This window comes from Saccostrea cucullata, unplaced genomic scaffold, assembly GCF_032062105.1.
Source record: "Saccostrea cucullata isolate Sc308-1 unplaced genomic scaffold, CSIRO_AGI_Scuc_v1 ctg1848, whole genome shotgun sequence".
In the NCBI taxonomy this organism is placed as follows: Eukaryota; Metazoa; Mollusca; class Bivalvia; order Ostreida; family Ostreidae; genus Saccostrea; species Saccostrea cuccullata.
Genome location: NW_026937762.1, coordinates 1 through 72,089, shown reverse-complemented (window position 1 = coordinate 72,089; position 72,089 = coordinate 1). Strand labels below are relative to the sequence as shown.

Genomic DNA, 72,089 nt, shown 5'->3' with positions numbered 1-72,089 from the left:
GAATTCATACTATTAGTTATAAATTGAAAAAGAGTTATAGTTTTGTATGATTAAATTTTATTTTTTTAAGTTTTAACCTAAATTAGACAGAAACCCATGCATATTGTATGTGCTCTCATATCTATAAATCTCTCTCTTTCTATATGTGTACATATTTGCTTGTAGGAATATTTGGGAAGCCGCCCCCCCCCCTTCCCCATTTGGCATTATTAATATAATACTTTCCTACAGCAAGTACTAGTATATTCATATGGGAGGCCGGGGGTATCATTTGCTCATTGCTCACAGTACCTCTAGTCTCAAAAATCAATTTTACAAAAGACAATTATTTTCTCAGGCTGGTAGAATTTTAGCAGGACTGATAACTTTTACTAGCAGTCAGCCTGTATGTTTGCTATTAATTTTTCTTGACTTTCCCCTTTTTTCAATTTGAAAAAAAAATAGTCAATAGTGTCTTTGTTTAGACATTAGTCCAAGTTATGTATTAAATACCTGATCTAAATATGACATCCATAGAAGCGCCGATACATAGAAAAAATTATGCTCCATCCAATCTCTGCTGTGGCTTTCACTGCTTCTTGCTATGACTTCATGTATGCTGAGGTCGAGGACTTCTTCCAGTCGACTGTGTATATTGCAGCACCAAGGGAGTATCGACGGAAAGGAGAGATACTCATCATACTGTAATCCCCAGCAGCGAGCTACTGTTCAAATTCCAGTACAAAATTAAATGTTTTTTTCCCAAAATTAACTGAATTTAAGTAGTTTTGATGTTATTGTTAAACAAGTTAGTCTTTTTCAAAGCACTCAAACTCTGTTCTCATTTAGCATGTTTAGGAAATAAAATTTTGTTTTTGTCAGATAAAATTAAGCAAATTGCAGGCAGTTATTTTTTATCCTAGGCTTATATTTTTCTAATAAAAATTTTAGACTTACATGCCCCTTGGATGTATGAAAAGCGGCAAAACTTCCAAAATGAAGATGAAGTCTTAATCCTCACCTTCTAAACTGAAGAGTTAGATATACACTCTTTCCAACTCCTTTTACTAAAGAGTGCCAAGGGAGATAACTAGAATTTCATGTTTTTACATAATTTAAAATCCCAATATCTATTCGTAACTAAAATAACCCATGGGTTTTTTAATTGTTTTTTACTCTTTGATACTAGATGTTCAATATCTTATAATTCACATTCAAGGAGAGTGCGGGCCTTCTTAAAAAATCACCTGCACGTACAGACACCTTTCAATGGATATTGTTGACTGTTTCAATATGTATTGAATTCATTTTTTAATCAATTATGCATGAAATCCATTTATAACTGTGATCAAGTATTTAGTTTGATGTATCTTAATGTAAATATGATAGTTTTTGAAAAATCTATTACTATCATCAATCACTTATTTTCATTTCTGCCTGGTTCTTATAAATAGCTGTACTTAAATAAAGTAACCAAGTGCATAGTTATGTTGAATAAGGCTGCCTCTTCCAAATTTGTTAATTTCATGGCCCAAGGGTCAGGGGTTCTAGTGTTAGGGCGGGGCTATATAGACTATATAGTGAAAATACATAAATTCTTTGAAATTCATCTCTGCTCATGGGCATTAAATAAACTAACCAAGTGCATAGTTAATATATTGAATAAGGCTGCTTCTTCCAGAATTGTGAATTTCATGGCCCCAGGGTAAGGGGTTATAATGTTAGGGCGGGGCTATAGGTTATATAGTGAAAATGAATTAACACAAGATGAAACACACCCTTAAAGCCTGGTTTAATGGTGGCTTATAGGTCCTTAATGATGGTTTAATGGTTGTCTTTAAGTCACCATTAAGCACCTTTAAGTAACATTTACACCACCATTAAGTTATCATTAAGCCATCTCAAGGTCCTTAATGGGTGCTTAAATGTAGCTTAATGGTAGCTTAATGGTGGCTTACAGGTCCTTAATGGTAGCTCTTAGACCACCATTAAGTCACCATTAAGCTACCATTAAGCTACACTTACAGGTGCTTAATGTCCAAACTCCATTAAGCTACCATTAAGCCACCATTACGCAGTCGATAATACCGTTTTTATGGGTGAAAATTTATTTTTATAGCGATTTATTATTAAAATTATAAATTTCGAGTTCACACATATCTTGATTTGGTAAAAGTAATGAAAAAGAACGAAATGCAAAATTCAAAAAAAAAAAAAAACAAAAAAAAAATCACCGCATGTAGGGCGCTAACCCATGAACTTTGATGTAGATGGCAGCCGCCTTAACCACTGGGCTATCACGGCTCTTGCTTTAAATTGAAAATATTAAACCTTTATTGTTCACAAAATTTATTTGGACTTGAAAAATATTCATTTTGTTGAACGTTTCCAAAGTCTTGCATTGATTTATTAATCAAATTATAAACAGTTTTATTTATGTGCCTTTTTAAAAGGCATATATCACATTAATGTTTCTAAACCGTTGAGTTCGGCTTTTAGATTGATGTAATGAATTCTTCGATCTGTTTTTCGAAGATTTATACATGTACGTTAAGCATTAATCATGATTGAAATTACAAATGTATATTAATTATAGATAGAGCACAAAATCTATCATCGAAAAAGAAAGATGAAAAAACAGATTCTACTATTTTTAAATATGCTGCGGATATTAACGGTTTTTGTGTCTACAATTTAGTGACAATTTAGTTACCTGGTTACGTTTACAAAAACTTTTTTTTAGAATATCAAATTCAGTTTAAATTCTTTTTGTATCATGATGGGTATCAAAATAATTGTCCTTTTACAATGAATCATACTTTTTAATTTGTTATATGCTTGCGTTAAATTTAAATTTTGTAAAAATAATTGATCATCAAAATCTGTTAGTGTACGTTGTGTATGTATAGTTTCCTGTTAGTTAACCAGGGACGGTGGACACACCTAATTAAGGTCTATTGTCTAACCAGTCGGTATACTGTACACTGTTAATATTACCCCGTTTCTCAATGTTAATAGATGTCATGTTTAATCTGATCGGCTGTTCTTCTGAAAATCGATTTTGAAATAACAATCATTGAAGACCGACTAGATTTTGACAGATACTTACCGCTGCATTATATAATTTTTAAAATAACGAACTAATTCAAAATATTCATGATGTAAAAGTCAATCTTTGAAAACTTAACATTTTTATCATTTTTATACCGGTAGCCCCCCCCCCCCCCCCGAAAAAAAGACAGATTTTTTTTTCATGAGAACATATGAATGACTTTATATTCATGTGAATTCTGTAGCAGAATGTTGCTTTTAACACAGGAAAAAAAAGTAATATATATTTTGTGTTCATGGATAAAGATAATTTTAAGAACAATTTGATTTTCGGTAGTGAAATATTAAAATATTTCAAAGGGGCTTGCTCCCGGCGTGTAATAATTATTTATTTTAAAAAAATCGTATACACTAATAATAAAAACACCGCAAGTAATAATTATTTATTTCAAATAAAATCATATACGGTAATGATAAAGCATGTCTTGTTTTATTAATAGAATAAATGATTTTTTTTAAATAAATACTTATAAGACACCGGGAGCAAGCCCCTATGGCTATTTGCTAACTTTGTTCTCAGTGCGCGAGTTTATGCGTGTTGACAAAAATGTTATAAAGAAATTACGACCGAGACAAAAATTATGAGTTGAAATAAATTTTCCGTAAATGATATTGAAATAATTTAAAAAGTTAGTTCAAAGATTCGATATAAGATGCATAAAAGTTTAATGAGGTTTGACCATTAAGTAACCACTAAGCTCAGCTTAAAGGTGGCTTAATGGTAGCTTAATGAAGTTTGGACATTAAGCACCTGTAATTTGCAGCGTAATGGTAGCTTAATGGTGTTAATTCCATTAAGCACCTATAAGCCACCATTAAGCGATTGCTTAAAGGGGGTGTTTCGTCCTGTGTAAATTCTTTCTTTGAAAATCTTCTTTTCTGCGCCTGGGTATTAAACCAGTGAACTATGTACATAGTTATGAGGAAGAAGGATGCCTCTTTGAGATATGTTAATTTCATGGCCCCTGAGGCAGGGCTTCTCGTGTTAGGGCGGGACTTTATTGTTTATATAATGAAAATGAATACTTTGAAAATATTTTCCTTTGCTCCTTCGTATTATGCCAAAGATATAAGTACATATTTATGATGAAGAAAGGTGCCTCTTCCAAAATGGTTAATTTCAGGGCCCCTGAGTCAGGGATACCGGGGAGGGGTACATAGTCTGAAAATAAATTAATGCATTGAAATATGTACTTTGGTGTTTATCAACAATTTATGAGATAAAATTCATGATAAAATTTCCAAAATTTTGAAATATGTGGTCCCAGGATCAGTGGTTCCTGTGGGATTGGGTGCACAACTTGTTACAAAGTGGAAATGCATTTTCTCTTTGTTACTGTGTTCTACCTCTGGATAATAAGTAACCAAAGTAAGCATGTTAAGTGTATAATTATGATAAACAATGGTGCCTCTTTCAAAATTGTAAATTTTATGGCCTCTGGTTTAAAACACGAATCAAATTCAATTGTTGGAAAGTTGTAACATGATACTCAGGTGACCTATAAGTCCCTTGTGCCTGTTTTTTATTCTTGGTTTATGGACTTTTGATCTTGAATCCTGTTCGTTATCTCTATGTGTTTCATGAGTTTTTAAAGGTTGTACCTTAAGAAAAAAGAGATTGTTACAAAGTAAAGATCATTACGGTTTCGTCTATGGTCAATATGTCCATTTTTTTTTTACAATAGCTGCAAAACTATTCGAGGTATAAATATAAACTTTTACATTTTATAAATATATAATTGACTAAGAGATAGGAAGTATCATTTAAAAACAAATATTCTAAAAAGATATTTTTTGAGAAAAAAAAATGCATATTTCAAGAAAAATATTTCAAGAAAAACACCTGCTTGATTCTGTCCTTTTTGTGAAAACCATAATTGCAGAAATAATAAATGTTTATTAAAGAAGGGCAAGTTGGACGTGAATGGTCTCTGAAAGGCTGTGACTGAAAACAAGATATGTATAAAGACAAGACCCCTATAAAATCCGCCATTTGCAATGTACTTTCGGTTTCAAATCTTAATATTTGGACAAAATAAACAGGGAAAACAACTTTCCAGAGGCTATCGAAGTCCAGCTTGCCCTTCATTGATAAACATTTATTGTTTCTGCAATAATTAGGTGTATTTTTTTAAAAAATACATTTGCATTTTTTAAAAGAATTTTTCTCGATAAATATTTTTTTCCTAAGTATTTGTTATCAGGTGATACTTTCTATCTGTTAATCAATGATATATTATAAAAACTGTAAAAGATTCAACTTTATACCTCACATAGTTTTGGAGCTACTATAAAAAAATTTTTTTTGGACACGTTGACCTTTGACGAAACCACTTCTAAAGCTTCAGATTGGATCATGCGCATTTACGGAAATTTTCCTCTAAAGCTTCTGACTGGATGTACGCTAAACAGAAAGATGATATTTATAAGAAAATAATTGCCCCTTTATTTCAAATACAACAGATATTTATTATATTTTACACAACGAAACGATTTATTCTATTGATAAATAGACATCTATGATTTAAACAAGCTTCCAAAAAACACTTCCGTTTCTAGGAAATCACTTACACGAATTTCATGAAATAAATATCCGTGCTTTGATGTTCGACTACCAGGAAAGAATGTGATATTAGTCTTCGATGAAATTTTGAAAAAATACTAAGGATTTTAGTTTGAGCTTTGTCATATAATGACTATGAAATATGTTCTTTTCCAAAGTTTTAATGCTTCAAAAGACTTTACAGAAATATAATCTTTCGAATTCTGAATAATTTATGTAGCTATATATATATGCATTTAAATAAGACTCCCTAATTGCTAATTTATACATGTGAATAATATTTGATTGTATATTGTTAACCGTCTCCGAGAAACTTTTTACTCAGACCAAAGATTTTTATGTTCCCCAAACGAAGTTTGGGAACATATTGTTTTTACTTTTTCTGAATGTTTTCTTTGTTCTCCGGTACTTTTTTGTCCGCGAGTGTTCTCGTAAACTACTCATCCGATCTAGGTGAAACCTTTTTAGGGTCACTAGGTATGTTATGTAGATGTGCGGAACGAAGGTCATTTTGCGCGCACGTGCGTGCAGGTGCGCGCACGTGTAACACGTGAAATGACCAATATAATAGATTTAGCCGTAACTTTTTAAATATTGGATGAAATGCTTTGAAACTCATAATATAAGGATATAATAGTAGTATAGACATGATGACATGGTCAAAATAGCAAGATCTCACGCGCATGCAGGTGCCCTTCGCTGCGATTGGCTGAAACTTAAAGTCTAAATATCTATTTTGTTTTCTGACAAAATCCTTTGAAATTTTGAACATAGTCTTACATTATGAAGATCTACAGCATGATATATAAGAATGATCATGAACGCACGCACATGCACGTGTGCTGCAATCTGATTGGCTAAAACTTTAAATGCCTACAACTTTCTTGGTTCTCAATAATACAGGGTGAAATTTCAAATATGAATAGATATAATGATTGCCTACATTATACTACTATCAAAAGTAAATACATGGACGTGCATGCACATGCGACCGCACACAATGTATTAAAAGACAGTATACTTGAGTGTTTGATGTTCATGCAGAATTAAGAACTTCTAAATGTCAAGACATGTAACATACTGAAGCATGCAGATCTTTTTACCCTTGACCTTGAAACTTAGGTCAAGGTCACTGGTAACCTGAATAAAATGTTGATATTAACTATTTACCAAAATCACCTTGACCTATGAACTTGAAATCGACCTTAACCTTTGTCCTTGACCCAAGGGTAAAAAGAAACATGAAGTACATGTACATGTACCTAGAAACACCTTTCAGAGTTTATTTCGGTTGACAGGTTACAAGTTAAAGAGGTGGTGGTTTTTTATGACCTTGACCTTTCATCCAAATGTCACAATCAATCTTAAGTTCTTGGAATAAGATACAAGATTCAACTCCAACGTTAAATAGGTTAAGAATAAAAATAACCCCCCCCCACACACACACACACAAACAAATCAAATTAATGGCAACGTAGAGAATCACTGTTAAACTCAAATAACACCTTGGACCCATATAAAATTTCAGGAAAACTGCAGAAAAGAGCTCGAGGAAAGTGTATTAAAATATTTCATTTGAGTTTCCAAAGTAGATAGAAATTATTAATTTATACAGAAAAAATTACAAATCCTGTCGTGTTTAAAATTAAAGTGCATATAAGCCTTTTATAGCCTATTTATTCAGATGTCGTTAATAGCATTCGATTCTACTGATTTGAAATAATATTTTAATACCAAGCATCCTTTGTTTAATTTACCTTTGAAATTTATTTGAATTTTTTTTTAGAATTACGCAATCCCCAGAAATAGCGATTTTCGGTATATTAAAAAATCAATATACATGTACGCTCCTTCGTAAAATAATCAGATATTTGCATTCATGAAAAAAATATTGATAAGAAGGTGTTAAACAATATAGGTCACATTAGCGGACACGAATGTCTTTTTAAACATCTCTTGTAAAACCCAGAAAGTAGCCCCCCCCCCCTATGCATTGGAAAAAATGAATAGTTCCGGTCAAAAAACCTTTATATATTTATTTACAAAGTATATAAAATTTACCAGGCACAGGTATCAGAGTTGTCAAAATGGCCTGAGAGGAAATATTAAAAAAATTCTGAACAGAAAGGAAAATCCCTTTTCCATGTATGGAACTACTATTGAATAAGTTCATTTTGATTGGTTAGGTATTGGCGAGATACCCTTAGTCGACTTTAACCCTGCCTTGTCGTCGGAATAAAACCAACTTTGAGCCCGAGATTAAAATAAGTAGAGAAATAAAATGTGAATCGATATATTAAAAATATGACATATGCTTGAAAAATGGTAAATTTATATATGTATTTTTTTCTTTGATTCGCGGGATAGAAAGATATGTTAATCGCTTTATCAACATGCCATAATCATCTTGCATATGCATGTACCTGTACGTGTGCGCGCATGCAAAACGTTAAACAATATATCGTTGATAGTTGATATCATTGTAACTTTTATATTCTTAAATGAAATATTGGGATACTTAGCATATTTATAAAAGGTCTTAGAGGAATAAGGCACGATAAGGACATGGGGAGCGTTTGGGGAACATCTGTAACGGTCCCCGTTACAATTAGCACTAGTAATGTTCCCCAAACGAAGTTGGGGAACATATTGTTTTTACTCTGTTTCTTATTATGTTCCCCAAACGAAGTTGGGGAACATATTGTTTTTACTCTGTTTCTTATTATTATTATTTTTCTTCTTCTTCTTCTTCCTGGGTACTTTTTTGTCCGGGAATGATCTTGTAAACTGTTCATCCGATGTAGGTAAAACCTTTTTAGAGTTAGAAGACATGTTATGTAGAATTGACTAGTCAAGGTCATTTTGCGCGCACGTGCTTGCAAGAGCGTGCGCGTGCAACACGTGAAATGACCAATATAATAGGTACAGCTGTAACTTTTTTATTTTTTGATGAAATGCTTTGAAACTCATAATTTGATTATTTACCAGTAGTATAGACATGATGACATGGTCAAAATAGCAAGATCTCACGCGCATGCACGTGCGCTTTCTTCTGATTGGCTGAAACTAAAGTCTATATGTCTTTCTTGTTTTTCGACGAAATCCTATGAAATTTTGAACATAGCCATACATTAATATATCCTACAACATGATATATAGCATTTGTCATAAAATCACGTGCATGCACGTGCGCTGCAATCTGATTGGCTTAAACTTAAAATAGCTATAACTCCCTTGGTTTTCAACCAAACAGGATGGGATTTGTAACATAGATAGATATAATAAACTTCTACAACATGATATGGTCGCCATGCACATGCATACACGTGCGTGTACTTGCGCTGTCATCTGATTGGCTGAGACTTTAAACAGCTATAACTGCTATGGTTTTCAACCAAACGGAGTGGGATTTAGAACATAGAGAGATGTAATGGACGTCTACAAGAAGATATGGACATCATGCTCATGTATACACGTGCGTGCACGTGAAATGAGTTAAATCAAAAATACACTTGAATGAGCGTATTTTTAAATACTTTTCGATTAACACTTTAATATTAAGTATATTAAAATGTACACTGTATAGATTGTGTAGACAAGATGATATGGTCATTTACATGCATTTACATGGAATTTACATGTGCACGCATGCAATGCTAAAATTTGAATGAACTTGGCGTTGCTAAAGTCTCAAAGGCATAGATTTTGTCCTATTTAATGAAGCTTACAGGGAATATGGCACCAAAAGGGAGTTGGGGAGCGTTTGGGGAACATCTGTAACGGTCCCCGTTACAATTAGCACTAGTTTTCTGTTGGTTTACGATTCCGCCGACCCTATTTTTCCCTATTTACAAAAATAAAAATAATGTGTCCGACTCGAAACTGGACTCTTTATCCGATATTTTCTCGACCAAATGACTGTTTTTATGATTTACAACACATCTTAAGAGTCATTCTCTGTAAGCATCAAAATGGGCTGGAAATTGATTTTCACGGATTTTGCTGAAACTTTATGAAATAGTTACATTATAAGCCCAATTTATAAAAATATTATTAAAAGTGATCAATTGGTCTTGTTTCCGTGGCAAGCAGGTTACCTGATTTTTCACATAGTGGTTAATACCTAAAATGATATTTCTTCCCATTCATGTACATTTAATTAAATAAAGGTGATTATTCTTATTTTTTCCTTTGAAATAATTTGTTTTTTGTATTTTCTATTAAAAAAAGTAGAAATTTTTTTTGGACCTGCTGTTAAATGCCAAATAACATAAAAAATTGAGTTAAAAAAGGGGGGTTAAACATAACAATGTGTACAAAAACGCAGGCACTGGTGGAATATTCTGATGCTCTGAATTTCACCTTATACGTTTATGAAGAACATATGAAAAAACTGGAGAGGTATTATTTACTTTAAGAAAATAAATTGATTGTAAAGTTTGTAAAAATCTCTAAATTTACACACATTTTTGACAAGAGTTATTTCCCCTTTCGGAAATCTTTTGCTTAAATCAATGAAAATGAAAGTGAAAGTACACAGCAGAAAACGACTTTGAGGAGTAAATACTGTCTGTTTTGGATATTTTTAGGGGTTTTAAATTCAAACTTTTAATCCAACTTGTGAAGTATTTAACATTACCCATGATTAAACTGTTAAATGATTGTTCAGGCTTTACTGTGACTGAGAGATATACATGTTTGTGTATAGATGTGATAAACTTAAAAATGGATTGCATCCTATGAAATTCCTGCCTCTGTGACAACAAGTGCTGCATCATTGAAAAAAAAATGTGTTTAAAAGAAAATAACATCAGTTAAATAGACTTCAGAGCTAAGGGTGGGATAAGAAGGTTGGGATGAAGAAATATACATGGCAATAAGAAGATCACTAGGCAAGTACCAATGAAATATTTACCACGTACATTGAAAGTTGCACATATTTTGTATGAGTTTATTAATAATAGGGTATGCCTATTTATGTTTAAAAAAACATTAAAGTACCCAAAGCATAAATAATGACATGATTCTAATTATATCAATAATTTATAGTATAGATAGTTTTCGATAGGCCTGAATTTAGCGAAAGTTACCTCCCGTTGGCCGCCATATTGGAGGTCGACTCAGTGATTTTCCCTCTTTGTCTTACCAAGTTTAAGAAAATATAGCAGAAATATTTGGTGGAAAATCTTTATCAAATAATTTTTTTTAAATAAAGGAGGCTTCCAAAAATTTATATACTTCAGAAAAATAATGATTTCTAATTCAAAATAGCAAGTATAAAATTTTTTAATTGGTTGAACAATGAAGGAATATGAGCATTTGGACCTCCAGTATGGCGGCCAACGGGAAGTAACTCTTGGTCAATCGAAAACTATCTATAGACATATTATCAGTCTTATTAAAATCAGATGTTGATGAAAATTATATAAACCATCTGTTGATAAAAATTATATATGTTAACCAAATTAAACTAAATTATATAAAGCAATTCGGTATATATCCTCACAACAGCTTTTTAATTGTGTGCTTGAAAAAAAAAGGGGGGGGGTTAAAAAATTATTGCCATGTAAGGTATTTCATCAATTTTTTAAAAGAATTAATTTCATAACACGTGACAAAACTGCAATTTTCTTTTAGGTTTCAATTTTTGCAGGGTTGAAATTTGTTGATGCAAGTTTTTTTTTTGAATGGGTCGATGATTGTGGGTGAATGTGCCGTTTCATTTAGGAACTTGAAGTTAATGCAAAAAAATGAAAGAACGTAGGAATTTATTTCTTTAACATCAGATTATTTTATGCAACAAAGAAAAAATGATTTAATTTATTATTTATATTAAGATTTTTTGTCATAGCAAACACTACAACAGTTGAATTTAAGCCAAATTTATAATACAATGTGTACACTTTACTGAAACAATATATTATGAAGGAATACATTAAAGTTAGTTTATAGGGAAATACGGCAATTTTCAATGGAGAGGAGTTCATTGTACTTGCATGCAGAAATTGGGGATATGTAAAATGGTCGTTGTTGAAATAATGGATTTATGTGCCCAAATTATAGCAGAGAAAAAAAAATTATATTTGATTTTGTCATATTTTATAAGGACATCTCAGTATTCCATTTATCACAGGCTTTATGTTCTGGAAAATGTTTTTAAGAATCTTTCCAAATAGTTTTAGATAAAAATAAGTTATTTAACTAAAAAAAAAATACTAATACAAATATATCAACCCCTCCCCCCTTTTTGTAACATATTGGAGGAGGGGTGGTAACATTTTATCCCCCCTCACTTTAACCCCCCAGAAAACTATTTCAGATCATTATATTTTTCCTGCCATATATTGATGAGGTTCTCTGTAGACTGAATTTCAAAAGCTTATAGGGAGTTCACTCCCAGGGGCATAGCCCCTACGGATAGTGTTTTGGAACTAATAAGAGTGGCGGTGGTTTGTATAACTGTATACTTTCAATCTAATTGCACTTTCCCTAATACTTATTTTACCGTCTGTGCCTTAATGAGGAAGAACAAAATCACAAAATCTTTGAATTACATACTGAATTTTGATTGTCATTCTTAATGTGTATGAATCACGCTTATCTCGGCTGGGAAAACTTCAACAATTTTTTTTTTATGTACGGTACGGACAGACACACGGATAAACAGGAAATTGACATCAGATTTAAGAAACTCAAATGTTACCCACCAATGCCACAATGCATGCCTTAGCAAATACTGTGCTAAAATTTCAAGCATTTTCAGTGAATAGTGATACATGTGTAATTGCTGGGAAAACTGCAACCAAACATTTGCTACGTTCAGATATACAGGCAGCGAGACAGACAGACGGATGGACTGACACACAAGGGTAAATCAGTAAACCCCCCTCTTCTTCGTAGCGGTGGTATAATAATTCCTTACGAAAGGAACAGCAAAAGATGATTCCAATAACAGCAAAAACAAGTTGAATCGAGGAGGGGGTGGGGCACTCTTGACTATGTGGTTGTCCTACTTAAACTAAGAAGTGCATGTACACGTTAAAACATGTTAAATATGTTTCAATTAATAAAGCAAGCTGCTTCCAAAAGATTGGTCATGATTTTATGTCGGTATTTATCGTTTCCATGGAAACAAATCCTGCTGCAGTAATTCAGATATATGTCAGTTAAGTTTGAGTTCATCTGTTTTTGTCCCGGTAAATAAATTAAGTAGAAGTATAAACAAACATTGGTGGCAGTGCTAAAAGTTTTGTATACTGGTACATCAATACTTATTTGGATCATTCCTGAATTATTTGGTTACCATAGCAACCGTTTTTTTTAATTAAGAATTTTTAGTCTTTTTTCATGTTAGTGAAATGACAAGGTTTATGGAATTTATTTTATTGAAGAAGACATATAATCGTGCAATAAAGCAGTAGATTTTGTATATAAAACATATCAATGAAAAGGATTTTCCTGAACTGTTGGCTGCCATAGCAACCATTTTTAAAAATAAGTTATGAATTACTATTTTGATATTTAGTGAAATACAATTAAATTCAATTTATTTTACTGAAAAAGAGAAAAAAAAAAATAATGAATGAAGCTATGATATTATTTGTGGTATACTTGTCAGTATAACAAAATTTGTGATAGCAACCAATATAAGGAAGTGTTCAAAAACTATTTGGTTACCATAAAGTTATGATGTACAAAAAGGAGCCAAATGTTGAATCTACAAATTAATCCAAAATCTCCATAGGAACCATTTTCGTTTTCGTTTTATTTTATTTTAAGAAATAATACCTCTCTAGAAATTTTATATTTTATATATATATATGGGGTTCCGAACGCAGTTGCCGTGTCTCTTAAAAAGGGGGAAAACGGCACACAACTGTTAATTCGTGCTATCTGGACGAATAATTAATAGCTGTGACGATCAACAACATGCGTTTGTTCAATACACATACAACATAATTAATCATACACCGAACCCGACCCGAATTCCGAACCCGTTCCAAATATAGTATACAGCATTTCATCAACATCCCCTTTTCTTTAGAAAATTTGTCAAAATTTCATCAAAACATCAAATTTCATAAACAAAATAGACTACCATCATTTTACACATATAAAATGAATAATGCACTTATCTAGCACAAAATGTCACTGAAATGTTAAGTATCTGACCTATAGACACAAAATGATCAATTGCAAATGACATGTACACAAATGACTAGAAAATCACTTGACTTAATTTCATAATACAAAGTCCATTAACCAGTAATATAGTCTTTCAGATAGGCTGATTTTCTCCTTTCGCGAATAGGTCTTCCTGCACAGAGCGGTTCACTTTGCGTTGGTACGGTAAGTTCAGCGGACGGTGTTTCTGGTGCGCTTACGCTAACGGTAGAGTTCGGATTGTTCACTGGCTTAGAGTCTGTTACAAAGTTTCTCTGTATGCCGTCTGAATCATCATCTGGGACTGAACGCATCGGTGAGCGGTCACGACTGTAGAAGTTAACTGCGGTAGGTCGCAAATGAACTCTGTTTCTACGATATGTGGTTCCATTCTGATCCTTGACGATGTATGTCCTTGGTCCAAGAATACCATTGATTTCTCCAAGTTTCCAGTTGCGTCCCTCTAGATGCTGGAAGAATACTGCTTGACCAGTTCACTCTGCTCACGAGACTTCGTGTCAAATGATTTCTTTACTGTCTGTCTGCGTTGATTCCTCTTCCTGACGAATGAATCAGTTTCTGGTTTCTCGAGTTTCTGTTGAAAATGTGGAATCATGCCACGCACTTTTCTGTTAAACATGATTTCTGCAGGACTAATACCAGTATCCTGTTTTGGTGTATTTCTTTGTTCAAGAATTGCTTCGTAAGGATCCGTCTTCTCCACTTCACATTTCCTTAAGAATGTCTTCATGATTTTAACAGCTGACTCGGCCTTGCCATTGGCTTGTTGATGCATAGGCGATGATGTCATGTGAGTGATACCCCATTTCTTTACGAAATCTTGGAATTCTTGGCTTACGAACTGCGGTCCTCCATCAGATATGATTACATTTGGAATTCCAAATCGAGCAAATTGTTTCTTGAGTAAAGCTATTACTCTGGAGCTTGTCATAGATGTAAGCAAGTCGATTTCGATGAAACTAGACAAATAGTCAACTGCAATCAAATAATGTTTTCCATTATTTTCTGCCATGGAGTAGATCCTTCTGCATGCTGCATCAATAGAGCATTTTGTTTCATTGGTTTTCTTTCTTGATATATTGGACAACAATCAGCCAACTGCTTGATATCTGAATTCATTCCTGGCCAAAATATTGTTCCTCTTGCCCTTCTCAACATACTATCATATCCAAAGTGAGCCTTGTGAAGTCTGGCCTTCATTTCACTCCTCAAAGATTTAGGGATAATCACAGCTTCCCCTTTGAGCATAAGTCCATCACAATATGATATAGTGTCTCTAAAGTCAAAGTAATGGCGAATTCTCTGTGGCGCTTCATGTTTCTGCTCTGGCCACCCGTTCATCACGGTTTCCTTGAGAATTTGCATTTTCTCGTCAATCTCTGTTGCTTCTTTTATTTCACTAAAGGCGAGCATCAGGAATGTCACATAGTTCGTCACTCTTCAATGCCATGATTCTAAGTCTCTCACTAAAATTACCCTCCTCACTCTTCAGATATGCGCGACTCAGTGTATCTGCGACTGTAAGGTTAGTTCCCTTGACATAGACAAAATTAAAATTGTACCGGTTCCATCTCATCATGATGTCCTGTAGTCGCTTCGGTGCCATTGCAAGAGGTTTCTTCAGGATGGCCTCTAATGGTTTATGGTCATTCTGTATTGTCACATTACGGCCATATGTATACTGGTCAAAACGTTCCAGACCGTATAACACAGATAACGCTTCTTTCTCGATCTGCGCTCAGTTTCTCTCTGACGCTGTCAGTGATCTAGATGCATACTCCACCGGTCTACCATCCTGAAGGAGAACTGCACCAATGCCGTCTTTACTACTGTCCACTTGTACTACTACTTCCTTTCCAGGGTCAAAGTAAGCTAGTACAGGAGTTTCTGTCAGCATTTTCTTGATCCTCTGAAATGCTGCTTCAGTCTTTAGACCAATGCCATGCCTTATCTTTGCGAGTGAGTTCTCTGAGCGGCTCCATTATGGTAGAAAGGTCTGGAAGGAACTTTGCCATGTACTGAACCATGCCACACAGTCTCTTGATTCCTGAAACATCAGTAGGAGGTTGCATGTCATTAATGGCTTTTACTTTCTTGTCATCAATTTTCACTCCATCTCTGGAAATAACATGTCCATGAAATGAGATTTCTTTGAGTCCAATCTCTTGTTTTTCTTTATTCAAGATGATGTGTCTCTCCTCACATCTCTCCAACACTTTTCTCAATTTGAAAGCATGGTCTTGCTCAGCTTCTACATCGTTTTCTCCACAGCCCGCTATGATGATATCGTCCACCACGCTGAAAACACCTGTCATGTTTCCCAAGGCTTCGTCCAGTTTCCTCTGGAAAATCTCACTGGATACCTTTAAACCGAAAGGTAATCCTGCCCTTCTATACCTTCTAAAAGGAGTTATCATTGTCGTTAATCTGCTGGATTCCTCGTCCAACTTAACATGCCAAAAAGCCTCCTTGACGTCAAGTTTTGTGAAGGTTCTAGCCTTGCTGAGCTGCGGTAGAATGTCATCAAGAACAGGTAAGCGATAATGTTCTCTCATCAATGCTGTGTTGAGTGCTTGCGGGTCAATACACAGTCTTAGCTTGCCATTGGCTTTACGAGCAATAGCCATCTGGCTGACCCATGGAGTAGGCTCTGTAATGGGAATAAGTACTCCTCTTTCTTAAAGCTTCTGAAGTTCATCTCGTACCAAAATCTGGAGTGCGATAGGGATCTTCCTGCAGGGAAGAGCTTTGGGTTTCACATTTGGGTCGACATGTAGATGCGCTGTTCCCAAATCACCTAAGTCACTGCTTGAGACACTGGCTATGAATTTCTCGTTATTTATGGTAATCAATTTCAATTTCTGCACCGCTTCAAGTCCAAGTAAACATGTGTAATGATTTGGAACCACAATGAATCTGAGTTGGTGCTTCTCATTTGTACGTGGATTGACGACTGTCAAATTTGCCTCACCAAGTGGTTTCAAGTTTGTTTTGTTCCACATGTTCAAGCGGATTTTAGTAGGCTTGCATTGCTCCTTGTGGACATAACGCTGAGAGATTGTATTCACATCTGCGGCGCTATCAAGTTGAAATCTAATGTCACACTCAATGATACGCATTATTGCAGTCACTTCTTTGCCACCAGAACTAACAGCTTTCAACCATTGGTCCTCATTGAATTCTTCTTCCTGACTGACTGAATGTATCTTCTTACATTTTGCTTTGAAGTGATTCCTTCCACCACACTGTTCACAACATTTTCCCCATGCTGGACACTTTTGTTTTCCTGGTTCGTGTTTGTACCCACAGAATTCACAGTCTTTTTTCTTATACTGAGTTTGTTTAGTCTTTGGAATTTCCTTCTTTTTCTCTGTTTTCTGTTTACTGTGCATGTACTTGTCAGATTTCTGTAGTTTGTTCACTTTCAGAGTGGTTTCACGTAGTTACTTTACTTGTCTGTTCGATTGTTCATACGCCCTAAAAACTTGTATCGTTCTGTCGAGTGTAAGTTTGTCCTCTCTGAGTAGAAGTTCCTGTAACTTTCCGGTAACCGTGAACACTATTTTGTCTCTCATCATTCTGTCAGGTTCTTTGAAATTGCAAGATGCTGCACGGGTCTTCAGATCTGTGAGAAAACTATCAAATGGATCTTGGTATGGGAGCTTCCAAAATCTGTGATTCGAGTACTTCATTTGATCTGGGGTTACAATAAGATTGTAATTTCTGAAACAGTTTATCAGGGTCATTTTTGTCATTACCATTGTCCCACTTGAATTGGTCATAAATTTCTACCACATGGAGGCCTCCACAACTGAGTATTATGGCTACCTGCACTTCTCTGTGCCACGCAGAAGGATAAAACGTACGCTCAACTAGGACCTGGGGTCCCCCGATACACCTCGACCTGTCTTTTCCATTTCTTAAAATTTTCTGACACATTTCCTGTTGTTAATTCTAACTCAGGCGGTAATCGAAAAGGACAGTTATATACCTGCACTGGGGTTGGTTCTGCTTCGCCCATGTTTCATATATGCAAATGGCGGATGCACGTGGTTGCACAAAAAGCCAAACTTTACTCGTACAAATATCAGTTTATAATGTTCAAAGTCACCTTAAATATGCCGATATGGAGCGTTGAGACGTTTTCAGAGTCCACACACCCGCTGCCACCATGTTAATTCGTGCTATCTGGACGATTAATCATACACCGAACCCGACCCGAATTCCGAACCCGTTCCAAATATAGTATACAGCATTTCATCAACAACTACTGATGAAGTAACGTGTCCAGAATGGTTACAAAGGTAGTTGGGTTGTTGAATCAGTGATTGGAAGGTAAAGCGATGGATATTAAAGATTTGGGTCAAGTGATGCCAAATATGCAAATACACGGATACAATTTGTTGGTGATTATGTACGTATTGTATTTGCTTAATGTAATAAGTACAGACCTCCGTTAAGAAATTCTGAGTTTGAGGATACAGAACTTGTAATTCTAATGTCATTTCTATCAAAGATAGCTAATGGGTTACAAAAACGGATGGAAAATGAAAAGCTTTCAGCTAGGAGAAGTGTACGGGAGTCAGTTAATGGTTTTGATTTGGATGATTTATCGCGTCTTTTATAGGATGCTCTCAAAAATATAACTTTGGAGTATTTCAATTAAAGCAGGCAAAGGTGTATACAATAAAACATATAATCACCTTTAGTGAAATATAAATTATTATACCCCCCGCTTGAAAAGTGGGAGGGTATATAGTAATCGGGATTTCCGTCCGTCCGTCCGTCCGTCTGTTACGCTTTATCTCTTATCCGCAACTCCTCTTACACTACTGAGTGAAATTTAATGAAACTTTCACAAAAAAAATATTACATGCTGCTATTGTGCACCTCCTATTTTACTTTTTTATTCGACACGTATTTTAGTTTTCCAATAGCAAAACATGGACATTGCCATTATATGTTTACCTATGACGTCACATATAGAAGCTTCTGGATAACATTTGATAGGGCAAGTTATTCCTCTTTACACATTACCGTAAAACAATATATAGCAACACATGGACATTATGAAAGGCGGGAGGTATTATTTAGTGAGCTCATTGCTCACAGTACCTCTAGTTTATTCACAAACAAGACAATGGTCTATTGAAGGCCAAGTTACAATCAAGGCATACATGTAGTTCCTCGAAAAATAACATACTATGGATTTCATATTCTTGTGAGAAAAGAAATCCTATAACAGGCTGGTAAGTCAGGAGCTCACATGTTAGCTGATGTGCACATATTGCCGCTGTGCTATGATATTTGTCTTTCCATCGACATCAAGATGATAAGTTGGTAACACGACCCTTCTTTCTTTATACAAACGACGAAGCGCATTGTGATTGCATGGTTATCCGGAGATGAGCTAGCGTAAATATATTTATTTTGTTAATTGAAGATCATAAAATTAAGTATAAACTAATGATTTCTAATATATATTATAATTAGATACGAAATTTTAATCCATTTTCAGATTATTTTTCTTTCCGTTTCATACGTACAATTGCATGTGTAAGACAAATACCAGTTCCTATTAGATGGATATTAATATGTTACCTACATATGTAAGGTATATAACAAGAGGCCCAGGGGCCTTATAGGTCACCTGAGTATCATGTTACAACTTTCCAACAGTTGAATTTGATTTGTATTTGAAACCAGAGGCCAGGAAATTCATAATTTTGAAAGAGGCACCATTGCTCATCATAACTATTCACCTAGCATGCTTACTTTGGTTACTTAATACCAAGAGGTAGATCAGAGTAACAAAGAAAAAATACATTTCCACTTTATAACCACCAGTTTTGCACCCAACCCCGAAGGAACTACTGATCCTGGGGCCACATACACATATTTCAAAATTTTGGAAATTTTATAATTTTTTTTAGGAGTAGAGAAGATTTTCAAAGAAATAATTCAATTTCACTATACAAATGTACAATCTATAAAGCACCGCCCTAGCACTAGAAGCCCTGACCCTAGGGCCATATAATTCACAATTTTGGAAGATGCATTCTTATGCAATATAACTATGCACTCGGTAAGTTTATTTAATGCCCACTAGAAGAGATTTCAAAGAAATAATGTATTTTCACTAAATAATCTATTTATCCCCACCCTAGCTCTAGAACCCCTGACCCTTGGGCCATGAAATTCACAATTTTGGAAGCGGCACAAAAAGCCAAACTACCTTTATTCAACATAACTATGTACCTGGTTAGATTATTTTTAAAATAAAGGAAAATAATGTTAAATAATCTATCCAGGTACATAGTTATGTTGAATAATGTTAACGAACGACGAAGGCCAAAAACGGATAGCAATAGGTCACTTGAGTTTACTCAGGTGATCTAAATATATTATTGAACATGTAGGATAATGGCTCTAATATATATTATAATTAGATACGAAATTATTGCTGATTAGATGGATATTAATATGTTACCTACATAGAGTAATTGAACTCCCCCCCCCCCATGCCAAAAAAAAAAAAAAAAAGAAAAATTATTTTTTAAATCGTTTTCTTTACGCTTTTATGCAAAGAATTGAAACAAACTTATCTGGAAAACATGTAACTATTTAATTGTGACGTAATATTACCTGGTAGTGAGGTATATGACGTCCCTGATAGACTCAACCTGAATAATATAGCCAATTTTAATCTAAATTAATATTAAGTTTGGAGCGAAAACGAATTCTATTTTGAAAATAAAGAAGTGATTTTTTTGTTTTAGCGTATCCATTTTAAATATTTCACTAGGATTCCGATAGTAAGATGTTTAGCAGGTTTACTGATGCCACGGGAGATAACTCTTGCATCGCAAAATTTCATGAAAACGTCTAATATATTTTGACAGAAAACTACTAACATAAGTGTCTTGCTTACGGATTTTTTTTTTGAAACAGAAAGGTGAATTATTTCTAGATCTAGTTTAGCGTGAATTATAGTCCTTTTAGAAATGTGTTGGAAATTACAGTTCTTTATTTCTGACCTAAATTCAATGGTTTATATAGGGAAATTCAAGAACACATTGTTTTCAATAAGATATCAAATATTTGTCACATTCGATGTGCCGCTATTAATACAATACTGTCTGGTTTTTCGGTGGACTGCCTCTTAAATAGACATACCCTCAATATTTTTATGCTTGTCTGCCATTTTTAATTTTTTTAATATATAAATCACGTGAATCATATCATCGATGTTGGAAAATAAGGACTAAAATCATATGAAAGAAGGATTGAAATAATACAACGTATAAAAACACATTTATGGATAATTTCATCGAAGGCCAGAAAACAATCTTATAGATAATCAACCTTTCAATGTTTCTTTACAAATATCAGAAAGTTCAAGCTAAAATGATCTGCTGCATTTCCCCCACAAAAGTTCTCAATCAAAGCAGTGTATATCCTATCCAATATTTCGCCAAAAAAAAAAAAACTTCTTGCGTATGCAAATTATGAAATACTGTGAAATCAAAAATTATCTTGGGGGTTAAATTTTCGTTGTCTTCGAGCTATGAAGAGACCAGGAAATTCATGTCCACCGAAAAATGTAAAATATTAAATGCATAATTTTTATCATAGTATTCAATGGATTTTATTATAGGATTTATTATGTACAGTTGTACAACTCTTATATTAGTTATTAAAAATGATATATAAGGAAAATATGATGGCACAAAACACTACATAAACATATATAAAGCAAATGTCCCTGAAGGATGTTAATAGTGATGCTATGTCAAAAGAGGGTTGTTTGAAAATATGGAAATGCAATCACGTGTGTGTCATTCGTAGAATGGTTACAAAAGTATAAAGTTCCGTAAACAGGATGAAAGGACCAAATGGCAAGCTTGGTATTACAAGCCATGTTGTATGAACAAAATTTATTCCACTTATTCCCAAATATAAAATGAGGAAGTCTTTTAGATTCGAGAGTTCTAAATGTGAGTTGAAAGTTATGAGGATATAAAACACGAGTTCGAGCATTCACTTCCGGAATGACGGTATTTAAAGCTTGTAAAGAGAACTTATACCATCATTTGAATGCGGCACTACGGCACACCGTTAACTTAGTCTACATTTTTTTCCCCTGAGAAATATGAGCCATATGACATTTTCGTAGAAGAAAGAATCACTAAAAGTGAGTATGATTAGAATTTCCTTCATAATATTTCAACTATCATCAAATTTAAAGGCAACGTTATCATTGTACGAGTTACATTTTTATGCAAATGAAAAGAAATATTCTCTGGGTTTAAAACAAATTATCAAGATCTACTTTTTTTAAAGAAAATCTTTTGCTTTAAAAATACTTCAGTCTGCGTCATTTTTGATTAGATTTATTTAATCTAAGGATCTAAGTTTCAGAAACAAAAACAGCAAATGAAGTAGGAGAAAATAATTGAGCTGCAAAAAAATGTATACCTGTTGAAACGGATTTGTTTTTTGTGTTAATTCAAAATAAATAAGAATGTTTTAACAAATCTGTATTCTACTCAAGAAAAAGAACGGAACAAATTAAACCAAAAACAACAAAAACAACAACAAAATCAAATAAACGAAAATATTCTTTCAAAATCGAAATATCTATTAGCCAAGTTTAAGTTTGTAATGATTAAAAACTTGCATAGTTTTTCTTGATTTTTAACAAAACAAATTTAGAAATTATCCCCAAATATTAAATAAAAATTATCATCAACAACAACAAAATTGACAAAGTTGTATGAAAAAAAAATTAGCCTGATGAGTTTTTCCTCGAAAAGTATAATCATGTATACATATCGTTTGGTTTTATTTTCTTGCAATATATTTATAGTAGGTAAAAAATAAATGTTACTCTTTAAAAATACTTTCTATTTAATACTGAAGTTGAAATTACATGTTACATGTATGTTAGCCAACGGAGAGAATTGTAGGACATTCGCTTAAAAAATATATATCCTACTCATTTGCATTTCTCCATTAAAGATAAAAATAAAATAACCAGGACGGAAAAACAGCCATCCTTTACGTTATCTTTATATCTTTATAGAGTGGTTTTATCGGGAGGTTTCTTAAAATTTACTATATATATATTTTCAGTGTTAACAAGAAAGACGGTGACCTAGAAGTATTAGTTAATTTTTTTTATTTGTTAAATTTTAACCTAGCATCAACGGGGTTCTCAGTAATGCATCATACTCTTTACTTCTTTAATAGTATTCTGCATTTTTTAATAAAACCTTTTTATGTCAATAAATATACTATAAATAAACTATACTGTAATTGCAACTGTTATGTTCTCATCTCTTTTAATTATTAAAAATTATATTAACAAAAAGATTCTTAACTTTTTTTTAAATGTATGTAATAATATCGGTTCTAAATTGGCATTTTGTTTTGAAATATCAAAAAATGCTATGTAAATAATTATAACTTTTGAAAGAAAGCATCACAAATTATCTTATATTTCGCTAACAATTATTTTCAGCTGATGTTTTGTCACATGGAGATGAGACACATAGAAGAAAGATGTCAAAGATCCATTAATAGGTGTTCTCTGTACTAATCTATTAACTTTACAAAGTTTCTATTTGATACCTTATATAGAACAATCTCAATACTTGCTATAAATCTACTGTCATTCTAATTAAAGAAAAAACTTAATATACTTCAAATAATTTTAAAATGTATGGTTTTTAAAACCTTAATAAGTGATCTTATAATTGCCATATGTAACTTTTCATTAACACTGACTGATAGACTATTACAATTAATGTTAAACTAGCTATATAGCTTACTAATCTTGCTTTTGCAAAATAAAAATTCAGCTAATTAAAGATTGAAACATTATAATAATGAAATAATAAAAGAACAAAATTTTGGTATTATTTAAAGTGTTATTTTTTGAATTGTATTAATTCATGGTTTGCTTTTCAGGACACCTTCATAATTATTCATATTGCTTTTGAGTCATTTTTTTCAACCTCTTTTGGAATAATTTTTTTCTAGAACCACAAGGACGATCTGATCATTTACAATATAATATTTCCATTTCTGTTTTCTCTGTGATAATTTTTGAAAGTTAAGTGAGTAAATTTCTTAATAATTTTTCCTGAACGTAAATTTCGCTAAGCGAAAGGTCAAGAGCTAAGAAGGCCTAATATACATGTAGATCTCATGAGTCTGTCTTTATATCTGACGTCAGTGGGTGGGGACAATTGTAATTGACATAGGTGGCCACATGTAATTTAAATCTATTAGACAACATTTTTAAAATCTAAATTTACAATTTTATTTCACAATTGAATGGAAATGTAAGGGATCACTGTCTAGTTTGTTGGGTATGCCAGGGACATCAACAATAGTTGGAAAATTTATGCATAACGGGGTTTTGCCCATTTTTGTCCGTCATGAAAATTATATCCCAACTATCGCTGATGCCCTGACATTCCCACAAACTATACAGTGATTCCTTAATACATAAACCCTCCTTAAAAAAGATATCTTCTCATAAACCCATACCATTTGACAGCTTTGCTATAGGTAGGGCAATACATTTATTTTTTGTCATCCTCTCCTGATATTCTCTTTGTTGCTCCTTTACATTTTTCATGTGATAAAAGTAAAAAAGAAGTCTTTTAAAGTGCCCATCTACGAGTATATACAAAAAAACCATGGTTATCTAAAGCATGGAAGCATTTATCATACATCTGAAATGATAAATATTTGACATAAAAATCCCATTTCTATTCCAAAAGAGGTGTTTAAATGGTTAAAATGTATATTTGATTGAAGTCCCAAGTTTGTATCTAGTTAAAAAATAAAATATTACAAATTTTGTTCTGTGTTTTTTGTCTTAGGCATGTTTTAAATAGGAGCTAAAATAACGCTGTGCGTGTTAGGTGTCCATAAACGGTATTTCGGTTGTTCTTGCCATGGGAAAGGAAAAGAATCGCGGCTAAGGTTAGGAATGTGACGCCTACAAAACGTGTAAAGTTAGGAAATTAATTTATAGGCGTGAATACAAGTATTTTATACTTTATGTGTACTTAAGGAAGCGTGAAAACCTTTGGCACAAATATATCGGTCAAGGATTCGTAAAGTTACCCTGAGAAATCTCTATCCGCAATATTTCTGAATTGTAATTAATTTCAAATTAGATATTCATACTGTATTTGAAAATAAGCGCAAAAAGTATGATCACTGATGAATTAAGTACACATTAAGTATAAACAAAACAACACAACACTAGGGCTAGAAGGTTAGGCTGTGTATGCAATGTATGAAGATTTAATTCGTCTTAAGTCGCATAAACTTTAAGGTCAAGATTGTGTTTTGATGACTGCACCGTCTCTTTCAATAGACATTAAAACATGTTGATAGATCAAAAAACATTCTTGAAATCTGTTTAACACTCCCTCCATTACCCCCTCAAAACAAAAACAAAAAAGAAAAGGGAATAAAAGTCTTTCAAAATGAATGATTTTTTTTTCTTGCCTTCAGTTTGGCTCTTTGAATAGTTCATCATAAGAACAAAGAGAAAAAGTAATATTTCAAAACAAAAAGAGAAATGTGTATGTCATCTTAACTAAATCTTGACCTTTGAAGATTTTAAGTAAATTTAAAAGCATTTTTAAAATTTTTACTTTTCAAGTTTAACTATAATTGATAAAGATTTAACAATTTACCTTGCTTTTTGAGCTGATTTGATACCATTTATTAATTCTTATTTCTTTTTTTTTCTTTTTCAGACCAACCAGAAATCGAAAATGCGGCCCAGAAGGACAGCATGTCGGTGATAACCATAGCCTATATAATCACTGTCCCGGGAATAATCATCATCTGTATTGGCGTCAACGTTGTTACTTATAAATGGTATATAACATACATATCTTACTGTTAATTATAATCCAGAAAAATAAATTTCATCTTGGATTTGATCTAATTCTTTTCTAACCAAGATATGGAAATTCCTTTTTTTTTCAAATTGCAGTTTGTATGTCTTTGTCATTTAGATGCTTGCTTTGAAAAAGATATTGAGATAAATTGCTTTTAATATATTTTAAGTGGCGTGAAGAAAGGTCGGAGAATAGAGCGCAAACATAAATTACAGGAATTCCAAGAAGAAACGCAAACGGTTCATTATCAACACTATCAAACTGATACTGAAAATCCGGAAGCTATTCCCTTAGCACAACAGGGTCCATCCGCTGGGCAAGTGTCCGTCGACCCATCCCACGACTATGCTGCGTACGATGAAATAAAAGATCAGCGACAACGCATGCAAGAGTCGCAGAGGCGGAAAGAAGGAGGCTATTTGACACCGGTTTCCCAAGGTCAAAGTCGGGCACTACCCCCTGTGAGAACTAATGGCGATGGCTACGTATCTCCAAAGACAACAGCTAAAAAATCACAAGAGGAGGGCGGGAAAACTAGTAAAGGTGACTCCCCATCGCCTCCTGGTGACGGGGGATACATCTCACCTTTACAACAGGAAAAAGATGCTTCCGAAAGAGCTGGTTCAGGCAAAAGCGATTCCAGCTCGGAAAAATCTGATAAATCGGACAAATCTAGAAAATATCAGAACGATCCGCAAGGCAAATCCTCGCCCAAAACGAAGGCTCTTTACGAGTCGTTAAAAGATACCGGGGTCACTCAGGAGCACGATTACATTGAACTACAGACTTAATTATTTTTTGTAAAATAAATTTTACTTTTTATTTTGTTTTCATTGTTTTTAATGCTAAATGAATACTAATAATTTCTTTTCAAAGAATGAAGAAGGTGTCTTCTTGTTAAACTCATTCCTGTCATAAAATGTTAATTTTAATGACTCATTCATAATTTAACTATTAAAGTATTATTTGATGATGTTCCAGGTTAATGTGTGTATAAAGGTTTTGTTTTTCTTTCCCTGTTTTGCTATATCATATATAATGCATGATTGATAGATATGCCATTTCATACTCAGCTTTTTCTATTTAATTTGATATAATGCTATAAGCATGTATAAGTATTTGCAATGTAAAGCGCTTTTAAATTAGATATGCATTGGGGGCAAAAACTTTTCAGGCCCAAAATGAGGATACAATGCTGCTTATTTAAAAAAAAAAGCTCGATCACTGTTAAATAAGCCTTTGATTTTGTTATTTAGTGCTTTTTTGCTTTATTTAGTGCTTTTTTGCTTTATAATTTTATTTTTTTTTGTTCGATTCATTTTGTCTGACTGTCTTAATTATTATCAATGCTTTGAATGTATTATTTTTTCATTTTGTCTTCATCAATAAACAATTTTTATAGAAATATCTTGTCACCGTACTTGGTATGAAGTGAGTATAATTTAATAATTTTTTAAAATGGAAAACTATCTAAAAGAATCTAAATGAACACTGATTTTAACTCTCAACAAGGTGAAAGACTGATTAAAGAACTTTAGTTTCATTTTAAAACATATGCATATATACGTATATATTTATATTGTTCTCATCATTGAATCTGTTGTAACGTTAATTTTGTACTGCTGCAGCATTATCTTACTTGGAAAATGACTATGAGGTGACTATAAACATTCATTTCTATTAGAATTGTGGGTTTATATTTGTCGGACAAAGAATATTCTGTTTATTTAAACAAATCTGATGTACTTCAAATGCGTCATTAAGAATTCACTTAATTACACAACAATATTGATATTCAAACACTTCTTGTGTGAATATTACATGCAAAGTTCTAGCAATAAATCATCCGTACTTGTCTTCCACTTATCTTAAGCATGTCCTAAATAGGTGCTTAAATTACGCAGTGCGTGCTAGGTATCCAAATAAAGCAATTTAGGGTTATTTAAGTAGATTTCAGGTTAGGTATTGGATTCCTACAAAACGCGTAATGATAGGAAATAAACTTGTGACATTTTTGAAGACCTATGACAAAAGCAGGAGGAAACATCACATCCATATATACAATACACGTTTTGAAAACACACACACACGCATACATATAATTATAAGACACAGATTAAGGAAATGGAAATTTGTAAATAGCCATATATCCAATATGCTTGAAAATTGCTAACACTTTTCCTAACCATTCAAATTTTTTTTTTTTGCTAATTAGATCATAAGGTCAAGATTTAGAAAAACATTTTGTAGACTGATTTTGCAATGAGTATAGAAAGCAACGGATTTCATCGTGGGTTCAAGGCGACAAAATAGACAAGAAAATTGAAATTTCACCAGATTGATTCTTATTTTTTTTATGTTAATTAGTTTCCAATACTGATTTTGATAATCAAGCTTTTTTTGTAATTCGAAGAAAATTCTGCAATATTTTTTTATGTCAAATATTTTTGCTTTTAATGGTAATTCGAAAATTTCTTGATTATTTGCTTTGTAAATAGTTTTTATCTTGTAAGGGTTCTTTCCTTTTTTGGGGGTTTGTATAATGCTGGCGAGTCAAATTTTATAAAATAGCATTGTTGAAAAGCACTATCACGATATGATTTTAATTTCACTGAGACGAAAACATAAAAACTGAAATAAACTTAAGAACTAAATCGCATATGTTTGAAATTGTATAGCATTTCGATAGCTAAATCTTGACCTTAAACTAATAATCAAAAATAAATCTTAATTAAATTCAATTCGAGCCCCCAGAAGCTGTTTTGAACATTTCTATTAATACAACATTTTTCTTCCTTTCAGCTCCCGAAACAACATCTCTGATAACGACTGAACATACAACTGAACATATAATAGAGGAAGAACGTGCGCCGACCAACACTGATGAACCCGTAATAGAAGATATAACCGATAAGGGCTGCCCGGAGATAACAACCACCTTCATCATCACCGTGTCAGGGATGTTCATCGTTTCCCTTGGGGTCAACTATATCTGCTTTAAATGGTATTTTCTATCGAAATTTCCTCAACGAATTTTCAGATATTTCTTGCTAAGAGATTTAGATGACGGAAATAACAGGAATAAGTTTTATCAAAATAAAACATACTTCGATATTTTCATGTTTTGAATAAAAAATTATAATTTTTACAGTGGACAGAAAAGTGGTGCCCAAAATGAACGGAAACGCTTAAAAATAGAGTTTTCTGAAGACACTCAAGCGATAAATGTCCAACATTACCATAACGAGGATGAAAACATAGGACTAGAGAGGATAGCTGAACATCCAGGACCCTCCGCAGGCCAGATATCTAATCCAACACACGAATACGCCGCATATGATGAAATCAAAGACCAGCGACAACGTATGCAAGACTCTCAGAGGAGGAAAGAAGGAGGCTACCTAACACCAGTTTTTCAAGAGCCGAGTCGATCACAACCCCCTGCAAGATCTGGAGGAAATGGCTACGTATCCCCGGTTACAGCAGCTAAGCAGGCCAGCGGACAGCGAAATAAAAATGATTCCCCATCACCACCTGGAAATGGTGGGTATCTTTCACCCCTTCGGGAAGCAAAGGATGCGGCTGCAAGACTGTTGTCGGGCAATAGTGATTCCAGCTCAAACAAATCAGATAAATCGGACAAATCTAGAAAATATCAGAATGAACCGCCTCGCAAATCTCCACCTAAGACAGCTCCACTTTACGAGGCAATCAAAGACGCAAGTATTATCCAAGAACATCCTTATATTGATCTACAGACTAGTATGTCGTAGTTCCTATTTATTTTTATTTTTCGTCATTGTTTTTTTTTCGAACTTATAATGAATTCATGCTTTAATAGTATTTTCTTTTATAGTTCCTCTTAAGTTTTAAAAATGTTTATAACGAATTTATTTTGAATAATAGTACTCATACATTTGTATCATATATTTTATATAACACAATATTTTAATACAAAACTAATATTTTGGATTTATTTAGATTACTTGCAGGTTACATGTACCGACAGAAATAGTTGTGAGCTCTCATTTTTGATTTTTCGTTCATGCTTTTATGTAACTTCATTATCAAAATCATCTATATTCATTTGCTTAAGTTCAAGTATATACATGTATCTACCTTAAGCTTTCCATAATCGAATCTGTATAATTTATTGCTTTTCCTAGTTTGTATGAATCATGTGCTTTAAAATAAGCATTCAATTGTAGCATAGCTTAAAGAAAACTCATTTTGCCAATTTACTAATAAATCTTTAATATGGAAATAGTGTTCTTCAGTTGACTAAATCATTTATTTCAGATGACTGATATGGTGTGGATATTTTTTGGTAGTGAAAATAATATCAGATGGGGGAATAAAGGTTTCATTAGCAGTTTTTGATAAATGCTTCATTTTAGAATAAACACTGATGCCCCCGTGCGGCAGCTTATGGCGAGCGATGACGCTTCTCAAATTCATATAAAAAACAGTTGATATCCAAAGAAAGGCCTTCACACAAGGAAAACGCCTGTGAAATATGAAAGCTTTATGAGTACTGTTGTTCGAAAGTAGTTACCAAGGTTAAATTTTCTTAAAAGTGGTTCAAACTCTAAGGTCAGAGTGAAAAAAATATTTATAATTATTGAATGTCTTCTCACAATAAATCATGTGATGTACTAAAGGCCTAGTATCAACTGTTCAAAAATTAACATGTTAAAGTTTGATATTTTTTTGCAAAAGTGGGTAAAAGTCCCAGGTCAAGAGGTTAAATTTGTTCGAACTCAAGAGAGGAAAACATTTATGAAAAAATAAAGCATTAGCCCCATCCACTCAATAGTTATGTGCAGTATTCAAGATACTGCGGACAAACAGACAAACGGATGCACAGAATACAGGCCATTTACAGTTTAAATAAATAATGTTATGATTTTCTTTAATTTTATTGCAAAAGTAATACTTCAAAACAAAAACTAATGTTAGAATATCTTCAGATTACTTCTTTCAACTTGAATAGCCAGTGGTCAAGCACGTTGATCCAGGCCAGCTAAGAGTTGGATTCCGCAGATAGAGAGTTCAACCTCAGGTTTGGTAGTTAATGGGTTCCCTTGTATTGCGAATTTTTTTTATATTCTGCTTTTATATATTAATAATCGTGAAGCTCTTTTGTTAATGAAATACATATACAAACATGCATGTAAATAGAAATCGCTTCATTATTCCTTCCTTGATATAAAATTGCATTTATTTTATACATGTTGTTCAAATTTCATATGATTAAGATCCAGATAATGATTGATCTCCCTAGCTGTTTTATGTCAAAAATGTACAAAATAATATAACAAATTTTAAAACATTTGTTCCGTCTTTCAAGTTACCAGTAGGTAAAGGTACCTCATCTGGTCATTTTCAACAGAATCAGGCAAAACAGAAAAAAAAGTGAACCAGGAAAAAAGTCAACAAATTATCAATAACTATTGTGGATTAATTTATGATTTTTATCTAGGCAAAGTTAATTTGGGAATATATTGCGCAATTTTAATTTATTAATTAATAACATTATTTGAGTTTGGGGGTACGTGTTGATGGGCTATAAGCTCATTAGTTGACATTAAGAAGTGAAATTATTCGAGGTTACAAAGCAAAAATCTACTTCTTCATATCCCATATATATTTTATTATTCTGTTCATTCTATGTTTGAAGTAATTGTCTTATATGTATCATTTTTATTTTGTTAAGTTTAATTTTCATTGAAAATTATTTTGCCACTGTAACAATGTATAAATATAAAGAAATTTTGCAGTTTTGGGAATAATGAGAGTCTACTGTGAATACAAATGTAGCGGATTGGGCAAAACATTGACACGAGAATATTTTAATTGCTTAAATACAGCTTTAGTTTTCAGGTGCCCTACTGCTATATATCATTTGATTTAAATGAAGGCATAGTATAGGCTACCCTTTTTAAAAACAAAAACATTTCACTTTATGATCTCAAAGCAATAAAACCTTTTTTAAAAGAGGACAAATCCAAGAATACTAGTACTGGTCCATTTCTTTTCTAGAGAAATTTTTTTTTACTGGATATCATCTTTATTTCCGAGTATTTCTCCTTATGTGTTTATTATATGCTTAAAAGTATATCCCTTCGTTTAATGATAAATGTACAAATAAGATATTCATTCGCAATTAGCTGATGATAGAAGGATGAATCAACAAAGGTACATTCGTTAGAATATTGTATTGGGTTATTAGAATGGGGTAATTTTTGAAACGATGAAAACATGTCTCAATTCTAACAACTTTATGTTTTTTAGTTAATTTTATAACCAATAAAAAAACAAGGTGGGACATTAAGTGATTACAATAAAACATAACGTGTTGTACCTAAATATAACTTCCAGGTAATTTTCAGTTGTAATGTGGCTTCAGATATATATAAAGATATTTTAAATGAAATATAGGGAAACTTTATGGTGTTCTCTTAGCACGATTAAAAATAAATTAAGCGTTAAAAATACAACTTTAGAAACCTCCCCTTGAAATAGTTTACTAGTTAGACAAAAAATAGGAATTAAATAAAATGCCATATATTTTTGACGCCAATTCCAAGTGTCTGCCACTTGTATAAGCATCAAAATTACACCGATTAATATTGTTAAGCATTGAATGATATTTCCTCTCTTTCCAAAATAACGATAATTAGAGAGCTTTTATGGTGCATTGAAATGTAGAATAAAAAAGTATGATAAATAAAAAGCCATATACATTTTATATCAAATTATAATTTTTATCATTTTCTTTTTAGAGCAGTGTTTTGCTGATGTTCAAAAGATCCAGTATAAATTCAAAAAATAATGTCCATTTGAAGTATTCATTTTCCATAAAAAAATGACCAAGTGTTTTGACCGGTTGGGCCAATGACAAAAATATAAAGGTGAGTGTTGAAGACTGTTCAATACTTCTTAAAACTCCATCTCTGAGTTCCTTAATCACTTCGTACAGATGAAGATTGTAGGTAGCATGTGCTGAATTTTTAGCAGAACTGTAGGATAAATGTAGGTGCTAAGAGGCGAAACATGGTAGCGATTTTTGGAGAAAAGTAATTCAAGTTTCATAATATTTGATCAGAGAGGAATTATTTTTATCGTCTCTTTTATTGCAAAGAGAAACCAGGATTTCAAACATGCCTTAAATAGGTTTTCTGTTTACTCGAAAAGTGTAAATATATATTTGTATTTGAAGAACTTTTAGCAGGATTCTACAGGGAAAGTCCAAACTATGAGCCTGTCCCCTTGGTGATATATTTAAAATTTAGAACGCTGCTGCAAATAAGCATAGAGATGCAAAGTAAATTCATTATGGAGCTTAGCCAACCCTTATATTTGCTGTTATATCTTTTTTCTCCATAAAACGTAAGAAAACCTTCATATATAGGAAGACGCCACATTATCATTGTAAACACCAAAGTCAGTGCCATTGGGTATCTATACAACTTATCCATGAAAATTTAATTTTGAATGATCCTTCATCATATCAGGAAATTATTTACATTGAAAGTAAATTACGAGCCTGTGATCTGAACCACTAAGCCTACAATAATATAAAGGTCAAACACTAGGAACAACTCACGCTAACTTGAACTGTAATAAGTTTACAAGCTTTTGGACTATTGAAACCCATGATTTACCTTTATTTATTTCCTATACGGATGTGTATCGAAATCTCATTAAAATGAATTAACATTCAGTCAGCACCAACTCGAAAGTTTGATTGAAATTCAGTATGAAATCTGCATTTATTAAATCTTTTTTCAGTTTTCACAAATAATTGCACAAAAGCACATCTATATGAATTTTATGAAGTCTTTTATAGTCATTGTATTAATATTTATGCCTTTTGATTGATCCTTTCATTTGTTTATAGAAGTTTAAAGAAATAAGGTAATATCAATAATTCTGAAGAAGGGGCATTGGGTCAAAAGACAAAATCTACAAGACAACAAGGTCAAGAAAATCAACCCGGGTATAACCAATCCAAGGACATTTACTGAAGGACAATCAGATCAAAGACATGGACCTCCAGGACAAGGGAATACACGTCAAGGATACCCAGTTCAAGGACATCTACTTTGGGACAATCAGTCCAGGTCATGGCCATTACAGTGGACAAGCTCAGGGGAAATTAAATATTCACTTTTGGCCAATACATAAAATCATTACTCATTACAATGATAAAAACATTTTGTGTTTGATTTTTATACCTTCTTCTACTATAAGTTTGCAATATAAATATTTTCATTCCATAAATAATTATTTTTCAGTGTTGTGAGATTCCTTAATGACTCTGTACAAAAGAATCGTACCACATAGCACTAGATCTGAAATACTTCCAATTTGAGGTCAACACGAGCACGTCAAATTAATTTGTAATGTTCATGTAAAAATGGTTTTGCAAGTAAATGAAAGTATTATAATTTTGTGTTTTGTATTTTTTGGGAGCATGCACTGATAATGTATTTAGATGGCGCAAGCGTATGTAGGTTTTCCGAATGAAACAGTTATCATATGTGGTTCAAAAGTTATTCGAAATAACCAAGATACTCGTAAAAGTATAGATTGAATTCATATACTAGGTTTGCATGTTTTAAAATAGGAATAAGCTGATAAAGCTTAACAGTAAAACTCATAATTCAGTCAAAACAGAGTAATATATTTACTCATGTAAGGATTGGTATATAGTTTTATTTGTTAACTTAATATATCAAATCATGCATGCTGTACATCTGTTTTCTTTGAATGTCAATGCATTATTTAAATCAGTATCTCATAAAACACATGTAAACACTTCTGTCCTAGAATAGAAGTCAACAGGCCTATATTGAGTATGAGTTATTATCTAAATGTTTCTTTTTTCTAGACGTTCCGGAAATAGAAACGGTCAAAGTAGAGAAGGGACTTCCGGTGATTACTATAGCCTACATTATCACTGTTCCAGGGCTTTTAATTCTTTGTTTCGGAGTTAACTTCATCTCTTATAAATGGTAAGTTAAACATAGTTCCATTTCCAAGAGTGTATTAAAGTAATTATATTATTGAAATGTTAGTTTAATTATAGTTCATTTGTCGTATTTTTAATACTTCTTTGCATAATTTTATGTCTTTTAATAAGGGGGATGAAAAAAGGCCAGAAGAAGGAACGTAAACGTTATTTGCTTCGGTCAAAGGAAAACGCACAAGGGGGCGATTACCAGCATTATTTCAATGATGAAGAAGAAATGAAAGCGCGATCTTTACGTACAAGGGGATATCCGGCCGCCGAGTTTCAGGACCCGTCACACGACTATGCTGATTATGACGAAATAAAAGATCAGAAATTTGAGGCCATGTTGGCAGAGGAAAAAGGGTATTCTACAGCAGAATACGAAAGTCGGAATCGGCCATTGCCTCCAATTAAAGCAGACGATGATGGGTATAGTGTTCATGTAGATGATCGGTCCCCAGAACAAAAAAACAGCAGCACATCCAATGGATCCTCTTCACCACCAGGAAATGGAGGCTATCTTTCTCCTCTACAAGAAGAAAAGGAAGCAGAAGAGAGATTAGTGTCCACCAACAGCGATTCTAGTTCAAACAAATCGGAAAAATCGGAAAAGTCAAGAAAATATCAAAATGAACCGCCTTGCGATTCGTCGTCTGAACCAATAACACCTTATGAGTTAATTAAAAATACCGAGGACAGTAAGGATCATCAGTACATAAAACTTAAAACTAGCGCATCCTAGTCTAATACTAGCATTTTTATTTAAAGCTATTCTTAATCTTAACATAGACAACTTTGCCTACGACAATCTTTATTTTTGTTTTTGATCCAGTACAAATACACAGTGTATATCATAAAATGTATTAATGTAATTATTGGAATAAAAGTGAAGGAAGCTAGTATGGTAATTCAGAGTCTTGTGAATACGATAAATGATTATCAATCAGCTACATGTAGGTGTTCGTGATGATCCAAGCTTTAAAAGAAAAGTGTATTATAATTTTTAATATTTGAATAGATTTTCAGAAGCACAGCTAAAAATAATTTTATCTAAAACATGTAAAAGTTGTATGAAAATTGAATATAAGATATAAAAAGCCTTCACTAATTCATAATCATTATTTTTATGCCCAATACTCGAAGATTCGGGGGTATTCACATGTGGTTTTTGACCTGCCCGTCTGTCTGATAGTCTGCAATACTTTAACCTTGCCCTTATTTTTTGAGTGGGTTGGTTTGTAGCTTTCATATTTCACAGGTTTATTCTTTATGACAAGGATTTTTTTCTTTGGGAATTATCAAATTTTGCTTCTTCACCTGGAAATTTGACCCACTTTTACAAAAACATTTCAAACTTTAACAAGGCCGATTATAGAGCTTTCCTACATCAAACATTTATTTCTTATGACAAGACTTTTTGGATACCAACAATTTTGACTGTGGTGTTTGACTTACATTTCTGAAACTCCAACCACAGGCATTTGAAACGTATACAGGGTATCCCCTACTTATTTCTACAACAAGGTAACTAACTCATTTTCAGGCACCCCCGCTTCTAGCTCTTATTTTGTTAAATAATATATCAAATAAAAACCTACTTTGAAATAACATTGTTTGCTTCAAGATACTCCCCCCCCGTCAATTAAATAGTTTCTGACGTCTTTGGTCGAGCCTTTGTATTGTAACCCACTCATTTATTCGTCGAAAATTACCTCGATACATTTTAAGACTTCTATTAGGATACAACTTCCGGCTCCGATACTGAGTATTCCATTTCGCTGTCTCTGGTTTTATCCTTAATTTGTAACCCCAACCTGATCTACCTGTATCCCAAGAAAAGCCTTAAAATGTATTAGAAGAATGAATGAGTAGTTTATAATTAGGAGTCTCAACCAGAGACGTCTGAATCGTTTTTATTGACAAGTAAAAAGGTCTCTTGAAGCACACAATGTCATTTTAAAGTAGGTTAATGATTGATTTATTAACAAGATACGAGTTTGGAGTGGGGGTGCCTGAGAATGAGTTAGGTACCTTGTGGAAAAAGTATTTTGGGTACCCCGTATACGAAACAAGTACCTGTAACTCCAACCCTCGCTATGAGCTGTCATACATGGGACATAAGTGTTTCCCAAAAGATTTTGTGTTTTGTTTGCTTTTTTATCATTACAAAAATATTCCATGAAAAATTAATGTTTATTATTATAGTTAGGTTAGGTTAAGTTAACTGTAGTATCGAAAAGTACTTAAAGTATTATGATTTACAGATTCTTATGTTTTAAAATTGTGTTACATTTCACGAGCATTTTTAAAAGAAAAAAAAATCATCTAATATACCTTATATATTTACACGTTTTTTTTTCAAAATATTGGCATCATTTGTGTAAAAAAAACCTGTAAGACTATTAATAATAATAATAAAAAGTGAAGTTTCAAAGTTGATGAAACTTTTAAAGTATTCACTATCTTAATGGTAAAATTTAGTTACATGCAATTACAGCAAACGATTGTTAAGGGTAATATGGGTTCTTTAAATCAGTACATGTATAATGGTTACTTTACTTTTGTTAGTTTTGCCTTTTTACTCCTTATATATATGCAATAAAAAAAAATTTGAACTTTGTTCGAAACATTAAAATCGGTTTTGTTTTATTATACCCCCGCTTGATAAGCGGAAGGGTATATAGTAATCGGTATGTCCGTCTGTCTGTCCATCCGCCTGTCTGTTACGCTTTGGGGTACCCATCTCTTATCCGCAACCCCTCATAAATACTACTGAGTGAAATTTAATGAATCTTTCAAAGAATCTTTATTACATATTGCCATTGTGCACCTCCTATTTTACTTTTTGATCCGACATATATTTTGGGTTTCCCACAGCTAACATAGACACTGCCATTATGTTCATATGGGAGGCGGGGTATCATTTAATGAGCTTATTGCTCACAATACCTCTAGTTGAATTGACTTCACGTAATCGAAGAATGTGGGTAGATACTGACATAGTTTTGCTCTGTCTCTGATCTGTCTGGTCGCTCGTCTGTTTGTCAACGAAAACTTTAACTTTGCAAATAACTTTTGATTGATAGAGTAAGCCTTTCTATTTCACATGGATAATTTAAAAAGCAAGATTCATTGACATAATATACCACTGCTTTTTTTCTATGAGAATGAAATTTACAAATTCGCATCTTGTTATTGGTCTTCCAAAAAATATACAATTTGTAAAAATTTAAAAAAGACGTTGATTCTTCATAAAAAAAGTCTGAAATTCATATCAAATAGATACAGAGGTCATTATTAACAAAATTGATATCTATCTATTCTTTTGAGAAATTCGAATTGTGAATAAGATTAATTATAAACTTCTACATGAGAAGGTGAAAGCATTTAATTAACAATAACTATTTTGTTCCTGTGTCGACCAGATCCATGTATATGACAATTTATTTGAAATTAAAGGCACTACAAAATCTGTCACATCTGTTTCATTTTGATTATGTTTAACAGACTATTGATAGATGATATTGGCATAATGGTTTGTATTCCAATGTCTACTTCCCTTGTGTTCCAACATCATCTAACTTAGATGTTTATATCTCCTATAAAACTCGATATGCAAGAGCAGGCCACAAGTACATTGTTGACAACAAGTTGAATATAACAAGGACTTGAACAACCTCGTTTAAACTTTTTGCATATTCAGCAGTCGATATATTGACCTTCTAAGGTGAATTTACAATTCACAGTTCTTTGGATAAAAATAACAATCTTGCGTTACATCGTATTTTGTCTGACATGATTGTTACCATTAGTAAAATCATCGGTTTTATCTTATATTTACGACGTACATGCAGGTCTTTTTACACCTGATCAATTCAGAATGCTCACAGAGGTTTGACCTGTCAAGAGAGAACGCTTATCCCTCCTCACACTTGCATGATTATACCATCTGATGTTTCCAAAATTTATTTTAATATTACTGATCTCATATTTAAACAAGATGTGTATGTGAAACACTATGCGCCCGGCGGCAACAAACTTCGAAAAAAGCTATTTTTAGCATATAGGCCGCAGTCAAGGTCACAAGGTCATTGACCTTGGTGTCGTTTGAAAGAACTTGATTCGTAGAATACACATACCAATTATGAAGTCTCTATCTTTCATAATTCAAAAGTTATGGCGAAGGTTAAAGTTTGCAGGAAAATCTATTTTTAGCATATAGGCCATATTCAAGGTCACAAGGTCATTGACCTTGGTGTCATTTGAAAGAGCTTAATTAGTGGAGTATGCATACCAAATATGAAGTCTCTACCTTTCATGGTTCAAAAGGTATGGCGAAGGTTAAAGTTTGCAGACAAACAAACAAACAAACAGACAGACAGACAGGAAAAAAATAACATAAACCTGGGATCTATCGATCCGGGCGCATAAAACTGTCAAATCCTCATCTTTGCTTCAATCCTTTTTTCAGGTCGACAAAATAGAAAGAGATAACTATTGGGATATTTTATAAGGTTTTTGGGTTTTAAATTTATAATCAACTTCGTTTGGCTTTTTGTCGAAGACATAGCTCAAGTTTTAAAGGAGATATGCATGTGAGTACACCACTTGACTTATAAGCAACAATAATAGTATTCTTTAAGTATTTCAAACGCGATTTAACAAAAAGGTATGTCGTGTGCCCTCAGGATGTTCCTAATGCTGAGAAAAGAGACATGATGTTACTTCAAACAACGTTCAATTGTTCTGAAAATAATCTGTTGTTGAGAATTCGTAACATGATAGGAAAAAACACTTTATCTTCTGAAGTTCCAGCTGTCATTTTCCATCCGTTAATATAAAAAGAAACAAGATGTGTTTGTGAACACTATGCACCCGGCGGCAACAAAATTTAAAAAAAACACATAATTTTAGAATATATGTCACAGTCAAGGTCACAAGGTCATTGATCTTGGTGTCATTTGAAAGAACTTGATTATTGAAGTATGCATACCAAATATGAAGTCTCTGTCTCTCATGGTTCAAAAGTTATGGTGAAGGTTCAAAAAAGCTATTTTTAGCATATAGGACACAGTCTGGTGACAAGGTCATTGACCTTGGTGTCATGTGAAAGGGCTTAATTGGTGGAGAATACATGCCAAATGTTAAGTCTGTATCTTAATGTTAAAGCTTGCCGACAAAAAGCTATATTTAGCGCACGGGTCACAGGTCACAGTCAAGGATACAAGGTCATTGACCATGGTGTCATTTAAAAGAGCTTAATCAGTGGTGTATGCGTACCAAATATGAAGTCTCTATCTTGTATAATTCAAAAGTTATGGCGAAGGTTAGTTTGCAGAAAAAACTATTTTTAGCATATAGGTCACAGTCAAGGTCACAAGGTCATTGATCTTGGTGTCATTTGAAGGAGCTTAATTAGTGGAGTAGGCATACCAAATATGAAGTCTCAACCAATCATGGTTAAAAAATTGGCCAAACAGACAAACAGGACAAAAACAATATACGCCTCGGATCTTTCGATCCAGGCGTATAAAAATACAGAGTATTAAGATAAGAGATAACTAATAGTGCATGTATTTAAAATGCCCCGTATCATTTACAAAAGAAATATCTTTCAAAAATATTAACTTCTTAGAGAAAGACACTATTTTTTTTACACTTGATCTGACATAAATCCAATGTGGATCAGATTTATCTCCTAACATCATGTCAAAAAAGAAATGAAATTTCTCGGATATTTTAGTAACGTTCCTAGGGTACATTTTAGCATCTAAGATTTAGTTCATATCTAATTATAACTAAATAGGAACGTGATGGAAAACAAGTTTTATCGCATTTGTTAATAACTGTAATTGAAAATGGATGAATGTTTTTCAAAAATGTAGAATTATCACTAGATACATATCACAAAGCACAAATATTCTCAGACTGTGGGTCAAAAAGTATGGATATTCTAAATATACGAGATTTAAATTTTTAAATGGCCTTTTAAACAAACTTTTATTTCAAAACTGATTTAACAAAAATATATGTCGTGTGCCCTCAGGATGATCCTAATGCTGATAAAAGAGACATGATGTTACTTTAAACACAGTTCAATTGTTCTGAAAATAATCTGTTGTTGAGAATTCGTAACATAATAGGAAAAAACACTTTATCTTCTGAAGTTCCAGCTGTTATTTTCCATCCGTTATAATAAAAAGAAAAAAGGCAGAGTATTAAGATAAGAGGTAACCAATGTGCATGTATATATTTAAAATTTCCTTATCATTTATAAAAGAACTAGCCATTAAAAAATATAAACTGCTTAACTAATGACACCATTATTTTTTTTACACTTGATCTGACATGAATCAATATGGATCAGATTTATCTCCGAAAATCATGTCAATAAATGAAATTTCCCGTGATTTTAATAACGTCCCATAGGTTTATTTCAGGATCTAAGATTTAGTTCATATCTAACTAAATAGAAACTTGAAGGAAAACAAATTTTATCGCATTTGTTTAATGTTTAAATGGTCTTTGGAACAAACTTTATCTTCTTTTAAAAACTCTTCTCTGCGTAAAGGTACAACTTGAATTTCAATCAAATACCATATGTTAATGTATTTCTTTATTCAGAACCGATTTTTTTAAATCTGAAAATCAAAACAATGAGGTAAAACAGAGAAAAGGGACGGCAATCAAGTTCAAGCGTCCATTGAAACAGGGAAAATTGGACTTCTAAAACATAAAAAGGGATCATACGCCATGGAGAAGAAAGCATCCCATGTTGATTAAACAAATCCGATGTATGCTCCTTGCTATACTCAAAAAAAGGCAAAATCCATGGACAACTCAGTGTGTAAATAATGCCGTAATTGTCAAAAAAATGATAAATATAGGTATTATTTAACTTAGATTTTTTTTATTAGCTTAAGGTCATTGTATCGACAGTAAAACTTTCAAAATGGTTTTAAAGGAGTAAATTGATATCATTGTTTATTTCACTTTGTCAATTGTTTGCCTTGCATATCGAATCAATTATGGGACAATTACCCTAAATGCAGGTTGTTTGGAATATATTGTTTCATTAGTAAAGGAAGTAGACGATAGAAAGTAGTCATCATGTTTGTCATAAAGATATGTTGCTAGATTACCATTTACGTCTTTTTGTAGTGAAATATCCTTATTTAACAGTTATGTCAGTTTCTGTGGAATGTTTAATTTCAAGCTCACTTAAGCTTAAATATATCAAGTCAGTATATGAATAGAAGTAACTAATAGTTAATATAGATAATATAACGTCAATACATGTATATCTAAATGTCGAATTGAATGTCACGAGTGTTCTCATGTATTATTTTTTAAAGTGAATTTTGCATTTTACAAATAAGTCTGCTAAGATCAGGACGGGAAAGGTAGAAAATTATGGTATAAATTCATTTATTTTATGATTTTACCCACTTTAAATAAAATGACTAATTCAATCTAATTCTAATATTATAAAAAATTATTTAAGATTTATTTTAATTTTTAGGTGTTCTGAAAAGCAACATGATAAAAAAAAGTATTTATGACAATATAAATTTGGTGAGCCAACTTGCCGAAGGTTTCTTTATCAAATAAATAAGGATGAAATTATCAAATGCATAATACTTTCAACTAGTGCTAATTGTAACGGGGACCGTTACAGATGTTCCCAAACGCTCCCCAACTCCCTTTTGGTGCCATATTCCCTGTTATCTCTATTAAATAAGAAATACTTTACGGAATTTAGACTTAATCAAGGTCTTCCAAGAAAAATACAAAATATATTAAAAAAATAGGCATTGCACGCGTGTTCATGTGCGTAACGACCATATTATCTTGTCTACACTATCTTAAATTTTAATAATATCAAAGCATTTAATCCAAAAGTATTAAAAAATGCACTCATTCGAGTGTATTTTTTATTTTACTAATTTCACGTACACGCACGTGCAAGCAGGTGCATAATGACTACACCTTCTTGTAGGAGTCCCTTATATTTATCCAAGTTCTAAATCTCATCCTGTTTGGTTGAAAAACAAGAGAGTTATAGCCATTTGAAGTTTCAGCCAATCAGATTGCAGCACACGTGCATGCGCGTGATTTCATGAATATTTTCTATATCATATTTTAGGATATCGTAATGCATGACTATGTTTTAAATTTCAAAGCATTTCGTCAAAAAACAAAGGAGATATAGCCATTTAAAGTTTTAGCCAATCAGATTACAGCACGTGCGCATGCGCATGCTTTTATTAAAATTTTAATATATCATGCTGTAGATCTTCATAATGTAGGACCATGTTCAAAATTTCAAAAGATTATGACAAGAAACAAGAAAGATATTGAGACTTTAGTTTCAGCCAATCAGAGCGAAGCGCACGTGCATGCGCGTGAGATCTTGCTATTTTGACCATGCCATCTTGTCTATACTACTAATGTATCCTTACATAATGAGTTTCAAAGCATTTTATCAAAAAATAGAAAAGTTCCGACTATATCTATTATATTGGTTATTTCAAGTGTTGCACGTGCGCGCTCTTGCAAGCACGTGCGCGCAAAATGACCTTGATTCCGCAAATCTGCATAACATGTCTACTTACCCTAAAAAGGTTTTACCTACCTCGGACGAACAGTTTACAAGATCATTCCCGGACAAAAAAGTACCCAGGAAGAAGAAGAAGAAAAATAATAATAATAATAATAAGAAACAGAGTAAAAACAATATGTTCCCCAACTTCGTTTGGGGAACATAATTATCTAGAAATATATACTTAAGGTAATATTTTTTCTATTTGAGCATTTAAGTATTTGCATATAATATAAAAGTCATGAAGATAAATAACTTGTCTGTGATATAATATTAAAGCATTACTTTTAAAACCTGATTTGTGTCGGAACAAATCGACGGAACAGTATCTTCTCTTGGGTACTTAACGCCCTAAAAAATAACAGCCGATGAAAGCAAGTATGTCTATTGCATCTTGAGAATCTAGCACAAAACTGCGATTTAATTGTATAAAGATAGGAAAAGAGGAAATAATTTCTTCCTCAATTTCAAGCACTTTAAAATTATTTTTCCTCCTCATGATACAATTATAATTTTAGTAATTGAGAACTTTACAGGTACTTCCGCAGTCATGGCTGGTTTTATTTCCGATTTTAACGAGTACAAAATGTTTTAAGTGTGCAGAAAATATATAAATATTTATTATCTATGTTTACAAATATGTTTAAAAGTAAGCATATTTCAACATTAATGAAAAATGAAATTAGACCGTAACTGTACAAAGAATTATTTTTGTATATTACACTTGCTTGTTCGATTAAAACCCTTGTTTTTCACAAAAAGATCAACTTTCTAAATAGAAGAAATATAATGATTTACTGCTACTTTTTATTTCGAAGTTTGCTTTCCTAATGCTTCTACCGTTTCGTTTTTTAAGTTGTAATTTAGACGATCATCTCCTTAATAATTTTAGGCAAGAAACAAAAAGAAGCTAGGGAAAATCATATACACAAATCTCAAAGCGCCAAAAACGTTTTCAAAGAAAATATACATTACGGCATCAAAAGAGGGATAACCGGCGCATTTTCATAGATAAATATGAGTAAGTAAGCTTCATAGTCTTTTAACCACACAAACACGTGTACGAGAATGTAATAGTAAATTAAATCTCATCATTCTAGCCCTTCATTTGTAATACTAAAGACTTATTCACATTCAAAGCCAAAGTTGATTTTAAAATATAAAACTGCCCTTGGCATTAAAACTTTAATCTAAAGGTTATAGCAATCGAAGCATAAGATTTTATTACAAACATTTCATAATTAGGTACCTCATTAACACAAACGAAACTTATTTTGCTCTTCATATTAGCATAATTAAGCAATAAATAATTTATTGAAAAAAAATGAAGGATATGAAGATAACGAACAATATTCAATATCAAAGTCCTTAAAACAATACAAAACAGAAGTAGAGCAAACAAGAACCTCCAAAACATGAGAGGTGGGATCAGGTGCCAGGGAGGAGTGAGCATCTCCTGGCGACCGGTCACACCTGCTGTGTGCTCTTCTCGTGATGGAAAATAACGGAAAATCCGTCGATTCAGTGTTTAAATAATGGACTAAAAATAAGTATGAAAAACATCAGTCAGAATTTGACTCAATGATAAATTGTATTTTCTGACAAGGTCATTGTACCGACCGTAGAATTTACGAAATGATGACTTTAAACGATACTGCTGATATTATTGTTTCAACTTGCTTGTCAATAATTTACTTCGTTTTAGAAATTGTTCATACGTAGATCATGCTCTTGCGTATCGAAGCAACTGAGATACATAAACTCCATATGCAAGTGAAGTTATATTGCTGCATAAGTAAGGGAAATTGACGATAGAAAAGTTAGAATCACCATGTTTATTACAGAGCTTGGTTGTTAGATTACCATTAATGTCTTTTTCAAGCAAAATATCCAAGTATGAAACAAATGCATGTGTCAGACTCTGTAGTATCTTTTATCTTAAACTCACCAGGATATATCGTATCGACAAAAGAATGGAAATTACCATTGTTAATTGACAATACGACGTCGATATATCTAAATGTTGCGATGAAGGCCACAGCAAGCGTAATCTTTTTATCACGCAGAAGACTTTGCTGAAATATTGCTTCATATGAATACAAAAATAGAGCTACTAATAACGGAGCGCAGTTTGTACCTATCGGTATACATAGTCTCATAAAGTTCTGCAATCGTGTGTGCCACCAAATTTTCATTACGTGCGTTAGCCAATACCCATGCATTGTATTGAGTTAATGGAAGAGCCAATGTACATGTAACAGCTGGTCAATATGAGCGTGACTTTTGATTTTCGCTTATGACGTTGCACTTCTTCGGCGTTCAGCTATTGCTATGTCAATATAAATCGCATGCTTTAACCTTTTGACACCCTTTGCGTATTGAGGTGTTTTGAATACTATAGATTTCCATACAATTTGTATGCAAGGAACTCGTGTAATGTAAATAATTTGTACAAATACTTCCTCTTCTCTGTAAAGCATTCATCACATATACAATAAGAGTATAATCGTCGAACATTTATAAATATAAAAACACTGGGAATATTTTATCATGTAAATGACTTAGTATGTTCGATAAGAGGGAATTTATTGAAATACCCAAATGAGGCCTTAGAATGAAGGTGACAACATTATTTATTTCGATTTATATTACCTTGTTTTGTCCCCTTTGTGCGTTAGAGGGCAAACACATCTGTAGTTATACAAGGTATCTACGTAATCGTCTTTTGAAAATATTTTAAAATTTAAAAAAATGTTGCATAATGCATATAGTTTTGTACATTTTTTAAATCTATTTGTTCAGGTCTGGGAAAAAATACTTTGATTGCTGCTTGGGATATAAAGAAATGAATGGTGTATGCGTCCAAAAAGGTTCCGTCTCTTTTTTAATGTATATTTCAAAAATATTTTCCTTAATACACGTTTTTAAAGGTATAAGATATGTATATTACTAAATCAAATATTCAGATTGACTTTTAAAACAGTTACTTTTATCTCCAGAACAGTGGTCTGACTTTTGCTTTTTAAGTCTTTTTTTTTTATATATACAGTGAAAACTGTCTAATCCGACACCTGAAGAATCCGACATACTGTTAATTCCGACATTAAATTTCTTTCCCATTTTTGCATTTTCTTTGTTTCTTACACTGTGCAATCCGACACCCTGTCTATTCCAACACCAAATCTGTCTCCCAGTGCATGTCGGATTAGACAGGTTTCACTGTATATTGAAGTCTGCTATCCAGGATATGTGGGAAAATACTGTAATACAACATGTCCAGAAAACTACTTTGGGCAGGGGTGTTCCTTTAAGTGTAAATGTGAACAAACACAGTACTGTCACCACGCTTGTGGTTGTCTGCTTAGATCAGTCAAATCTGGAAACATGTCAAAAGACGGAAAAAACTCAACCAAAATCAGCAGAGATGACATAGTCCCGGATAACTGCATGGGCGAACTGAAAACAGCAACAAACATTACAAGAGGTAAACTACATCATGTATAATTACAAGAATAAATACACCAAAAGCAGGAATTCGGAAGGGTAAAATTAAGATACTATACAATTTTTCTTGATTAATAAACAAATTCACAAACTAAGCATAAATACAAGAATAAATTAAAGAGATTGTACGAGAAAAATCTATAAGAATCATTTCCTTTTACATTAAAAGAATATTCCAGCATCCGATGAAAATCAATTTCCGTTTTCTAAAAACATGGGATAAATCATATTTACATTATATCAAACTGAATGGAAGACGCACAATTATACGTTTTTTTAAATTCAACATCTCCTTTTATATAACATGGAATTCGTCAATAGAAACAGGCACAACTGACTCAACAGAATTGTTCCTTCTGGTTTCAACATCGTGCAGTCTTCTGGTGTTTTTATTATCAATTGCATCATTAATATACTGGTAAGAATTCTTTAAAGAAAGATAACACAGAAACTTTTTCAAAATGGCTATGAACATAAAACTTCTTTCATCGTCTTTCCTTAATTTTCTTTCGTTTTTTAAAAAAATATTTTTAATATAATTATATGTACATTCTTTTTAAAATTAAATTTCAGCCATCAAAAGCTTACAACTCTAAAAGTAACAGGTAAATTTATATTAAGCATTTTGTGTGAATTCAAAAGACATTATATTTTTTATCTTTATTATTCATTAACCTGGCGTAAATGTTTTGTACAGAAAATCCAATAACATTCCTTTAAATTTCAGAAACTAAAACCCAACAAAATAATCTATATAGTGTAGAGGAAGTTAATACAGATGAAAATATTGAAAACGAGCCTGATGAGACTCCAGATGATCCTATTTATAACAGCTATGAAGAACCTTGTTACAGCATTCTCAAGCTAAAGGTTAACCGATCATCTTTGTGTGTAATGGAACAGCCTTGAAGCTTCATGCAGTTTTAATGAAGAAAATACATACATGTATGGGCTTAACTTTAAGAAAATGATAAATAAGAATGGAGCAAGAGATTAATTAAGACTTAATGCTTTTAATGTACCATTCCATTGACATGTCTCTTTACATAACGGATATTACCATATCAAGTAAACGATAAAACAGAATTCTTGATAAACGTCCCCTCCCTATTTATCTCTAATTGTTAAGTGCTCACGCTTTGTTCTACTTCGTCGGAGTTCAACATTAGTAATATAATGGATTTGAAACTTTTGTTCTTACAGTCCATAGGTCGCATGTAAGAGTACAACAATATACCATATTGCAGCTATCTACTACGCATACAATGACAAAACTAGCTTTTCTGAAAACACAAATATAATTGCAATCTCTACAACTTGTACTAGAAAAGCTATGCAGCATAAAACGTATTGACAATGTTATTAATTATGCATGTTATCCAAAAAGTAATTTGTCAGTATTGTACCGCATTGTATTTTTCCTTTTGTCGTATATGTATTTCAAAAACTGAAGAATGGAAATAAATAGGAAATTGTGATTGAAATTCAATACTGGATATTTTCTCTATTGTGACTCTTCATCATTCTTTGATCATCTGCAAAACATCTGTTAAAGTATTTACAATAATCTCTGTAAGTTTTGTTTATGTGCAAAGTCTGAGTGTGCCTTGATTTTTGCCACTCATATCTCCATTATCAAATTTCTAAATTATCTTCTGTTCACAAAAATATGAAGATAACGAACAGTGGTTTAGCTCAACAAAATCTATAAACAACTCAAATTTTTGAAGAAGGCATTAAACTCAGATCCATGAAAAAATTAGAGATCAGGTATGTTTAGGTGCCTAAGAGGAGTAAACATCCCCTGTTGACCGGTCACACCCACCGTAAGCCCCATTGATTGGTAGACAGAACATTCCGAAGTCAAAATCAGTATAAAAAACAAAAGTGCAACAATTAGTATCAAACAATCTTTAAATTCTGTTATTTTGATTACATAATTACATATACTTCCCAAGGCATGCTACATGTAATATCAATTCTAAAATCTTAGCTAGTAATAGCTAGAACACCAATTGGTTACTCACATGGGCATGTATTTTTCTTTTACATAAAGTGCTTAATATTTTTTTTTAGAAATCTAGGTTATAAGTTTATTTTTTTGCATGTCTTTTTGTGTAAAATTATCAAATAAAGCCATCTGCTTGAACAGCTAGCTTATAGCTCTATACAGTCATTTTTTAAACAAATGTAAAAAGGGGTACTTATATCTGTTTTATTTGTTCAAAAACTGTATCATAGAATGTTGTTAGTTTTCACGGAACAAAAAGAGTTTTAAAAGATAATTTAGTTTTTATAAACAAATATCGAAAAATAAACGAATAAACTCCTGGAAAATACTTGTCCTGTGAAAGCATTCTTACAAAAAAAATCCCCCATAAATGATATCCCAATTTTGGAATTGACTCCTGTCTAGTACGTCTTTGATTGCATAAATTTCGAAATGAAGCAAGGTTGTCAAGTTAATCTTTTACATTTGTATGTAAATTTGATATACATGTACTACTAAGTTTTTATTAAGTATGTAACCTTTTCATGGAGATTCTATCCCCTAAGTTTTTTAAACTCAAGTTTATAAGACAGATTTTAAAAAATCCCAAAATATGTGCTGTGATTTGTAAAGGCACCAAATCATATTAATGGAATTCACAAAAATACAAATACTAGGGCTGTTTAATAAATAATTTCCTGAACTCTATGCCATACAACACAGATATCATATGACATTAAGCTTGACTTTCTATCATGATTAAATCTTTATTGAATTGATATCAGTTCATGCGACCACTTTTCATCTCATATTTTCGTTGTGTGAAGCTAGAAAACAAGAGCTATTCGAGACACTGTTCTAAAAATAAATTGTTAGAAATCAGTAAATTAGAATGAAATTAAACGGTTACTTAAGCTGCTGTAAAGCTTGTTAAGAATCTCAAAGAAATATTCACTGAAATTTGTGAAGTTTACAGCATCCAATATCTGTTTTATAGACACATGAGCAGGTGGATTTCAATGAACAATAATGATACATGTAAAATGGGCATCAAAAATGGGAACAATGGAGACAAGGACTAACAACAACCAATGTTCCGTTTGCCTAAATTCAATTTGGGAATAATTTACACTATTTTTAAGAAACAATTGACTGTTAAAAGCTTAGTACTCAATGATCACCGTATGTTTTAAAAAATGAGTGAAAACGACAGCGTGTAAGATTATTTAAACAATTATTTTTAAAAATCTGAAAGTGTAGTTATCCTCCTTTGTCTGAAATTCAAACAAATAATGAAACTTAAACCCGTTGCTTTAAACCCTCCAAATATATAAGATGCACAAAAAATAGGCAAGATCTGAAAAGAGCAAAGACTTGCAAGAGGACAACGACAGTTTTAATTGCCATTATCTTAGATATTAGTTGTCTTGCTGTTAAAATTCTTATTCGGGGTGACAGTTCAATTTCTGGAGGACTCTAGCTAGAAAGCAAAATTTTTGCAAAAAGAATTGAAAGGTTTAAGAGAGGACGGGACCAGAATCAGAAATCCACTACATTAAATTTCTTTATGGCAGCGTCCGAACCCACACTCCCTGGAGAGAAAATGTTTGGGGGATAAACAGGAAATCATGGGATCTGCCATATTTCAGTTAACGAAGGAACATACTCAAAAAATAGTTCCAAAAACAATCAGAAATTGAATAAAAATGTTACAAACATGTGTTTTAATTAAAAGAGAATATTTAAATTAAATCACTAAGATTTTAATCATTGAAAAACGCCTTTTATTTCTTTCCGAGCAATGAGGACACTATTTATTGAACATCCCTCGTATCGTATTTCTTTTTCTATAAAAATTGAATTGTTTAGACCCGAAACATCTTAAATGACACATACTTAAGTAATTACATGTATACTATTATATTATGATTCTTGTTGATATTTCTATGTCTTTTGTCTTTTTCATCAAGAATGAAACTATAAGTAAGAAAATATAAGCACAGTACAGTGAGCAAATATGCTTCATAAAAGCATGCATTAATTTAAAATTGTAACTTGTTATTAGACACTGAAATTGACATTTTGAATAGCAGTGGGGGATGTACGAGGGTTGTCCCAATAAGTCGTAGACGATGTTAATAACTTTTTTAACACGCAACCAATACTGACCAAATTTTGCATAGTCATAATACATTCAATGTTCTTTAAAATTGTGAATTCTTAAATATTTATCTTTCATATTAATTATATTGGGACGATTTATATGAAAGCCGATATGGTCTGTCGGCGCACGACCAAAATCCGGAATAATTGACGCATATAACTATTACATTTGTTTTTATTTCTTTGGTACTATGTAAAAGATTGAACTAAAATTTAAATCACTGAAACCAGAATCAAAATCTTAATAATACGTCAAATTTTCATATAAATTGCTTTAGAAACAGATGACTGGTGGCATGATTTTCAAAGTGCTGTTCGAATTGAGATTGATGAAAATGACGTTGTCGAACGCGTACCCGGCGCACGGAAATGTAGTAAATTGTTTTTGATATTTTTTTATACATCAGAGACGGGGAAAAAGAGTGCAGAAAGGACATTACACACTTTATTTTAAGAGAAGAGTTGTTTTTTAATAGTATGAGATTCAAAGATAGTTTTTCCTCTATCTCGATAAAAAAAATAGTTATCGCATGTAAAGTGGAGTACTGATTGTTTAACGCAGACATTTGGAAACGTTCTGGGCCATGAACGTCGTCAAACAAAGTGTATTCTCTGCTGCCTAAAATGTAAGTGATCTTTCAACGAATTTAATTTTGACTAAAATTTGAATCTGCTTAAGAAAACGGACAGTGGTGAATTTAAATTATTCCCTCAGTCAAGTGTGGTTTTTCACTTTAAAATATTCATTTTGATGTTAATAGCCTCATGTGAAGCAGAAAAAGGGACCATGAAGTTATGAGAGACGTAAATTAAGCTTGCTTTCGTACGCCGATGTACACTTACATGGTTTCTTTATTTTTTCATAGTTTTCTTATTAAATGTGGTATCGTCATGAAACTTGAAATACATGATCATAAAATGTTACTCTTTGCTATGACAAGAAAAGAAATTTGATTTAGCAAAGAGGAAATAAACTATGTTCCCTGTCTACGACGTTTTGGGACAACCCTCGTATTTCAACAGTATGCAATTTGCCTTACATAAATAATCTATAAATTATTTTTGCATATTAAATGAAATTTTTTTAAAGATAACGCACGATGATCGATCTCATAAAAACTTCAAACAAGGAGAATCTGTGAACAAGGTATACCACGGACCCTCCAAATTCCAGATCAGGTAGGATAAGGTGCCTAGGAGGACCAACCATTCCCTGTTGGCTGGTCATGTTACAGTCGTCGTGAGCCCTGTGAGTATTGGTCAAGTAGGCAAAACATTCCGTATTCAAAATTCAAACAAATATAACAGTTTTGATCTGAAACAAGTCAAGCAAAATACGACCCAGTGAAAGGTTATATTTGCTAAATTATTATTTATTAAGGTCATTTTAATGATCACAGAATTTATGAAATGATGACTTTGCACGAAGTTGTTGAAATCCATATAACACCTATTCATAATTAGGTAATTTAGCCTGCCCCGGTTAAACTGTTCATTCTCACAGTCTTGTCTGTAAAGGAGGAGGTCTGAAGTCTACAATCGGAAGATTTTCTATTTCCGGAATTTCGTCATAACTGTTGTCTACATTGCCAGCTGAATCAACAGAGGTTGGTCTCATTTCTTGATAAAATCGAGGTTGACATTGTAATTCTCCCTCATATGCGTAGCTATCCTTTTTATCCGTTGACTCTAGTCTCTTGTCAGAAATTTTGCATCTGTTTCTAAAATTATTAAAGTTTTATTATTTTTTTAATAGTAACAGCCCTATAAAAATTGAACGAAAAGAGAAATCATACCCAACGAAAATTCCAACTAGGAATCCTAGAAAAAAGGCAACAACTGTGATTCCAACACTAAGAGGAATTGTAATCATGCCATGATTTTCAAACTCTGAAATGAAAATATACATGAAAACAAATATATCTGGTTAAAAGTTATATATTGATTGCTCTAATACAGTGCATTGCAACGTGTATTTAGGCCAAATGAGCAAGTAACAAAAAGAACACGATTTTTTTCAACTGATAGACCCTTTAATTATCGCCCGGTTGATAAATCAGGTGTAAGAAAAAAAAGCACAACGATATATGATTTAAATCAACTTACCAGGATTTCTGATGGTGTCTTCAATCTTTGAAAAATTGGTCAGATTGCAATTTTGTTCTCTGATTTCTTCGTAGCTCCTAAAAAATAAATTTAAAGTTAATGCTGAATGGGTCAAGATAAATGGCACTATCTGAGAACGAGACATATTTTTCTTTATAAAACTGTCTTATATTCCTTGAGATTCAATGGAATTCTTTTAATTACATTTCAATCCTGTGCATCTATTTACAAAAAGGGTAAACATTATATGTAGCTGCTAAACAATAATTTTCCCCCTTCCTTTTGGTATCAAATTGGTCATTTCACTGAAGGTGCCATAATTGGGAGATTTGTTTATAATTAACCATTATAACAACTTTAAACATATCCCAAACAAAACCAATGCTGATTTTAATTACATTTTAAATAGATGGTAGAAATCGTTTTACATGCACATGTACGTTATATCGCATTCAATGACTAGAGTAAAGCGACACTGGTAACCTGTGACAATACGAAATACGCTATAGTTATTTGAAGAGGTATAAAATTGATTGAATGTTTTCAATTAAAGAGACCTCACTAAATATATGCCAACGCATGCCGTTATACGGAGTCTGTTTTTACGGTCTCATCCAAAGGACCTTTAAAGGAAAGGATCTTTCACTTCAAAATGCTTAAGTGCTTGGCAAAAGAACATTTGCCTATCTTTTTTAAAATTGACGTCGGTCAGCCGACTTCACGACCTTCACATACATGTAGGAACAAAATCAGATGATCGGCTTTTACTTGAAAAAAAATTAATTTTATACGCCTTAAACCTTTCCACCAGGCTTTTTGGTGTAATAAACAAGTGAAATGAAATTTTTACGATGGCCGATATGAGCCGTCAAAATACAAGTAAGAGTAGTTCTATTATGTACGCTGAATCAATAGCAAAACGCATGAAAAAGTAGTAATATAAATTTGTGCATGTACAAATCTTGATACAAAATACACTCGAAACTACTAACATTCCTTAGATTTATTGGGAATATTATCTGTAAACTTAGAAGGGACAAAATCAAATACACGTGTTTCTGATTTTCCCTCTATATTTTCTCCTGTTCCCCTCATTTTTAGTTGTTTAATAAATTGTGTGCAGCTTACTTCAATTGATCACAAAATGCAGCAAGATTTTTTTTTCTATTCGCCTTTGATCCCTCTGTGATTTTTAATTGTTGTTGTCTTTTTTTTATTTTAACTTTCACGACAACAAAATTATCATTCGTATGCCCCCAAAATACCGGTAAAAGATTCCAGAAACAATGGAGCTGCATCTTTATTATTTCTTTTCCCGCCAGATGAAAATCTGTTGCTTGATGATATGTGCAAGAAATGGGTCTATTTTTCATTCTATGCTTTGCCGTTTCCTTAATAATTCTTTATTCAATATTTTTTTCCGTGCATCGGGAACGAGGAAAATGTAAAAAACACTATGTGCCCGGCGGCAACAAAGTTCCAGAAAACTATTTTAAGCATAAAGGTCACAGTTAAGGTCACAAAGTCATTGATCTTAATGTCATTAAAGGAACTTTATTAGTGGAGTATGCATACGAAAAATGAAATCTGTATCACCTATGGTTCAAAAGTTATGGCGAAAGTTCGAAAAAGCAATTTTTAGCTTATAGGTCACAGTCAAGGTCACAGGTTCATTGACCTTGGTGTCATTTGTATGAGATTAATTAGTGAGGTATGCATACCAAATATGAAGTCTCTATCTCTTATGGTTCAAAAGATATGGCAAAAGTTCGAAAAAGCTATTTTTAGCATGTACATGTTGGTCAAAGTCAAGGTCACAAGGTCACTGACCTTGGTGTCATTTGAAAGAACTTTATAAGTGAAGTAGGCATAATAAATATGAAGTCTCTTATCTCTCAAGGTTCAAAAGTTATGGCGAAGGTTAAAGTTGACATCAGACAGACAGACAAACAGATAAACAGGCAAATAGATAAACAGATAAACAGACAAACAGATGAACAGACAAAGAGACAAACAAACTAGAAACTCTTGTTGCTACAGCAACAAAGAAGGTCTTCCGTTCTCCTCTATTTATCTGCATGAATGAGCTTTTATTTATGTTAAAAAAGGCATATTAATATTTAAAATGATAACAGGAAAACAAACAACCGGAGATACCTACTAAGATTCTCGACGTTACTTTAGACAATATAGTATCAATAACATTTTCAAAAATCACTTTCAATTTTTTTTATCACTTCCTATGACAACCAGAAGTGACGTATTTCACCTTATACCTGTTGCCCAATCTTTATGGTTTATCATTCTTGTAAGAGTAGTGTCTTGATCTGTTACAGTTTAAGAGATCTCGTGATGCTAACTTCTTATTTTGAGGACAATAAATCACGTGACCGGACGTAAATCTTTAAAAAAAAATTTTGAGGTAACTCTAGACATTTAAGTCTGAATAAAATGTCCTAAAATCATTTTAAATACTCTTTTTATAAAAGATATTTATGTGATATGATTATACTAAATTTCTGTAGTTTTCTCTCATAACCCGAAGTTGTTGTTTTTGTTTCTAGTGGGACTGACATTTTTCAAAACTACAAATAAGATGCTATAATGTATTGCTTAGAAAGATTCTATAAAGAAAAGTTAAAATATTTGATTTATTTGATCACTTCCTGTGAAAACTTGAAGTGACGGCAGAAAATGTTAACCAAAATAGCTAGATTTGCCTTCTCATCAAGATCTACCAATCCTATAAGATTGGTGTCTTAATCTCTTACCGTTTACGAGATCTAGCTATGATAACTTCTCATTTTGAGGACAGGATATCACGCGACCGGAAGTGAAAATTTAAAAAAAAAATATTTGAAGTTACTGTAGACATATGCAGTTTGAATAACATAACCAAAAGTCATTACAAATACTTAACCGATAAAAAGTATTTATGGGAAAGAAAAATACTCAAATTACGTAGTTTTTCTCTCATAACTGGAAGTTGACGCTTTTGCAACCGGTGGTACTGATATATTTTGAAACTTTAAATAAGATGCTTTAATATGATGCATAAAAAAATTTTTAAAGAAAAGTTGAAATTTTCGATTTCTTTGATCACTTTCTGTTACGACCGGAAGTGACGGCGGACAATCCTATCCCCAATGGTTCTGCGTACTCATCAAGATCTACCACTCCTATAAGTTTGGTGTCTTAATCTCTTACCGTTTACGAGATCTAGCTATGTTAACCTCTCATTTTTAGGACAGAAAATCACGCAACCGGAAGTAAATTTTACAAAGATTTTTGACGTTACTGTAGACATTTGAAGTCTGAATAACATATCCAAAAGTCGTTACAAATACATCATGTATAAAAAATATTAAGGATAAAGAAAAAAAACTCAAATTATGCAGTTTTTCTCTTATAACCGGATGTTGACGTTTTTGTTTCCGGTTGGACTAAAATATTTCAAAAATACAAATATTAAAATGTTATAATGTGATGCAAAAAAAGTTTCATAAAAGAAAAGTTGAAATTCTCGATTTCTTTGATCACTTCCTGTGACAACCGGAAGTGACGGCTGACGATCTTATCTTAACTGTTTTTGCCTACTCATCAAGATCTACCACTTATATAAGATTGGTGTCTTAATCTCTTACCGTTTACGAGATCAAGCTATGATAACTTCTCATTTTGAGGAGAGGAAATCACGCGACCGGAAGTGAATTTTACAAAGATTTTTGAGGTTACTGTAGACATCTGTAGTCTGAATAACATATTCAAAATTCATAAAAAATACTTAATGCATAAAAAATATTTATGGGAAAGAAAAATACTAAAAAAATGCAGTTTTTCTCTTATAACCGGAAGTTGTCGTTTTTGTTTCCGGTGGGACTGACATATTTCGAAACTACAAATAAGATGCTATAATGTGATGCAAAAAAAATTTCAAAAAAGAAAAGTTGAAATTTTTGATTTCTTTGATCACTTCCTGTGACGACCGGAAGTGACGGTCAACGATCTAAACCCAAAATGGGCTCGCCTACTTATCATGATCTATTACTCATATAAGTTTGGTGTCTTAATCTCTTACCGTTTCTGAGATATGACTATGACAAATTATTTCTGAAAAAAACGGAAATCGGACAAATCTGACGACCGGAAGTGAATTTTGAAAAAATGAAAAAAACGTCTGAGCGTATTTTCATTTTCTATCATCCCTGAAAATTTCAAGAAAATCCGTTCAGCCATCTCTGAGAAATCCGTCTTACAAAAAAAGGGGAAAAATAATAATAACTAGAAACTCTTGTTGCCACAGCAACAAAGAAGGTCTTCCGTTCTCCTCTATTTATTTGTATGTATGAATTTTTATATATGTTTAAAAAAAGGAAGAGATTCTCGATGTTACTTAAGACAATTATAGTCTTAATAACATTTACAAAAATCATTTTCAATTTTTTAACACTTTCTGTGACGACCAGAAGTGACAGCGGACGGATTTTCACCCTATATCTGTTGCACAATCTTCATGGTTCATTATTCATATAAGTTTAGTGTTTTGATCTGTTACAGTTCAAGAGATCTCGTAATGTTATCTTCTCATTTTGAGAAGAAGAAATCACGTGACTGGAAGTAAATTTTTGAAAAGATAATTGAGGTTTCTCTAGACATTTCAGTCTGAATAACATGTCCTAACATCAATTCAAATGCTCTTTTTATAAAAAAAAAATATTTATGGGATATAGTACGATACTAAATTCATGCAGTTTTTCTCTCAAGACCGGAAGTTGTCGTTTTTCTTTCCAGTGGTACTGACAGTGGTTCAAAACTACTAATAAGATGCTATAATGTATTACTAAGAAAGATTCCATAAAAAGTTGAAATTTTTGATTTATTTGTTCAGTTCCTGTGACAACCGGAAGTGACGGCGGACGACGTTAACCCAAATGGATTTGCCTACTCATCAAGATCTATCACTCCTATAAGTTTTGTTTCTTAATCTCTTACCGTTTACATGATCTAGCTATGATAACTTCTCATTTTGAGGACAGGAAATCACGAAACCGGAAGTGAATTTTAGAAAGATATTTGACATTAGTGTAAACGTTTGCAGTCTGAATAACATATCCATAAATCATTAAAAATACTTTATCTATATAAAATATTTATGGGAAAGAAAAATACTCAAATTATGTAGTTTTTCTCTTATAACCGGAAGTTGTCGTTTTTGTTTCCGGTGGGACTGATATATTTCACAATTACAAAAAAGATGCTATAATGTGATGCAAAAAATTTCAATAAAGAAAAGTTGAATTTTTCGATATCTTTGATCACTTCCTGTGACAACCGGAAGTGACGTCAGACAATCTTATCCCAACTGGTTTTGCCTACTCATTAAGATCTACCATTTGTAAAAGTTTGGTGTCTTTATCTCTTACCGTTTACGAGATCTAGCTATGATAACTTCTCATTTTGAGGACAGGAAATCACGCGACCGGAAGTGAATTTTACAAAGATATTTGACGTTACTGTAGACAGTTGCAGTCTGAATCAAATATCCAAAAATCATTTCAAAGACTTTATATATAAAAAATATTCATGGGAAAGAAAAATACTCAAATTTTGTATTTTTTCTCTTATAACCGGAAGTTGTCGTTTTTGTTTCCGGTGGGACTGAAATATTTCGAAACTACAAATAAGATACTATAATGCAATGCAAAAAAAGTTTCAATAAAGAAAAGTTGAAATTTTCGATTTTTTGGGACACTTCCTGTGACGACCGGAAGTGACGGCGGACGATGTTAACCCAAATGGGCTCGCCTACTTATCAAGATATATTACTCATATAAGTTTGGTGTCTTCATCTCTTACCGTTTCTGAGATATGACTATGACAAAATATTTCTGAAAAAAAACGGAAATCGGACAAATCTGACGACCGGAAGTGAATTTTGAAAAAATGAAAAAAACGTCTGAGCATATTTTTATTCTGCATCATCCCTGAAAATTTCAAGAAAATCCGTCCAGCCATCTCTGAGAAATCCGTCTTACAAGAAAAGGGGAAAAAAATAGTAATAATAAAAAGAAACAGTAGAATCACTATAAGGTCTTCCGTCTGAAACGGAAGACCTTAATAATAATAAAAAGAAACAGTAGAATCACTATAAGGTCTTCCGTCTGAAACGGAAGACCTTAATAAACAGGCAAACAGATAAACAGAGATAAACAGACAAACAGACAGGACAAAAACAATGTACGCCTCGGATCTATCGATTCAGGCGCATAAAAATACATAACGTTTTACATAAAATGCAGCTCGTTTACTATGGAATTTGAATAACGACTCTCATAAAATTTGCCCTCAATGATGGAAAAACCCGACAGCTTAGATCGCTGAGAATTGTGTAAAAGTAAAATCAGTGTTGCTGTTTTCAATATTATTAAAAGCATTGGCATACATCATTTACATGTATTTACCTATTCTCAATTAAAACAAGAGGCCCACGGGCCTTATAGGTCACCTGAGTATCATGTAACAACTTTCCAGTGATTGTATTTGGTTCGTGTTTTAATCCAAAAGCCATGAAGTTCACAAATTTTGAAAGAGGCACCATTGCTTATCAAAGGGCAGATTTCAAAGCATTAATTTATTTTTAGTCAAAGTACCCCCCTGGTACCCCTGACCCAGCGGCCCTGAAATTATCTATTTTGAAAGAGGCCCCTTTCTTCATTATAAGGCCAGCATTTTTTTATGTTTAGGTTTAGTTATGAACATGAGAATAAAAAAGTCCCGAAGGAGAAGGAAATAAATTTTTTTTGATAAATCAATTATTAACATTTGTAAATTCTTTTTTTTATCATATGCTATTCTAATAGGCTCCTTACCACTGGACACATAATGTTTACAAATAGGAAAGTAGAACATTTAATTGCTTATTTCATCATCTGCCAGTTTGGGCCAGTTATATAAATTTTGTGATGTTGGTCAAAATATATTTAAAAAATTAATTCTTTAAAAGTCTTTCAATATATATTCATTTTTTTAATATGTGTTAGGTGAATGTGTAGACATTGTTCTAAAATTTACTTGATGCCTAAAACTATAATTCCTATCATAAAACAGACAGGGAGTATTGGGGAGTAGGGTGAACATTTTTTCAATTAAGTGTAAAATAATTTTTCTGGCTGATACAAATGATACTACATGCCTGTATATATTTGTATATTCTTGCCTTTTAATAGTTGATTTTTTTTATTTCTTCAGGTTATTGTTTATTTCTTCCTCAAATGGACTTAACTTCTCCCATAGTTTTATTCATTACATCTGATGCATAAGTAAACCTTTTCTTAAGAATGATGCTTAGACTGTAAGCTATAACATAGACCTAAACAATGTCGCTGGCAATATGCAATAACTACCACGGGCAGTTTAAAACCTGGGGAAGGAAAACAATTTACAGATACTTTTGAAACGAATACATAATTATCTCACCAGCATGTCATTGTGCAACAAAGTCGTCCGCATTTTATTTGTCCTTTGAACGGGTGAAACGTTTTGAATGGCACTCGTATCGATGAATTTTACACTAAACCAAGCTATCTTCTCAGATCTAGCTTTATTTACCCGCCGTTTCATCGTAAAACCGGAAGTGCGTGTTCGTAAATCTGAAATCTCGATCCCGACTCAAATTTGACGTCGGAAAGAAAAAAATTGTTTATTTTTTCCTGAAAATTGAAAACCTTGAGCGGAGGGTTTGTAAAACTGAAAATAAAATAATTCCTGGCCTTAAATATGTAATTAGATCATTAGCATATTAACCAGGAGCAAAGGATAAGATGTTCAAAGAATTCATGCATTTCACTATATAATCATTAGAGCCCCACCCTAAAACAAGAACCCCTGACCCTGGGGCCATAAAATTCACAATTTTGGTATAGGCACTCTTGCTCATCATAACTATATACTTAGTTAGTTTATTTAATACCCAGGAGCAGAGAAGAAGATTTTCAAAGCATTCATGTATTTTCACTATATAATCAATAGAGCCCCGCCCTAACACCAGAACCCCTGACCCTAGGGCCATAAAATTCACAATTTTGGTAGAGGCACTCTTGCTCATCATAACTATGTACTTAGTTGGTTTATTTAATACCCAGGAGCAGAGAAGAAGATTTTCAAAGAAATAATGCATTTTCACTACCTACTTATTTAGCCCCGCCCTAGCACTAGAACCCCTGACCCCAGGGCCATGAATTTCACAATTTTGGTAGAGGACTCATTGCTGATTACAATCATGCAAACAGTTTGACTGCTTGATGTCCAGGAGTAAAGAAGAAGATTTTTAAAGATTGCATTAATTTTAGTGGTTTTGGCCCCACCCCTCAGGCCCCAGGGAGGCAGGGATCATGAAATTCACATTTTTTGTTTCCTTTTACCCATGGATGCTTTGTGCCAAATTTGGTTGAAATTGGTTCAGTGGTTGCAGAGAAGAAGCTGAAAATGTTCAAATGTTAACACACGACGCACAACACACAACACACGACGCACGACGACGGACGAAAACAGATAGCAATAGGTCACCTGAGTTTACTCAGTTGACCTAAAAAAAATAAGAAAGAAAACACGTGTTTCTCTGTCTCCGTCTCAGTTTACGGAAAACTAAGGAATGTTTCCTCGTTCCGATGAGAAAAAAAATAATGTAGAAAAAGGTAATATTGAAAGAGGGCAAAGTATAGTATGAAAAATAAACACATTTCTTACACATATCATCAAGCAACAGATTTTCATCTGGCGGGAAAAGAAATAAAAATGTACCTCCATTGTTTCTGGAATCTTTTCCCGGTATTTTGGGGCATACGAATGAAGATTTTGTTGTCGTGAAAGTTAAAATCAAAATAAAAGACAACAACAACCAAAAAAAAAAAACACAGAGGGATCAAAGGCGAATAGAAAAACAATCTTGCTGCATTTTGTGATTAATTTGAAGTAAGGTGCACACCAAACATCTAAAAATGAGGGGAGCAGGAGAAAATAGAGGGAAAATAAGAAACACGTGTATTTGATTTTATCCCTTCCAGATAATCTTCCCAATAAATCTAAGGAATGTTAAGTAGTTTCGAGTGTATTTTGTCTCAAGATTTGTACATGTACACATTTATATTAGTACTTCATGCGTTTTGCTATTGATTCTTCCCTCATAATAGAGCTACTCTTGCTTGTATTTTGACGGCTCATATCGGCCATCGTAAATTTTGATTTAAAAATATATATGATATCTAAATAACTGTTATTATTTACACTCCGATGATAAATTCTGTCTGGCCAACATTCTTTGTTAAATAAATATTTCGACAAATGACATGACATATCTGGAATTTTAAAATTCTTCATCGTAAATGCATTCTATATGGAATAATATCTAAAGCTGATGATCCTCAATGTGCATAGTTCTAAAATATGGACGTACATCCAAAGTACGTCATAGCAATGGGTACTTAGAAACTTATTTAAGGTATCAAGTATGCCACACTTGACTATTCAGTGAAAAGGATTCAATATTAAATAAACTATCAAGTATTAAATATATATGTTTTAAAATTACATTATGTTATCTTATGTAACGATTACAATTTCAAAATAATTTACAATGGTTACGTTATATAATAGATTAACCATTATTAACAGGCTTATAATATAACGTTACTGTTTTAAAAATAAAATTATTATTGATGCTCTCCTATATAAAGTTTTGGAAATTTTAAAAATTAAATCCACTTGAGCTGTGTCAGTCTTAAAATTGTCGACGTATATTTCGTTCATTGCAACGACTTGGACAACAGCAGACTCGCCTCGTGTAAATTAGACAAATAAGGAAACATTCTCACGATTTTTAGAAAAAAAAAATTCAGCTGTGTTGAAACATTCCAAAGGTTTCATTTTTAGGGAAAATAATATAAACTAGTTTGATAATTCTTCAAGTTGTATGATTTTGTGCATTATAATAACTACTTAAAAATACTTAATCACAAATAAAGTCTAAATGAATTTTTAGTGTTTCAATGTTAAAAGTGCAGTGCATGAAACAATTATATTAGAAATACATTGAAAATTGGATACAAACGGTCTTTATGTGTAAAAAACAACAAATTAAACACATTGCAGTTGTATACGATACAAACACTGTGAAATTTATTGATATATGTCAAAATGTCAGATATCAAGATTGTCTTCTAGAAAATAAATAATTCCGAAGAGTCTTTCCTTTACAATATATATTGTCCATTTTCAAAAGTCCCATTTGATTTTTATAGAATGAAACATATGGAGATAACGAAAAGCATTCAAGTTCATAAAAGTCCATAAAACAATACAAAATTGTAACAGAGCTAACACGGACCTTCAAATCATTTGAGGTGGGATGAGGTGCCATGGAGGAGTGAGCATCCCCTGCCGATCGGTCACATCCGCTGTGTCCTCCTTGCTATGATCGGGAATTAACGGAAAAACCCATCGTCTGTTTATTGTATAAATTATAGACTAACAAATAGTATGTAAAACGTCAGTCAGCATTTGACTCAATGATCAATTATATTTGCTGACAAGGTCACTGTGTCGACCATAGAATTTACGAAATAATGATTTCAAACGAGACTGCTGAACTTTTTGTTTTATCAACTTGTTTGTCAATAATTATATAATTTACCTCGTTTTAGAAATTGTTCATATGTAGAGCATGCTTCGAAATGGAAATAGTTATTAAATTGCAGAACAACATTTCAAAATTGTATTCTCTGAAATAAAATTAAAATATTAAGCATTACAAAGTTCTTTGCTATCTAGGACTAGTATGAATATTAATCGTGTAATCAATCGATTTTTTAACTCACGAATCAAGGAAGACAAAAGAATTGATGGTTCTCATAATGCCATTGAATTGTATCAACATTCTCTTCTTTTTATCTAAACAAAAGGATTAAGCACAAATATATTATCTTATTTTCATATGCATTTAAAGTAATAATTTCAATACATTTAAATTTTTATTATTTAAAACAAAAGCAAATATTAAATTTTAATATTCTTAAAACACCACAATACATGACATAACTTTTATAATTTTAAGAGGCAGCAAGTCGTTAATGTATCATTTATTGTTGTATTCTATCACGTAAGTGCAACATCATGAAAAGTTCCAAATGTGTCGACAACTTCCGCATTGTTAAGGAGTTTTTATACTATGAATTATAGAATAAAAATATTATCAAAATATCAAAACCCATATCATCAGGACGATGTACCACCAAGCAAAAATAATAATATTTTACGAATTTTGGCAGTTTTTCTTCTTTTTGCTCTGTTCAACCAGTTCATCAGCTGCATTGACTGGGGCAAACGTATGCCAAAGGTAATTGCTCTGAACAATTGTTATTTAAACAAAAAACATAATGTTTTTCATTTTAATCTGTTTTGATACATACTGTATTATGTCGTTTTTAAGAGGGGTTGAGACTTTCTGTTGCAAAGGGTTTGAAGAGAGAAATAACATGTGTGTTGGTATGTTACAGATATGTTATAATGTCCTTCATTAAATAAGATGTCTAAAATATTTTTACTTTCTGATGCACACATTTCAATCAAACCTATTTCTTGCGTAAACCTTTGACCAAATGTGATTACAATGAACTTTCAAACATGTTGTAAGTGATTATCATTACTCCACACCTTCATTTAATTCTTTCATTTTTCATGTTGATATAAAGAGTGCAGACCTGGATTCAGAGGGGATAACTGCAGCTTGACATGTCCAGAAAATTATTATGGTCCTCGATGTAATATGCAATGTAGGTGTAACGAATCTGAATACTGTTATCCTGCATGTGGTTGTGTGTCAGTTCTTACCAAAACGTCTGGGAAAACAATGATGATCAACATTGCAACCATTCTAATGGAACATGACATTGGCATCGCAGATATTATACAGAACCTTTTGATGCAATCGTGTTTATCGTCAACAAAAATTGTCTTCGAAATAGTAGTCAGTAAGGCTGGAGTAAACATGAGTAGCGTACCTTATTATTCTATATTTAACGATTTTTTTCAGAAGAATTATGCCCAGTTCACACGGAGAATTTAATTCGAATTATACGTGAAGTTACTGCGAATTAGCTTCGCTTGGCATTCACACGGAGAATTTAATGCGAATTAGTTTAATTCGAATTAATTTACTGCGCATTAAATTACATCGCATTAGCTCTGTGTGAACGCTAAAAGAAGCTAATTTGAATTAAATTTTGACACATGCGTAAGGCCAGAATTAAGTCACAGGACACATGTTGGTTGTTAGATTTAGGTATCCGTGCTATATTTGGTTCAAAATTAAGGAAAAGTATGATAATAACTATTATTATATGATTGAATAATTTCCATCTCTGTGATTGGCTGAGATCCAACTATGTTAGAAAAACATTACGTTGTATTGACCTGCACATGACGTTCCAGGTCAATACAAGGATTTATTTCCTCTACATTGATCTAAAACTAGATTCTGAAATTCCAAATTGATACAAATTGTTTTAAAAAGATATTTAAACGACTATGATTTTTATTTTCATGTGAACAAAACATAAGCGAATATATATTTAAGGTGAGGGTGGTAAGAGGGGATGCAGGGACCCCCCCCCCCTCCAACACTTTTACAGAACAACAATTTTTTTCTTTACTTTTTGGCAGTCAGTTTTCCCTTCTAATACTCCTTCCTTTCAAAATCTATCCTATGAAAAAGACTGACATTATATTTTTTTTTCATTGAAACTAAAATTGATTTTAATAAAAACATTTCAAATTGATACGACTGGTAAGGTTTATTAACATTTAATTCTGCTAATCTCTTGTATTTGGCTAGAACTTAATAAAATGCAAATAAGTAATGAGCTGTATCATTTTATCAGTGAATCATATAATAAAACAATTATTGCTGTTTTTTCGGTCAACACAATGATTTAGCCATCTTCGAAGTACAATATTCACCTCGCCCTTCGGGCTCGGTGAATATTGTATTCTTCAGATGGCTAAATCATTGTATTGACCTCAAAAACCAGCAATAATTGTATAATGTATACCTGTAGCCACTATGATTATTATATCAAATGGATGGCTCTGCATACATGACGTGATTTACAAATGACGTCATAATAGCCTTACTGAATAGCCTTTTTGTGGAAATAAAATTTTAATTCGCATTAGTTTACCTCGCTTTAGCTGTGAATGCAATTTAATCCGCATTAGTTTACTTCGCATTAATTTACTTCGAATTAAACTCTCCGTGTGAACAGGGAATTAATCTTATTGATTTTTTTCAATAATGTGTATAGGTTACATCATAGAAGCCGAGTAGTATTGATTATATCGTTTTCATGGGGCGTGGAAATCGAGGGCGCGGAGCGCCCGAGATTTCCACGCCCCATGAAAATGATATAACCAATAGTACGAGACATCTATGATGTAAGCAACTTCTCTCATATCTGCGGTGATTTTCTTTGATCTTTCTGTGGTGATATATCCCATATCACATATGCGATAATACTTTCCACGTCCCTTCATATATCACTGCAGGAGGTAGAGAAATCAGGTCATGAGAAAAAAATCTGATTTTATTTCACAAGTTCATAACCACAGAAAAATGAACATGTATAGCTATTTCTTAGCCTTCAACTAAATAAAAATACATGTATTTAACTCGGTTGAAAGTTCCCAGTCGTTCAAAAGATTAATCCATTTTGAAAATTTGAAAGTTACGGTAAAATCTCCAAACTTTTTATCGTTAAACTCCTTACTATTTGTTTCTGTGATTTCATAAATGTCGAGTGCCTGGCTCAAAAATAAATTGTCAAAATCTTCAAACTCAGTTAAAAACTCAAAGTCAAAGTCACTAAGAACGTCCGACATGTTTGAGAGCTAGCCTGAAATGAATCTTTTTTTTTATTATTGAATTTTGACACTCTCAATGAAATTTACGTCATTGGACATGCGACAAAGCAAGGTTACATTATACATAATACCAAGAGAAATCTGCTTTTCATGTATAGATTTTGTCGATGTCTTCACATATTTTTTTTTTCAAAAATTCATAAGAATAAAACTTTTTCTTATCAGCTACAAACGGAATTGTGAGATGAAATGCTAACAAGTTTCAGAACTGTCAGAGTGACTCCATGGCATTTGCGTTGTATATCTTTATCACAGTATACACCCATAAAAGGGTTACTATTGTTCCTTTTAAATCCTTTCGATAATTTTTTACGCATATTTAGATGCCATCAGCACGTGCTGCTGGAGGGCTGCAACTCAATCATTTAAAAAAAATCTTTTATATTTATAATCATTTTGAGAATTATAGGTTAACCCGGGTAATTTTCTCATCAAGTATCTTGACAAAACAAGAAATTTAATCAGTTTGAATGAATTTAGACATCGAATTACGTTAATGTTTACCCGCAACATTCATTTTTATATTTTATCTCAACACCATCTTCTCTAGCCAAGGGTTTCAGGGTATCAGACATCCTTGCATTGTCTAGCGAAGATGCCTCAACACCATAGCACTAGAACATACAGGTATCTTATTTGAGTTATTTATTACATGAAGAAATTATATTTCAAATACTTATTAGTGAATATCATAAACAAGCATTTATAACTGATATATTCTGAAAATGTTAGTAAATGAATTGATCGTGATATTCATATTTTAAGGTCCAGTCCAAAATTATGGTATACTTTGTTGTAATTATATCACATGGTGCAAATATATGATACGTAAGAAAATATGTTGGCAACTTCCGCGATGTATCGGAATATTTTTAGGATACGGAACAGAATGTTTAGTCAACTTTAAATCCATTTCATCTATAAGAAGATGATATGCCATAGTGCAAAAATAACGAAGAAATTTTATAGATTTCGGCAAATTTTCTTCTTTTTCTTCTGCCCAATCAGTTCATTGGTTGCATTGACTTGTGAAAACCGCAGTCACAGGTAATAGCTCTGATCTGAACAATTGTTTATTACAAAAAGAAACCAGTATAAAGGAACATAAATATATTACTATATATTACTACAAACGTTGTATTTTTTCGCTGTGAAGAGGGAATGAAACAGTCTGTTGCCAAGATTTTGCAGAAAGAAAAAAGATGTGTGTTGGTAAGTTACAAATATTTTTTTTAAATTCCTCATCGAATATAATGTTTAAAAACGATGTGAAATGCAGTGCGAATGAGACAAATCTGAGTACTTATATTCTGCAAGTGGCTGTGTGTCAAATAGGACCAAATCTTTTGACAAAAAACTGATGATAGATGATGTCATCGACATGATACATTTTATTAACATCACAGATATTAAATATAATATTTCCATGGAACCATGTGTATTCTTGCCCTTGAAAAATCATATTCCCCAAGGTTGTTGCCCGTGGGGACTTTGATTCTTCTTGGGCGAAGAAATCTTCGTCTCCCGAATATACATACAATAACCGTATAGTACTAGTATTTATATATTTAAACAAGAGGCACTTGGGCCTTATAGGTCATTTGAGCATAATGTAACAACTTTCCAACAATTGAATTCGTTTCGTGTTTTACACCAGAGGCCATGAAAAATTTCACAATTTTGAAAGAGACACCTTTGATACACAAAGCATGCTTACTTTAGTTACTTAATACCCAGAGGTATATAATATCAGAGTAACAAAGAGGAGATGATTTTGTTAATAATTACCAACGAAATTAAATCCCACACGAAAATTTATATGACTATGTATTAAATAGGGTTACTTTAAAAACAACGAAATTGAATGCCAACAAAAGTATTTTTGTTGACAAATCAACTAAAATTCACCCCATCAAAAATTTATGCTTCAATATATTGTTTAAAATATTATTCTCAAAAAAGTGCAAAGTAGGCAACTAAGCTAATAATAAATTGATTATCTCATATTCCTGGCAAATAGATTTTAAGTCTAAAATGTAGCATATAACTTCCCATTAGTACATGCACTTATTGAAATTGTAATATATGCTGAAGTGTTCGGCACGTGTGCTTACTTTGAATTCTGTTAAATGGCAATAGGATTCATTGTCTGCATTTAAAAAAGAAAAATGATAATCATACATTGACTTAAAAAAATTTCACATGTGAAAAATGAGCCGTAATTGAAAATTGTATGTCCTTCAAACCTAGATTGTTTTCTAATTTTTCTTCATTCTGATTCCGATGTTCATTTTAAGTAGATCCCAGATTTTTTTAATACACATTTTCCTAATATTTTTTATTTTAGCATAAAGAAAAAAATGTATGCGAGTAAAATCAAGCATTTAAAATTGCTAAGTTTTGATGGCAAGCAAGGGGGAGAACAATACTACAGGAACACTGCTTTAAAAAAGAATTAAATGTAATATAAACAAATAAACATGGAGAGTAATAATTAAGATAAAGCATCAAAGTCCATAAAGAAGTAATTATGCGCTCGGATCGATAAATCGGGACGTATTTTGTTTTTGCTTGTTTGTCTGTCTTTTGTCAACTTTAACCTTGACCACAACTTTTGAACCATGAGAGATACATGTAATAGAGACTTTATTTGGTGTGCATACTCCACTAATTAAATTCTTTCACATGGCACAAGGTCAATTAGTTTGTAACCTTGACTGTGTCCTATATGCCAAAAAATAGCCTTTTTAAAACATTTACGATAAATTTGAACCATACGAGATAGAGACTTCGTATTTGGTCTGTACTAGTATACTCCACTTAGTAAGTTCTATCAAACGACACCAAGATCAATGACCTTGTGACCTTGACTGAGACCTATATGTTAATAATAGCTTTTTCGAATGTTGTTGCCGCCGGGCGCATTGTGTTTCACAAACTCATCTTGTATTTAAACTTGTTTTTTGAAATCATCAATATATGCAAAGGTAATTCGCTTTACAAGGTTGGTCCATTTGTACTGACGCTCCTATCGCTGATAGCTTTTTTTTTATCAAATGGGACTGTGTAGCAACTTTCGAATTTCTTCAAACTGTTCAATGATTGATTGTATGTTGCTGTACGTCCAGTTTGAGAATTTTTAGTCTTACTGAGACTTTGCCATATACCGGTAATTAGCTTTACTCGGCACTCAGGGCCATTGAGAAGTGAAATCTTTTCCGTGCCAACACCTGTCGTGATACGGGGTCTCATTTTCAAGTTTTCATCCGAAGAACCCCTAACTTTCATTTCAAATTGGAAGATACAGTTGTTACGTATTTATTATCGACTTAAGACAGATAATATTACTTATTATATAGCTAATAAATAGTCTCTAATAAAATACTACGAAAAATCTAGATAATTTTAGCGTTCAATATCTTGGCATTTTATTGAACGCTGAGTTTGTATTACGTAATATGAGTATGCCCGAAACATTCCGAATTCGAGCGTTCAATATCGAACGCCCCGTTGTAAACAAAAAAAAAATGTCGTATGGTCAAATTCTCAGAGTTAAATTAAAGAACGGAAGTGGCATCTAGGTGAGATGTGTTTATTTTTACACAAAAATGAAATTATTTATTAAAAATTTAGTACGCATTACACCCATTAAAACCTAAATAAGCAAATCAAAACGCTCGGAGGGTAATCGAAATGATGCGATATTGAACACTTACAGGACAGGCGTTAATTTGAATACCGATACTAAAAAATCATTGAGTTTTTTAGTTGGAATAATTATTATAAATTATGAGGAAATGTTTTAGCTATATAATAAAAGAGTTATTGAACTTATATTGGTGAATATTGGCACTCGTTGGCTGTACAAATGAACTCAGAAGCTCGTGCATTTGTACAGCCAACTTGTGCCAATATTCACCAATATAAATTCAATACTAGTAACCTTGTTATCAATAGAGCCCAGTCTTTACACCAGAACCCCGACCCTGAGGCCATGAAATTCACCATATTGGGAGAGACATTTTTGCTCATCATAACAATGTACTTAGTTTATTTAATACCAAATAGCAGAAAAGAAGATCGTCAGTTAATTAATGTAGTTTCACTATATAATCAATTGAGCTCCCATCATAACACCAGAACCCTTGACCTTGGGACCATGAAATTAAAATTTCTTGAAGAGGTACTCTTGCTCATCATAACTATGTACTTAGTTTGTTTAATACCCAGGAGCAGAGAAGATTTTCAAAGAATTTATTCATTTTCACTGTATAATCAAGAGAGTACAGCAATTACTCCAGAAACCCTGATCCAGGGGCCATGAAATTCACAATTTTTACTCAGGTGACCTAAAACTAGAATTTTTTTTATTGTTGTTGCTTGAATTTTTGATTCCCATAAAGTGTATCCAAGGCCTTTTTTATCACAGCACTTTTGTAGCACACATTAATGCATATATTATCATCAGAAAATATATTTTGAATTCTTATAAGTAAAAATCAGAAGAAAAAAAAATTGATTCATATTATAGTATTTTACCATTAAATGATTAATTTTCACATTTTTAAAAGTCAGTCCTTAATCATGGTATACTTTGCAGGCACGTGTAAAGTGGGGGGGCCAACCTACCTGAAAAAGTTGACAAGCAAAAAAAAAAAATAAAAAGAAAATTTAAAGTTGCCCAAACTAGAAAATCCTATTTCGTGGGGGGGGGGGGGGGGGGTAGTGGCCAACTTTTTTTAATATATCACTTCCAATTTTTTCCTTACGATCCTTGCTATCACTATACTATGGTAATAAAGTGGGGAGGCCAACCATCCTATCAATGAACATTTACTATAGTAAAGGTTATGTTGGGGAAAAAAGTAATTATGTCACATGGTACAAATATATGAAAAGTACAGAGTGGGTTGTAAACTTCCGCGATGTTTCGGAATACTTTCAGGATAAAGCATAGAATGTTA

General features: G+C 32.5%; 5 protein-coding genes and 3 long non-coding RNA genes across 9 annotated transcripts in view; 5 read left to right on the top strand and 3 right to left on the bottom strand.

The window, feature by feature from the left end:
- LOC134248793 (uncharacterized) overlaps positions 1-980 on the bottom strand; it is a 4,244-nt gene extending 3,264 nt beyond the window's left edge. The window contains exons 1-2 of one of the 2 annotated variants that reach the window (XR_009988139.1): positions 937-962; positions 493-704 (exon numbers count right to left, since the gene is read on the bottom strand). This is a non-coding gene — a long non-coding RNA (uncharacterized LOC134248793). Of the gene's footprint in view, positions 1-492 lie in introns of both variants that reach the window. The other variant, XR_009988138.1, reaches the window with a different exon arrangement.
- Positions 981-14,279: 13,299 nt separating this feature from the next.
- LOC134248791 (uncharacterized protein K02A2.6-like) lies at positions 14,280-14,768 on the bottom strand. The gene has a single exon (XM_062731173.1). It carries the CDS (start codon positions 14,766-14,768, stop codon positions 14,280-14,282), a length of 489 nt encoding a protein of 162 aa, XP_062587157.1.
- A 9,738-nt stretch (positions 14,769-24,506) lies between these two features.
- Positions 24,507-27,175, top strand: LOC134248787 (uncharacterized). Its single transcript, XM_062731170.1, has 2 exons — positions 24,507-25,747; positions 25,940-27,175. The coding sequence occupies exons 1-2, from the start codon at positions 25,662-25,664 to the stop codon at positions 26,559-26,561; spliced, it is 708 nt and encodes a 235-aa protein (XP_062587154.1). The 5' UTR covers positions 24,507-25,661; the 3' UTR covers positions 26,562-27,175.
- A 1,331-nt stretch (positions 27,176-28,506) lies between these two features.
- Positions 28,507-30,946, top strand: LOC134248788 (uncharacterized). The gene is made up of 2 exons (XM_062731171.1): positions 28,507-28,774; positions 28,922-30,946. The coding sequence occupies exons 1-2, from the start codon at positions 28,731-28,733 to the stop codon at positions 29,541-29,543; spliced, it is 666 nt and encodes a 221-aa protein (XP_062587155.1). The 5' UTR covers positions 28,507-28,730; the 3' UTR covers positions 29,544-30,946.
- A 3,662-nt stretch (positions 30,947-34,608) lies between these two features.
- On the top strand, positions 34,609-35,694 carry LOC134248786 (uncharacterized). Its single transcript, XM_062731169.1, has 2 exons — positions 34,609-34,790; positions 34,919-35,694. The coding sequence occupies exon 2, from the start codon at positions 34,923-34,925 to the stop codon at positions 35,529-35,531; it is 609 nt and encodes a 202-aa protein (XP_062587153.1). The 5' UTR covers positions 34,609-34,790; positions 34,919-34,922; the 3' UTR covers positions 35,532-35,694.
- A 10,309-nt stretch (positions 35,695-46,003) lies between these two features.
- Positions 46,004-46,895, top strand: LOC134248789 (multiple epidermal growth factor-like domains protein 10). Its single transcript, XM_062731172.1, has 3 exons — positions 46,004-46,097; positions 46,194-46,261; positions 46,624-46,895. Exons 1-3 carry the CDS (start codon positions 46,006-46,008, stop codon positions 46,893-46,895), a joined length of 432 nt encoding a protein of 143 aa, XP_062587156.1. The 5' UTR covers positions 46,004-46,005.
- A 301-nt stretch (positions 46,896-47,196) lies between these two features.
- Positions 47,197-47,825, top strand: LOC134248785 (uncharacterized). Its single transcript, XR_009988136.1, has 3 exons — positions 47,197-47,313; positions 47,469-47,500; positions 47,623-47,825. It is a non-coding gene; the product is annotated as an uncharacterized LOC134248785 (long non-coding RNA).
- Positions 47,826-52,243: 4,418 nt separating this feature from the next.
- Positions 52,244-65,140, bottom strand: LOC134248792 (uncharacterized). Its single transcript, XR_009988137.1, has 4 exons — positions 64,908-65,140; positions 53,155-53,231; positions 52,845-52,938; positions 52,244-52,769 (listed from the first exon to the last, which is right to left on the bottom strand). It is a non-coding gene; the product is annotated as an uncharacterized LOC134248792 (long non-coding RNA).
- Positions 65,141-72,089: the final 6,949 nt, after the last annotated feature.

What these genes read in the sequence shown, in the direction of transcription:
- LOC134248791 (XM_062731173.1), bottom strand. Translation starts at nt 14,768, where the DNA reads ATGACAAGCTCCAGAGTAATAGCTTTACTCAAGAAACAATTTGCTCGA.
- LOC134248787 (XM_062731170.1), top strand. Translation starts at nt 25,662, where the DNA reads ATGTCGGTGATAACCATAGCCTATATAATCACTGTCCCGGGAATAATC. An exon ending in AACGTTGTTACTTATAAATG is followed by an intron (nt 25,748 to 25,939) that starts GTATATAACATA and finishes ATATATTTTAAG; the next exon opens with TGGCGTGAAGAAAGGTCGGA.
- LOC134248788 (XM_062731171.1), top strand. Translation starts at nt 28,731, where the DNA reads ATGTTCATCGTTTCCCTTGGGGTCAACTATATCTGCTTTAAATG. An exon ending in AACTATATCTGCTTTAAATG is followed by an intron (nt 28,775 to 28,921) that starts GTATTTTCTATC and finishes TAATTTTTACAG; the next exon opens with TGGACAGAAAAGTGGTGCCC.
- LOC134248786 (XM_062731169.1), top strand. Translation starts at nt 34,923, where the DNA reads ATGAAAAAAGGCCAGAAGAAGGAACGTAAACGTTATTTGCTTCGGTCA.
- LOC134248789 (XM_062731172.1), top strand. Translation starts at nt 46,006, where the DNA reads ATGAAGGTGACAACATTATTTATTTCGATTTATATTACCTTGTTTTGT. An exon ending in CACATCTGTAGTTATACAAG is followed by an intron (nt 46,098 to 46,193) that starts GTATCTACGTAA and finishes CTATTTGTTCAG; the next exon opens with GTCTGGGAAAAAATACTTTG. An exon ending in TGGTGTATGCGTCCAAAAAG is followed by an intron (nt 46,262 to 46,623) that starts GTTCCGTCTCTT and finishes TGTATATTGAAG; the next exon opens with TCTGCTATCCAGGATATGTG.